At 39.5% G+C, this 72089-nt stretch overlaps 1 protein-coding gene across 6 annotated transcripts in view, besides 3 other annotated features; it reads right to left on the minus strand.

Moving 5' to 3' along the window:
• Nucleotides 25297-25884: an enhancer, noted in NCBI's record as "NANOG-H3K27ac-H3K4me1 hESC enhancer chr3:19896761-19897348 (GRCh37/hg19 assembly coordinates)". NCBI's record gives its function as "activates a minimal SCP1, AML or CMV promoter by ChIP-STARR-seq in naive H9 embryonic stem cells {active_cell/tissue: H9 hESC(naive)}" and the evidence as "EXISTENCE:reporter gene assay evidence [ECO:0000049][PMID:30033119]".
• Nucleotides 34549-35748: an enhancer, noted in NCBI's record as "P300/CBP strongly-dependent group 1 enhancer chr3:19906013-19907212 (GRCh37/hg19 assembly coordinates)". NCBI's record gives its function as "activates an origin of replication core promoter dependent on BRD2, BRD4, P300/CBP, MED14 and CDK7 cofactors, with strong dependence on P300/CBP, by STARR-seq in HCT116 cells {active_cell/tissue: HCT116}" and the evidence as "EXISTENCE:reporter gene assay evidence [ECO:0000049][PMID:35650434]".
• Nucleotides 49500-72089, minus strand: part of EFHB (EF-hand domain family member B) — a 67512-nt gene continuing 44922 nt past the window's right edge. For 4 of the 6 annotated variants that reach the window (NM_001330688.2, XM_011533385.3, XM_011533382.3 and 1 more), the window contains 7 exons: nucleotides 69460-69543; nucleotides 68806-68873; nucleotides 66715-66869; nucleotides 58472-58679; nucleotides 54431-54643; nucleotides 52578-52759; nucleotides 49500-49832 (listed from right to left, as the gene is read on the minus strand). In NM_001330688.2, coding sequence (NP_001317617.1) covers nucleotides 49659-49832; nucleotides 52578-52759; nucleotides 54431-54643; nucleotides 58472-58679; nucleotides 66715-66869; nucleotides 68806-68873; nucleotides 69460-69543 — 1084 coding nt within the window. In that variant the 3' untranslated portion in view covers nucleotides 49500-49658. Of the gene's footprint in view, nucleotides 49833-52577; nucleotides 52760-53773; nucleotides 53959-54430; nucleotides 54644-58471; nucleotides 58680-66714; nucleotides 66870-68805; nucleotides 68874-69459; nucleotides 69544-72089 lie in introns of those variants that run through there. The other 2 variants (XM_005264889.3, XR_940383.3) reach the window with 2 other exon arrangements.
• Nucleotides 57086-57255: an enhancer, noted in NCBI's record as "experimental_67669 CRE fragment used in MPRA reporter constructs". NCBI's record gives its function as "activates a minimal promoter by MPRAs in K562 erythroleukemia cells, with activity observed for both the introgressed and non-introgressed 3:19928635 variant alleles {active_cell/tissue: K562}" and the evidence as "EXISTENCE:reporter gene assay evidence [ECO:0000049][PMID:34662402]".

Here is a 72089-nt window from a genome sequence, read left to right on the forward strand (position 1 = left end):
AGAAAACTTTTATTTTAAATTCAGGTGTACATGTGTAGGTTTGTTATATAGGCAAACTTGTGTCACAAGGGTTTGTTGTATGAATTATTTTTTCACCCAGGTATTGGTGACACTAAGCCTAGTACCCAATAGCCAAACTACATACACATTCCTTTGAACTTTGATTACACAAACACTGTTCATTTAGCAGAAATGGAATTCTTCCACCAAAAGGTTTTTAACCTAGAGTTGGTCCACAAATTAAACGGAAAAAAACATGCTTTTATTTTTACAATTAACTGAAGTTTAACACTTCCTTCAATTATGAATACAGGCAACACACCTCAATATCATTTGCAGTACCTAAGACTGCTATGAATAGAAACATAGATATTTTCACATCACATTAGAGGTGTTTCAGTATCTCAAAATATCATCTATCTTCATCTTTACTTTAAAATATGACAGTTATTTAACCTAACACTGTTTTTAATGTGTTATTAAAAATCATATACTTTATATCACAATATCTTGAGATCTAATAAATGTATTTCAACATATTTTCTTTACTTTATAAACCTATATATTCTATTTTACACATTTAAAAACATTATTTTCAGAAGAAATCTACAGTATTCACCAGATTTCTAAAGTTTGCCAATGGCTTAAAATAGTGCCTAGCTTGTATAGCACTATATAAGTTTTAACTAAATACATAAAAATAAATTAAATGGGTTACTGGGCTGACAGAGCAGATATGGCATCATGGACTAGGAAGGATAGGTGATGGAGGGAAGCAAGCTTTAAAAATGGAAAAAAAATTCACTGAATAAAACCTTATTATGGATGATACGGTGCCATTAATCAATTTTATATTATTTTATGCTAATTTTAAAGCCAATTTAAAAACCAATAGAGGGGCAGTCATGGTGACTCATGCCTGTAATCCCAGAACTTTGGGAGCCCAAGGCGGGAGAGTCACTTGAGCCCAGGAGTTTGAGACCAGCCTGGGCAACATAGTGGGACCCTGTCTCTACAAAAAATATAAATAAAATTAGAATGAACATGGAGGCTCACACCTGTGGTACCAGCTACTCTGAAGGCTGAGGTGGGAGGATTGCTTAAGCCCAGGAGGTTCAGTATGCAGCGAGCCAAGATCACACTACTGCACTCCACCCTCAGCAACAGAGCAAGAGCCTGTCTCAAAAAATAACAAAATAAAATAAAATAAAAATAAAATTTAGAAAGCAAACTTTTTAAATCTCTGGTAGGTATTAGAAGTCAGTCTTTTTTGTATTTTATTAATATATCATAGTTGTACATATTTTGAATGCTATGTGATATTTCAATACGTGTATACAATGTGTAACAATCAAATCAGGGTAATTGGGCCAAGCACGGTGGCTCACGCCTGTAATCCCAGCACTTTGGGAGGCTGAGGCAGGTGGATCACCTGAGGTCAGAAGTTCGAGACTAGCCTGTCCAATATGATGAAACACCATCTCTACTAAAAATACAAAAATTTGCTGGGTGTGGTGGCATGCACCTGTAGTCCCAGCTATTCAGGAGGCTGAGACAGGAGAATTGCTTGAACCCAGGAGGTGGAGGTTGCAGTGAGCCGAGATCAAGCCACTGCACTCCAGCCTGAGAGACAGAATGAGACTCTGTCACAAAAAAAAAAAAAAAATCAGGGTAATTGTGATATCCATCACCTCAAATATTTATCTTTTCTTTGTGTTGGGAACATTACATTTTTATCTTCTAGCTATTTTGAAATATACAATAAATTGTTATAAATTTTTAAATAAATGTGTTATAAATTGATAAGTAAATTTAAAATTTATGTTATAAATCATGCTATTGTTTACTATAATTTCCCTAATTTCAAATACTAGAACTTATTTCTTCTATCGAACAGGATTTTTGCACCCATTAATCAACTTCTCTTCATCCCCTTACGTTGCCTTCCCAGTATCTGGTAACCACCATTCTACTCTCTATTGCCATGAGATCTACTTGTTTAGCTCCCACATATGAGTGAGAATATGCAATATTTGTCTTTCTGTTCCTGGCTTATTTTACTTAAACTAGTGACCTCCAGTTCCATCCAGGTTGTGGCAGGTGACAGGATTTCATTCTTCTTATGGCTGAGTAATATTCCATTATATTTTTGTTTTTGCTACTGAGTTATTTGACTTCCTTATATACTGTGGCTGTTAGTTTTTTATCAGATGGATAGTTTGTAAATATTTCCTCCCATTTGGTCTGTTTTATCTTCACTTTGTTAATTGTTTCCTTTGCTATGTGGAAGCTTTTCTAGCTTGCTATAATCCTATTTGTCTACTTTCGTTATTCTTGCCTATGCTTTTGAAGTCTTATCCAAAAAAACTCTTTGCTCAGACCAATGTCCTGCAGCATTTCCCCAAAGTTTTCTTTCAATGGTTTCATAGTTTCAGGTCTTTCATAGTTTCAGGTCTTAAATCAATTTTGAGTTGATTTTTGTATATGATGTATATGATGAAAAATGGAGAGCTAGTTTCATTATTCTGCATATGGATATCCCGTTTTCCCAGCATTCATAAAAGAGACTGTCCTAGATTCATTAAAGAGACTGTCTTTTCCCCAATGTACGTTCTTGGCATCTTTGTCAAAAATAAGTTGGCTGTAAGTACATGGATTTATTTTTGGGTTCTCTATCCTGTTCCATTGGTCTATGTCTCTTTATGCCAGTACCATGCTGTTTCAGTTACAATCGTTTTGTAGTGTAATTTGAAATCTGGTAGTGTGATGCCTCCAGCTTTGTTCTTTTTGCTTAAGATTGCTTTGGCTATTTGGGGTCTTTTGTGAGTCCACACGAATTTTAGGATTGCTCTTCCTATTTCTGTGAAGAATGACATTGGTAGTTTGATAGGAATCGTTTCGAGTCTGTAGATCACTTGTGGTACTATAGATATTTTAATGACAATTCTTCCGATAGGTTTTTTTTTTCATTTTTTGTATCCTTTTCAATTTCTTTCATCAGTATTTTACAGTTTTCCTTGAAGAGATCTTTTACTTCTTTTGTTAAATATATTCCCATGTTGTATTTTTTGTAGCTGCAGCAAATGGGATTGCTTTCTTGATATCTCTTTCACATTGATTGCTGTAAGCATATAGATTTGTGAGTTACCACGGCTGATTTTGTGTGTTGATTTTGTATCCTGCAACTTTACTAATTTATCTATCAGTTCTAAAAGTTTTTTGTGGAGTCCTTAGGTTTTTCTATATATAAGATCATGTCATCTGCAAACAAGGATAATTTGACTTCTTCCTTTCCAATTTGGATACTTTTATTTCTTTCTCTTATCTAACTGCTCTAGCTAAGACTTCCAGTACTATGTTGAATAAGAGTGATGACAGTGGGCATCCTTGACTTGTTTCAGTTCTTAGAAGAGCTTTTGACTTTTCCCCATTCAGTATGATGTTAGCTATGAGTTTGTCACATGTGACCTTTGTTGTATTGAGGTATGTTCTTTATATACCCAATTTGTTGAGGGTTTTTTTTATCATGAGGGGATGTTAAATTTTATTGAATGCTTTTTCTGCATCTATTGAAATGGTCATCTGATTTTTATCCTTGATTCTGCTCATGTGTTGTATCATATTTGTTAATTTGCATATGTTGAATTATTTTTGCATCCTGAGGATGAATCCCACTTGATCATGGTGAATGATCTTTTTAATTTGTTATTTAATTTGGTTTGCTAGTATTTTGTTGAGGATATTTGCATCAATGTTTCATCAGGTATATTGGCGTAGAGTTTGTTTTCTTTTTTTGTGGTGTCTTTGTCTGGTTTTGGTATCGGGGTAATATTGGCTTCATAGAATAAATTTGGAAGTATTAACTCTTCTTCAATTTTGTAAATTGTTTGAGAAGAACTAGTATTATTTCCTCTTCAAATATTTGGTAGAATTCAGCAGTGACTCCATCAGGTCGTGGGCTTTTCTTTAATGGGAAGCTTTTTATTACTGTCCTGATCTATTTTTCAATAATGATCTGCTCAGGTTTGCTATATCTTCATGGTTCGATCTTGGTAGGCTGTATGAGTCCAGGAATTTATTCATTTCTTCTAGGTTTTCAAATTTTTAGCATGTAGTTATTCATAATAGTCTCTAATGATCCTTTGTATTTCTGTGGTGTCAGTTGTAATGTTTCCTTTTTCATTTCTGATTTATTTATTTATTTGATCTTCTCCCTTATTTTCTTAGTGTAGCTAACAGTTTGTCAGTTTTGTTTATCTTTTCAAAAAACAATTTTTCATTTGCTTAAACTTTTGTACTTTTTATCTCAATCTCATTTACTTCTACTCTGATTTTTATTATTCCTACTAATTTGAGGTTTGGTTTGTTCTTGCTTTTTTATTTCCTTGTACATTGTTAGATTGTTTATTTCAAGTCTGCTTTTTTATGTAGGCATTTGTTGCTATAAACTTCCCTCTTAGTACCACTTTTGCTGTATCACATAGGTCATGGTATATTGTGTTCCATTTTCATTTGCTTCAAGACATGTCTAAATTTTCTACTTAACTTATTTATTGACCCATTGGTTGTTCAGCAGCATATTGTTTAATTTCCATGTATTTGTACATGGAAATTAAAGTTTCCAAAGTTTATTTTGTTATTGATTTCTAGTCTTATTCCATTGTGATCAGAAAAGATTCTGGATATAATTTTGACATTTTTTAACTTGTTGAGACCACTTTGTGGCCTAACATATAGTCTATCCTGGAGAGTGTTCCATGTTCCATGTGCTGATGAAAAGAATGTGTATTCTGCAGCTGTTGGATGAAATATTCTATAAATGTCTGTTAGGTCCATTTGTAAGTCACTCTTTTTTGACACTATATTTAGAGTTTAAAAATAAAATACTCCTGAGAAATTTTAAAAGCCAGATACAGGGCATCTGCAAAAAGATCAACCATAGAAAATTCAATCACTGAGACAGCATCCTACCTTTCTCTTACTATAAAACCAGACCTAGTCATTGAATTTCAGTAGGTTTTTATTTTAAAATAAGGCAGGTGGGAATTTAAAGAAAGCATTATCATCTGTGCTATAAAAATATCATTCAAAAGCGTGGCTTTTTAGCTGCTCACTTAAGGAGGAAAAAAAGTGGCAAGCAATGTCTTATGAAATATATTACAAAAATGCCAAATGCTACTTTTAGGATCCACCAGTGACCTCCTGGCACATTGACACTCTGTTCTTTCAATACCTGAGGACTATTCCCTTTCAGATAGTCAGGTCCAAAGTGGGCCTCAGTCTTTCTGGGATATCCTTATTGCAAAGAAGAGAGCCTTCACTAAGGGTTAAATGTAAGCATCACACACTAAACTTCCATTCACTTTCAATCTCTTTTCCTTACTGTACCCAAAATCATTATTTCTGAACTCAAATGTGATTCTCTCAAACTCTTTCCCCATCCTCAAACATATGAGGCTGCCCATTTCTGTTAGAATCTGGACAAAACTATTTCACATGACCTACAAGACCCGGTGAGGGCTCACCTTGGCCCACCTCTTCAGTTTCACCTATCACCATGCTCCCTTCTTCTATGTTCCAGCTATGCCAGTGCCCTCCAGCTCCCTTTGCTTTGTGTTTCCCCCTTCTGAGGCCCTTTGCATGTGTTTATGCCTTTGGCTGGAATGTTCTTCCCACCCTCTTCATTAAGGTAAGGCCAGCATCTTTCAGATCTCAACCTAAATCCAAGCATCACTGTGTCACCTTCCTGATTATCACATTTTATCCTGTCAATGATGCAAGTTTCTTCATACTTTAGGAGCTTTGGAATTACAACATGTCTTGTAAGTAAATGGAGTCTCACAGTCACTGTTAGCCTAGATCAAAGTCAAATTATTCTAGCAAGATTTTGGAAGCCAGCAATGGGGCCAGCAACAGGTCTGTACCTCCCTGGGACAAAGCTCCCAGAGAAAGAGACAGGCTGCCATTTGTGCTGTTTTGTAGCCTTCACTGGTGACATCACCAGGTTCTGGAAAATCCAAGGTGATTTGGGACTGGAGTGGGTCCCAGGCATACCACAGCAGCCCTATGAAAATTAGCTAGACTGTTACATGGGTGGCTGTTCCCATATCTTCTCACTGGGCAGGTCCTCCAGGCCTGGGCCTCCAGCCATCCACCACAAGAGCTATAGAGCCAGTACCAACTCAGCAACTTTCTGGACAGAGCCTCCAGGGGCAACTGGAAGCCTCTCTGCCACTGCCTCTGCAGTCGAACTGCCCTTGCCACCCTTGAACTAACAAAGGAACAAACATCATAAATGCTTTATCCACACCTCCAACAAGTTGCAGTCAGCCCAAGGAGAGGAGACCAATCCATCTCACATGAGTCCCACACACCCCCCATGGCTTATCACCAGACAGGGAACCCCTGGCTTGGGCCCACAGTACAAACTCTTCATCTTGAGCTGACAGCACTGAGTGATTGCTAACCTCCATCTCTCTGGGATGGAGCCCCCAGCAGTCAAGCAAACAACCCTCAGCCACAATCACTACTAAGATCTCTTTCTCTGCTGCTGCTAAGCTAGGGAAAGAACACAAACACTGAGATCACCCTAGAGCTGCAGTAGGCAGCCCAAGAGTGCCAAGTTGTGAACTACAGCCAGTACTCAAGGGGGAGAGGGGGCCACACTTTCAGAGCACTGAGAAGGAACATGGCTGCAACTTTGAGGAAACATATGGAAGCCACACAACCAAACAAGAGTCTACCAACTGGCCAATAGCTGAAGTGTTACCTGCTGGATCACACCCCAAAGCTTCAACACCAAAAATACCTCACTAACATACCCTCATCTAAAACCAGAGACAAAAAGTCAACTTCAAATAAAACCCTACAAAAGTTTTGGTCCAGTGAAAACATCCAGAAAGGAAGTCTATTGACTATACTCAATCTACACTGCAGTTAAAGGAACAATCACAGACATAGATGAGAAAGAACCAGCACAAGAACTCTGGTAACTCAAATGGCCAGAATGTCATATGTCTTCTAAATGACTGCACAGGTTCTCTAACAAGAGTTCTTAACCAGGTCAAACTGGCTGGAATGACAGAAAAAGAATTCAGAATATGGATAGAGATGAAGATCACTGAGATTCAGGAGGACTGCAAAACCCAATCCAAGAAAAATAAGAACCACAATAAAGTGATACAGGAACTGAAGCATGAAATAATTGGTACAAAAAAGAACCTAATGGGTCTGACAGAGCTGAATAACATAATACAAGAACTTCACAACGCCATCAAGTATTAACAGCAGAATAAACCAAGCTGAAGAAAGAACATCAGAACTTGAAAACTGGTTCTCTGAAATAAGACAGTCAGACAAAAAATAAATTAAAAAAAAAGAATGAACAAAACCTCTGAGAACTATGGGATTATATAAAGAGGTCAAATCTAGGAATCACTGGCATCCAGGAAGGGGAAAGGGAGAAAGCAAACAACTTGGAAAATGTATTTCAAGATATAGCTCATAAAATTTCCCCAACATTGCTGGAGGAGCCAAGAGTCAAATTCAGAAAATACAGAGAAGTCTTACAAGATTTATAGAAGAAGATCAACCCCAAGACACATAATCATCAGATTTTCCAAGGTCAAAATGAAAGAAAGAATGTTAAAGGCAGCTAGAGAGAAAGGGTAGGTCACCTACAAAGGAATTCCCATCAGGCTAAGAACAGACCACTCAGCTGAAACCCTACAAGCCAAAGGAGATTGGGGTTTATATTCAACATTCTTAAAGAAAAAAATTTCTATCAAAAGTTTAATATCCAGCCAAACTAAGATTCTTAAGTGAAGGAGAAATAAGATCGTTTTCAGATAAGCAAATGTTGAGGGACTTCATTACCAACAGACCTGACTTATAAGAGATCTTGAAAGGAGCAGTAAATAGAGAAAGGAAAGACCACTACCTGATATTATATTACAAACACACACTTGAACACGTAGAGCAATGTCACTGTAAAACAACCACACAAACAAGCCAAACTAATAACCAGCTAACAGCACAATGACAAGATTAAATCCACAAATATCAATACTAACCTTAAATGTAAATGAGCTAAATGCCCTCACTTAACAGGCATAGAGTAGCAAGCCGGATAAAAAACCAAGACCCAGTGATATGCTGTCATCAAGACATCCAGCTCACACATAATGACACACAAAGGCTCAAAATAAAAAGATGGAGAAAAATCTACTAAGCAAATAGAAAACAGACAAAAGCAGGGGTTGCAATCCTAATTTCAGTCAAAACAGGTTTCAAACCAACAAAGTTAAAAAAAAAAAAAAGACAAGGAAGGGCATCACATAATAGTAAAGAGTTCAATTCAAACAGAAGACCTAACTATTCTAAATATATGTGCATCCAACACAGAAGCAGCCAGGTTCATAAAGCAAGTTCTTACAGACCTACAAAGGGACATAGACTCCCACACAATAATAGTGGGAGACTTCACCATTCCACTGATAATATTAGATAGGTCATCAAGGCAGAGAATTAACAGATATTCAGGACCTAAACCCAGCATTGGACCAAATGGATCTGATGGACCTTTAGAGAAGTCTCCACCCAAAAACAACAGAATATATATTTCTTTCGTTGCTACATAGCACATGCTGTAAAATTGACACAATTAGGCATAAAACAACCCTCAACAAATGTGAAAGAACCAAAATCATATCAAACATACTCTCAGATCATAGCACAATAAAAAAGGAAGTCAACACAATGAAAATCACTCAAAACTATACAATTACATGGAAATTAAACAACATGCTCCTGAATGACATTTAGGTAGATAATGAAATTAAGGCAGAAATCAAGAAGTTGTTTGAAAATAATAAGAACAAACATACAACATACCAGAATTTCCAGGACACAGCTAAGCCAGTGTTAAGAGGGAAATTCACACACTAAAATGCCCATATCAAAAAGTTAGAAATATCTCAAATTAACAACCTAACTTCACAATTGAAAGAATTAGAGAACCAAAAACAAATCAAACCCAAAGCTAGCATAAGACAAAAAATAACAAATATTAGAGCAAAACTGAAGGAAACTGAGACCCAAAAAACCATTCAAAAGACCAATAAGGCTGAGGCAAGTGAATCACGAAGTCAAGAGATCGAGATCATCCTGGCCAACACAGGGAAAGCCGTCTCTATTAAAAATACCCACCCTAAATCACTCCTAGGGCTAGGAATACATTAAGACTCCAAAAGATAAAGAATTGCTCAGGCCAGGTGCGGTGGCTCATGCCTGTAATCCCAGCACTTTGGGAGGCCAAGGCGGGTAGATCACTTGAGGTCAGGAGTTCAAGACCAGCCTGACCAACATGGAGAAACCCTGTCTCCACTAAAAATATAAAATTAGCCAGGCATGGTGGCACATGCCTGTAATCCCAGCTACTCAGGAGGCTGAGACAGGAGAATCGCTTGAACCTGGGAGGCAGAGGTTGCGGTGAGCCAAGATCGCACCATTGCACTCCAGCCTGGGGACAAGAGTGAAACTCTGTCTCAAATTAAAAAAATATACAAAAATTAGCTGGGCATGGTGGCATGTGCCTGTAGTCGCAGCTACTCAGGAGGCTGAGGCAGGAGAATCACTTGAACCTGGGAGGCGGAGGTTGCAGTGAGCCAAGATTGCACCACTGCATTCCAGCCTGGAGACAAAATAAATAAATAAATAAATCCAGGAGTTGGTTTTTTGAAAAAATTAATAAAATAGGCCACTAGCTAGACTAATTAAGAAAAAAAGAGAAAAGAGACAAACACAATTAGAAATGATGATGGGAATGTTACTACTGACCCCACAGAAATAAAAACAACCATCAGAAATTCTACAAACACAAACTAGAAAACCTAGAAGAAATGGATGAATTCCTGGACACATATATCCTCCCAACACTGAGCCAGGGAGAAACTGACTCCCTGAACAGACCAATAATGAGCTCTGAAATTGAATCAGTAATAATAAATAGGCTAGCAACCAAATAAAAGCCCAGGACCTGATTCACAGTCAAATTCTACCAGATGTAGGAAGAACTAGTACCATTCCTACAGAAACTATTCCAAATAATTAAAGTGGAAGGATTTCTCCCCAACCTATTCTGAGGCCAGCATCATCTTGATATCAAAACCTGGCAGAGAAACAACAAAAAAATAAAATGTCAGGCCAGGGCACCCCACTGTCTGGGAAGTAAGGAGTGCCTCTGCCCAGCTGCCACCCCGTCTGGGAAATGAGGAGTGCCTCTGCCTGGCCGCCACACCATCTGGGAAGTGAGGAACTTTTCTCCCTGGCTTCCCCAAAGTCTGGGAAGTGCAGAGCGCCCCTGCCCTGCAACCCACCATCTGGGAAGTGAAGAGCGCCTTTGCCTGGCCACCGCACCATCTAGGAAGTGAGAAGCGCCTCTACCCAGCCACCCCACCATCTGGGAAGTGAGGAGCACATCTGCCTGGCTGCCCCACCATCTGGGAAGTGAGGAGCGCCTCTGCCCGGCTGCTGTGCAACCCTCCAAGTGTGAAGTGGCAGCCTTGTGTGTGATCTTTCTGCCCTCCCCAAGTTTGCATTTTTGACATTAAAGTTTACTTTTAAATTAAAAAAACAAAAAGATCCTTGATGAACACGAATGCAAAAATCCTCAACAAAATACTTGCAAACCAAATCCAGCAGCACATCAAAAGCTAATCCACCATGATTAGCTAGGCTTCATCTCTGGGATGTAAGTGTGGTTCAACATACAAAAAGCAATAAATGTGATTCATCAAATAAACCAAACTAAAGACAAAAACCAAATGATTGTCTTAATAAATACAGAAAAGGCCAAGATATGATATCAATTTAGGCTTTGAACAACAGATAAATGGATTTGTTTCTTTTTTTTTGTATATCCTATTATACTCCTGTTTTTCTAACTAGTTTTCTTCTTTTTTTATTATTGTATGTTAAGTTCTGGGATACATGTGAAGAACATCCAGGTTTCTTATATAAGTAAACATGTGCCATGGTGGTTTGATGCACCTATCAACTCATAATCTACATTAGGTATTTCTCCTAATGCTATCCCTCCCCTTGCCCTCCACCCCTCAACAGCCCCTGGTGTGTGATTTTCCCCTCAGTGTGCCCATATGTTCTCATTGTTCAACTCCCACTTCTGACTGAGAACATCTAGTGTTTGGTTTTCTATTCCTGTATTAGTTTGCTGAGAATGATGGTTTCCAGCTTCATCCATGTTTCTGCAAAGGGCATGAACTCATTCTCTTTCATGGCTGCATAGTATTCCATGGTGTATCTGTGCCACATTTTCTTTACCCAGTCTATCCTTGATGGGCATTTGGGTTGGTTCCAAGTCTTTGCTATTGTAAATAGTGCCACAATAAACATACATGAGCAAGTCTTTATAGTAGAATGATTTATAATCCTTTGGGTATATACCCAGTAACGGGATTGCTGGTATTTCTAGTTATAGATCCTTGAGGAATCACCACCCTGTCTTCCACAATGGTTGAACTAATTTACACTCCCAGCAACAGTGTAAAAGCATTCCTATTTCTCCACATCCTCTCCAGCATCTGTTGTTTCCTGACTTTTTAATGATTGCCATTCTAACTGGCATGAGATGGTATCTCATTGTGGTTTTGATTTGCGTTTCTCTAATGACCAGTGATGATGAGCTTTTTTTCATATGTTTGTTAGCTGCATAAATGTCTTCTTTTGAGCAGGTTCTGTCCATATCCTTTGCCCACTTTTTGATGGATTTTTTCTTGTAAATTTGTTTAAGTTCCTTGTATATTCTGGATATTAGCCCTTTGTCAGATGAATAGATTGCAAAAATTTTCTCCCATTCTGTAGGTTGCCTGTTCACTCTGATGATGTTTCTTTTGCTGTGCAGAAGCTCTTTAGTTTAATTAAATCCCATTTGTCAATTTTGGCTTTTGTTGCCATTGCTTTTATTGTTTTAGTCATGAAGTCTTTGCCCATGCCTATGTCCTAAATGGTATTGCCTAGGTTTTCTTCTAGGGTTTTTACGGTTTTAGGTGTTAGGTTTAAATCTTTGATCCATCTTGAGTTAATTTTTGTATAAGGTGTAAGGAAGGGGTCCAGTTTCAGTTTTCTGCATCTAGCTAAACTGTTTTCCCAACACCATTTATTAAATAAGGAATCCTTTCCCCATTACTTGTTTTGTCAGGTTTGTCAAAGATCAGATGGCTGTAGATGTATAGTGTTATTTCTGAGGTCTCTGTTCTGTCATTGGTCTATATATGTGTTTTGGTACCAGTACCATGCTGTTTTGGTTACTGCAGACTTGTAGTATAGTTTGAACTTAGGTAGTGTGATGCCTCCAGCTTTGTTCTTTTTGCTTAGGATTGTCTTGGCTATATGGGCTCTTTTTTTGTTCCATATGAAGTTTAAAGTAGTTTTTTCTAATTCTGTGAAGGAAGTCAATGGTAGCTTGATGGGAATAGCATTGAATCTATAAATTACTTGGGCAACTGGCCATTTTCATGATATTGATTCCTCCTATTCATGAGCATGGAATTTTTTTTCCATTTGTTTGTGTCCTCTTTTATTTCCTTGAGCAGATTTGCAGTTCTGATTGAAGAGGTCCTTCACATCCCTTGTAAATTGTATTCCTAGGTACTTAATTCTCTTTGTAGCAATTGTGAATGGAGTTCACTTTTGATTTGGCTCTCTGTTTTGTCTATTACTGGTGTATAGGAATGCTTGTGATTTTTGCACATTGATTTTGGATGCTGAGACTTTGCTGAAGTTGCTGATCAGCTTAAGGAGATTTGGGGCTGAAACTATGGGGTTTTCTAAATATACAATCATGTCATCTGTGAACAGAGGTAATTTGACTTCCTCTTTTCCTATTTGAATACCCTTTATTTCTTTCTCTTCCTGATTGCCCTGGCCAGAACTTCCAATACTATGTCAATAAGAGTGGTGAGAGAGGGTGTCCTTGTCTTGTGCCAGTTTCCAAAGGGAATGCTTCCAGTTTTTGCCCATTCAGTATGATATTGGCTATGGGTTTGTTATAAATAACTCCTATTATTTTGAAATATGTTCCACCAATACCTAGTTTATTGAGTGTTTTTAGCATGAAGGGATGTTGAATTTTCTTGAAGGCTTTTTTGGCATCTATTGAGAGAATCACATGGTTTTTGTCATTGGTTCTGTTTATGCGATGGATTACATTCATTGATTTGAGTATGTTGAACCACCCTTGCATCTTGGGGATGAAGCTGACTTGATTGTGGTGCATAAGCTTTTTGATGTGCTGCTGGATTCAGTTTGAAAGTATTTTATTGAGGATTTTCACATCCATGTTCATCAGGAATATTGGCCTGAAATTTTTCTTTTTTCTTTTTTTTGGATTATACCTTAAGTTCTGGAGCATATATGCAGAATGTGCAGATTTGTTACATAGGTGTACACGTGCCATGGTAGTTTGCTCTACACATCAACCTGTCATCTACTTTAGGTATTTCTCCTAATTTTATCCCTCCCCTAGCCCCCCAACCCCTGACAGGCCCCAGTGTGTAATGTTCCCCTCCCTGTGCCCATGTGTTCTCGTTATTCAACTCTCACTTATGAGTGAGAACATGTGGTGCTTGGTTTTCTGTTCTTGTGTTAGTTTGCTGAGAGTGATGGTTTCCAGCTTCATCCATGTCCTTGCAAAATACATGAACTCATCCTTTTTTAGGACTGCATAGTATTCCATGGTGTGTATGTGCCACATTTTCTTTATCCAATCTATCATTGCTGGGCATTTGGGTTGGTTCCAAGTCTTTGCTATTGTGAATAGTGCCACAATAAACATACATGTGCATGTGTCTTTATAATAGAATGATTTATAATCCTTTGGATATATACACAGTAATGGGATTGCTAGGTCAAATGGTATTTCTAGTTCTAGATCTTTGAGGAATTGCCACACTGTCTTCCACAATGATTGAACTAATTTACACTCCCAGTTTTTTTGTTGTGTCTCTGCCAAGTTTTGGTATCAGGATGATGCTGGCCTCACAACCTGAGTTAGGGAGGGGTCCCTCTTTTTCTATTGTTTGGAATAGTTTTAGAAGGAATGGTACCAGCTCCTCTTTGTACCTCTGGTAGAATTTGGCTGTGAATCCTTCTGGTCCTGGGCTTTTTTTTTTGGTTGGCAGGGTATTAATTACTGCCTCAATTTCAAAACTTGTTATTGGTCTATTCAGGGATTTGACTTCTTCCTGGTTTAGTCTTGGGAGGGTGTATTTGTCCAGGAATTTATCCATTTCTTCTAAATTTTCTAGTTTTTTTGTGTACAGGTGTTTATAGTATTCTCTGATGGTAGTTTCTATTTCTGTGGGATCAATGGTGATATTCCTTTTATTATTTTTATTGTGTCTATTTGATTCTTCTCTCTTTTCTTCTTTATTAGTCTAGCTAGCAGTCTATTTTATTAATATTTTCAAAAAAAAACAGCTCTAGGATTCATTGATTTTTTGAAGGGTTTTTTGTGTCTCTATCTCCTTCAGCCCTGCTCTGATCTTAGTTATGTCCCAGAGATTCTGGTACATTGTGTCTTTGTTCTCATGAGTTTCAAGGAACTTATTTATTGCTGCCTTAATTTTGTTATTTACCCAGTAGTCATTCAGAAGCAGGTTGTTCAATTTCCATGTAGTTGTGTGGCTTTGAGTGAGTTTCTTAATCCTCAGTTCTAATTTATTGCACTGTGGTCTGAGAAACTGTTTGTTATGATTTCCATTCTTTTGCATTTGCTGAGGAGTGTTTTACTTCAAATTATGTGGTCAATTTTAGAATAAGTGCTATGGGGTGCTGAGAAAAATGTATATTCTGTTGGTTTGGGGTGGAGACTTCTGTAGATGTCTATTAGGTCCACTTGGTCCAGAGCTGAGTTCAAGTCCTGAATACTAATTTTGTTAATTTTCTGTCCTGTCCTGTTGATCTGTCTAATATTGACAGTGGGGTGTCAAAGTCTCCCACTATTATTGTGTGGGAGTCTAAGTCTCTTTGTAGGTTTCTAAGATCTTTCTTTATGAATCTGGGTGCTCCTGTATTGGGTGCATATATATTTAGGATAGTTAGCTCTTCTTGTTGCATTGATCCCTTTACCATTATGTAATACCCTTCTTTGTCTTTTTTGATCTTTGATGGTTTAAAGTCTGTTTTATCAGCGACTAGGATTGCAACCCTTGCTTTTTTTTTGCTTTCCATTTGCTTGGTAAATATTCCTCCATCCCTTTATTTTGATCCTATGTGTGTCTGCACGCGAGATGGTTCTCCTGAATACAGCACACCAATGGGTCTTGACTCTTTATCCAATTTGCCAGTCTGTGTCTTTTCACTGGGGCATTTAGCCCATTTACATTTAAGGTTAATATCGTTATATGTGAATTTGATCCTGTCATTATGATGTAAGGTGGTTATTTTGCCCATTCATTGATGCTGTTTCTTCATAGTGTCAATGGTTTTTACAATTTGGTATGTTTTTGCAGTGGCTGGTACCAGTTTTTCCTTTCCATCTTTAGTGCTTCCTTCAGGAGCTCTCGTAAGGCAGTCCTGGTGGTGACAAAAATCTCTCAGCATTTGCTTGTCTCTAAAGGATTTTATTTCTCCTTCATGTACAAAGCTTAATTTGGCTGGATATGAAATTCTGGATTGAAAATTCTTTTCTTTAATAATGTTAAATATTGGCCTCCACGCTCTTCTGGCTCATAGGCCTTCTGCAGAGAGATCCACTGTTAGTCTGATGGGCTTCCCTTTGTGGGTAGCCCAACCTTTCTCTCTGGCTGCCCTTAATATTTTTTCCTTCATTTCAACCTTGGTGAATCTGACAATTATGTGTCTTGGGATTGCTCTTCTTGAGGAGTATCTTTGTGGTGTTCTCTGTATTTCCTGAATTTGAATGTTGACCAGTCTTGCTAGGTTGGGGAAGTTGTCCTGGATAATATCCTGAAGTGTGTTTTCTAGCTTGGTTCCATTCTCCCCATCACTTTCAGGTACATCAATCAAATGTAGGTTTGGTCTTTTCACATAGTCCCATATTTCTTGGAGGCTTTGTTTGTTCCTTTTCATTCTTCTTTCTCTAATATTGTCTTCTTCCTTTATTTCATTAAGTTGATCTTCAATCTCTGATATCCTTTCTTCTGCTTGATGGATTCAGCTATTGATATTTGTGTATGCTTCACGAAGTTCTCATGCTGTGTTCTGCAGCTCCATCAGGTCATTTATGTTCTTCTCTAAACTGGTTATTCTAGTTAGAAGCTCCTGTTACCTTTTATCAAGGTTCTTAGCTTCCTTTCATTCGGTTAGAACATGCTCCTTTAGCTCAGAGGAGTTTATTATTACCCACCTCTGAAGCCTAGTGCTGTCAATTTGTCAAAGTCACTCTCCATCCAGTTTTGTTCCCTTGCTGGTGAGGAGATGTTATCCTTTGGAAGAGAAGAGGCATTCTGGTTTTTGGAATTTTCAGCCTTTTTGCGCTGGTTTTTCCTCATCTTTGTGGATTTATCTACCTTTGGTTTTTGATGTTGGTCACCTTCAGATGGAGTATTTGCGTGGTTGCTTTTTTGTTGCTGTTGATGTTGATGCTATTGCTTTCTGTTTGTTAGTTTTCCTTCTAACAGTCAGGGCCCCCTTCTGCAGGTCTGCTGGAGTTTGCTGGAGGTCCACTCCAGACCCTGTTTGCCTGAGTATCACCAGCGGAGGCTGCAGAACAGCAAAGATTTCTGCCTGCTCCTTCCCCTGGAAGCTTTGCCCCAGAGGGGCACCCACCAGATGCCAGCTGGAGCTCTCCTGTATGAGCTGTCTGTCAAGCCCTACTGGGAGGCGTCTCCCCATCAGGAGGCACGGGGGTCAGGGACCCACTTGAGGAGGCGGTCTTGTCCCTTAGCAGAGCTCGAGCACTGTGTTGGGAGATCCACTGCTCTCTTCAGAGTTGGCAGGCAGGAACGTTTAAGTCAGCTAAAGCTGCACCACAGCCGCCCCTTCATCCAGGTGCTCTGTCCCAGGGAGATGGCAGTTTTATCTAAAAGCCCCTGACTCGGGCTGCTGCCTTTCTTTCAGAGATGCCCTGCCCAGAGAGGAGGAATCTAGACCAAATGGATTTTTTAAAGTGGTATATATATACACATACACAATTGAATACTATTCCACCATAAAAAAAAAAGAATAAAATCCTGTCATTCATGGCAATATGGATGGAACTGGAGGATATTATGTTAAGTCAAATAAGCCAGAAATACTGAGACAGATGGGCCTGTAAAGTAATAAGGCCAGACACAGCGGCTCATATCTGTAATCCCAGCACTTTCAGAGGTCAAGGTGGGAGGATCACTTGAGCCCAGGAATTTGAGACCAGCCTGGGCAACAGAGGAAGACCCTGTCTCTACAAACGACAGGGTGGCCAGGCCTGGTGGTGCATGCCTATAGTCCTATCTACTCAGGAGGCTAAAGTATGAGGACTGTTTAAACCCAGAAGGTTGAGGCTACAGTGAGCCATAATCACACCCCTGTACTCTGGCCTGAGGGACAGAGTGAGGTCCTGTCTTAAATAATAATAATAATAATCATCATCATCATCATTATCATTATCATCATCAACATCATCATTACCTAGAAACAGAAAATTGAACACTGCATATTTTTACCTATGTATGGAAGCTTAAAAAGGTTGATTTCATGTAAGTTAAAAGTAGAACAGAGGATACTAGAGTTTGGGAAGAGTAGGGAGAAGGGAGGGATAGGGAGAAGTTTTTCAGGGATACGATTACAGTGAGATAGGAGGAATAAGTTTCAGTGTTCTATTCCACTGAATTACTATAGGTAACAATACATTATTATGTAGTTTCAAATAGCTACAAGTAGAACATTGAACATTGCCAAAACAAAGAAATGATAAATGTTTGAGATGATAAATATGCTAATTACTCTGATCTGATTACTGTACATTATATGCATTGAAATATCACTATGTTTACCATGAATATGTACAATGGTTGTCAATGAAAAAAATTAAAATATTACATAAAGAAACAAAATATTCTTTAATATTATAAAATATAATATGAATGAATGTTCTGTAGTAAATATAATGTTATTTAACATTCTTTTAAAAATTGGAAGCAACAAAGATAGCCTTCAATAGGTGAAAATGTGGTACATCCAGACAATGGAATGTTATTCATCAATAAACAGAAATGAACAAAAAAGCTGGCTGGGCACAGTGGCTCATGCCTGTAATTCGAGCACACTGGGAGGCCGAGGTGGGTGAATCACCTGAAGTCAGGAGTTCAAGACCAGCATGGTCAACATAGTGAAACCCCGTCTCTACTAAAAATACAATAATCAGCTGGCTATGGTGGCAGGTGCTGTAATCTCAGCTACTCAGGAGGCTAAGGCAGGAGAATCACTTGAACCCAGGAGGTGGAGGCTGCAGTGAGCCAAGATTGCACTCCAACCTGGGTGACAGAGTGAGACTCTGTCTCAAAAAAAATTAAAAAATAATACAGGATATGGATGAAAAATCTCCAGAGAAATAGATATTATAAATAGAAAACAATCACAACTTCTGGAAATGAAAGACACACTTAGAGAAAGGCAAAATATACTGGAAAGTTTCAAGAATACAAGCCAACAAATAGAAGAAAGAATTTCAGAGCTCAAAGACATGGCTTTTAAATTAATCCAATCTGACAAAGCCAAAAAAAGAGGAATTTTTTTTAAAAATGAGCAAAGCCTCTAAGAAGTGTGGAATTATGTTAAACAACTAAATCTAAGAATAATTGGTGTTCCTGAGGAAGAAAAGAAATCTAAAAGTTTGGGAAATGTCTTTGAGGGAATAATTAAGGAAACCTTCCCTGGCCTTGTTACAGGTCTAGACATCCAAATACAAGAAGTTCAAAGAACACCTGGGTAATTCATCACAAAAAGATTATCACCTAGGCATAGTCATCAGGCTATCTAAGGTAAACATAAAAGAAAGAGCCTTAACAGCTGTGAGGCAAAAGCATCAGGTAACCTATAAAGGGGAACCTATCAGATTAACAGCAGATTTCTCGGCAGAAACCCTACAAGCTAGAACGGATTGGCGTTCTATCTTTAGCCACCTTAAACAAAATAATTATCAGCCAAGAATGTCATATCCAGCAAAACTAAGCTTCATAAATAAAGGAGGAATAAAGTCTTTTTCAGAAAAACGAATGCTGAGAGAATTCACCACTACCAAGTCACCACTACAAGAAATGATAAAAGAATTCCAAATCTTGAAAGAAAAGCTCAAAACACACCAAAATAAAACTTCCTTAAAGCATAAATCTCACAGGGCCTATAAAACATAACACAATGGAAAAAGAAAAACAAAATGTTCAAACAACAACTAGCATGATGAATAGAATAGTATCTCAAATCTCAATACTAACATTGAATGGAAATGGCTTAAATGAGCCACTTAAAAGATATAGAATGGCAAAATGGATAAGAATTCACCAACCAAGTATCTGCTTTCTTCCAGAGACTCACCTAACACATGACTCACATAAACGTAAGAGAAAGGGGAGGAAAAGATATTCCATGCAAATGGACACCAAGAGTGAGAAGGAGTAGCTAGTCAATGTCAGACAAAACAGACTTCAAAGCAATAACAGTTAAATGTTAATGTCAATGTCAGACAAAACAGACTTCAAAGCAATAACAGTTAAAAAACAAAAAAAAATTAAAAAATTAAAAAGCAGCAACAGTTAAAAAAGACAAATATAATGATAAAAGGACTAGTTCAACAGGAAAATATCATAATCTTTCACCTAACACTAGAGCGTCCAAATTAATAAAACATATATGCATCTAACACTGAAGCTCCCAAATTTGTAAAGCAATTACTACTAGACCTAAGAAATAAGATAGACAGCAACACAATAATAGTGGAGGGACTTCAATGCTCCACTGACAGCACTAGACAGTTCATAAAGACAGAAAGTGAACAAAGAACAAATGGACTTAAACTATACCCTAGAAAAAATGGACTTAACAGATATTTACAGAACATTTTACCCAACAACTGCAGAATGTATCTTCTATTCATCAGCACATGGAATATTCTCCAAGATACATGATATCATAGGCCACAGAACAAACCTTAATAAATTTAAGAAAATCAAAATTATATCAAGTACTCCCTCAGACCACAGTGGAATAAAATTGGAAATCAACTTCAAAAGGAACCCTCAAAATCAGGAAAATACATGGAAATTAAATGATCTGTTCATGAATGATGTTTGGGTCAGCAATGAAATCAAGATGAAAATTTAAAAATTCTTTGAACTGAACGATGATAGTGACACAATCTATCAAAACCTCTGCAATACAGCAAAAGCAGCGCTAAGAGGAAAGTTCATAGCATTAAATGCCTACATCAAAAAGTCTGAAAGAGCACAAATAGACAAGCTAAGGTCACACCTCAGGGAACTAGAGAAACAAGGACAAACCAAACCCAAACACAGCAGAAGAAAATAAACATCAAAGCAGAAATAAATAAAATTGAAACAAAACAAACAATACAAGAGATAAAAGAAATGAAAAGCTACTTCCTTGAAAAGATAAATAAAACTGATAGATCATTAGCAACATTAACCAAGAAAAGAAGAGAGAAGAGCCAAATAAACTTTATTAGAAATGAAACTGGAGGTACTACAACTGATACCACAGAAACACAAAAGATCATTCAAAGCTACTATGAATACCTTTATGCACACAAACTAGAAAACCTAGAGGTGATGGATAAATTCCTGGAAATGTACAAACCTCCTAAATTAAGCCAGGAAGAAATAGAAACTCTCAACAGACCAATAACAAGCAATGAGATTGAAAAAAAAAAAAAAAAACTGCCAACAAAAGAAAGTCCAGGGCCAGATGGATTCACAGCTGAATTCAATCAGACAATCAAGGAAGAGGTGGTACTACTGAAACTATTCCAAAAAATAGAGGGAGAATCCTCCCTAAATCATTATATAAACCCATATTATCCTAATACCAAGACCAGGAAGGGATGTAACAACAACAACAAAAAAACAAAACAAACAAAAAAAAACTACAGACCAATATCCTTGATGAACTTAAATGCAAAAAATCCTTAACAAAATACTAGCTAAACAAATCCAACAGCATTTCAAAAAGATAATTCACCATGATCAAGTGTGTTTTATACCAGGGATGCAAGGATGGTTTAACATACTCAAGTCAATAAATGTGACACATCACATAAACAGAATTAAAAATAAAAATTATATGATCATCCCAACAGATGCAGAAAAAGCAGTTGACAAAATCCAGCATCGCTTTATGATTAAAACCCTCAGCAAAATCAGCAGAGAAGGGGCATACCCTAATGTAATAAAAGCCATCTATGGCAAATCCACAGCCAACATTATGCTCAATGGGAAAAGTTGAAAGCATTCTCCCTGAGAAATGGAATAAAAGAAGAATGCCAACTTTCACCACTTCTATTCAACATAGTAATGGAAGTCCTAGCCAGAACAATCAGACAAGAGAAAAAAATAAAGGGCATCCACACCAGTAAAGAGGAAGTCAAACTGCTGCTGTTTGCCAATGATATGATTGTATACCTAGAAAACTCTAAAGACTCATCCAAAAAGCTCCTAGATCTGATTAATAAATTCAGTAAAGTTTCAGAATACAAAATTGATGTAATCAGTAGCACTGCTATACATCAACAGCAACCAAGCTGAGAATCAAATCAGGAACTTATCCCCTTTAACAGTAGCTGCAAAAAAAATAAAATACTTAGGAATATACCTAACCTAGGAGGTGAAAGACCTCTGCAAGGAAAACTACAAACACTGCTGAAAGAAATCGTAGATGGGTTTTTTAAACAAATGGAAACACATCCCATATTCATGGATGGTTAGAATTAATATTGTGAAAATGACCATACTACCAAAAGTAATCTACAAAATATCATTATCATTCTCCACAGATCTAGAAAAAGTAATCCTAAAATTCATATGGAAACAAAAACGAGCCTGCATAGCCAAAGCAAGACTAAGCAAAAAGAACAAATCTGGAGGCATCACATTACCTGACATCAAACTATACTGCAAGGCTATAGTCACCAAAAGAGCATGGTGCTGGTATAAAAATAGATAGGCACACAGACAAATGGAACAGAATAGAGAACCCAGAAATAAAGCCAAATATTATAGCCAACTAATCATCAACAAAGCAAGCAGAAATATGAAGTGGGGAAAGGACACCCTATTCAACAAATGTGCTGGGATATTTGGCAAGCCACATGTAGAAGAAGGAAACTGATACTCATCTCTCATCTTACACAAAAATTAACACGAGATGGATCAAAGACTTAAATCTATGACCTGAAACCATAAAAATTCTACAAGATAACATTGGAAAAACTCTTCTAGACATTGGCTTAGGCAAAGGCTTCAGGACCAAGAACCCAAAAGCAAATGCAACAAAAAAAGATAAATAGATGAGACTTAATTAAACTAAAAAGCTTCTGCACAGCAAAAGAAATAAGCAGCAGAGTAAACAGACTACCCACAGAGTGGGAGAAAATATTCACAAACAATGTGTCTGACAAAAGACTAACATCCAGAATCTACAAAAAATTCAAACAAATTAGAAAGGAAAAAACAACCCTACAAAAAGTGGGCAAAAGACATGAATAGACAATTCTCAAAAGAAGACATACAAATGGCCAACAAACATGAAAAAATGTTCAACATCACTATCAGGGAAATGCAAATTAAAACCACCATGAGATATGACCTTACTCCTTCAAGAATGGCCATAATTAAAAAATCAAAAAATAATAGATGTTGACATGAATGTGGTGGAAAGGGAACACTTTTACACTGTGGGTGGGAATATAAACTAGTACAACCACTACGGAAAACGGTGTAGAGATTCCTTAAAGAACTAAAAGGAGAACTACCATTTGATTCAGCAATCCCACTACTGGGTATCCAACCAAAGATAGAAAGAATCAATATCATGAAAATGGCCATACTGCCCAAGGTAACTTATAGATTCAATGCCATCCCCATCAAGCTACCAATGACTTTCTTCACAGAATTGGAAAAAACTACTTTAAATTCCATATGGAATGAGAAATGGGCCCGCCTTGCGAAGACAATCCTAAGGTAAAAGAACAAAGCTGGAGGCATCACGCTACCTGACTTCAAACTATACTACAAGGCTATAGTAACCAAAATAGCATGGTAGTGGTACCAACACAGAGATATAGATCAATGGAACAGAACAGAGCCCTCAGAAATAATACCACACATCTACAACCATCTGATCTTTGACAAACCTGAGAAAAACAAGCAATGGGGAAAGGATTCCCTATTTAATAAATGGTGCTGGGAAAACTGGCTAGCCATATGGAGAAAGCTGAAATTGGATCCCTTCCTTACATCTTATACAAAAATTAATTCAAGATGGATTAAAGACTTAAATGTTAGACCTAAAACCACAAAAACCCTAGAAGAAAACCTAGGCAATACCATTCAGGACATAGGCATGTGCAAGGACTTCATGTCTAAAACACCAAAAGCAATGGCAGCAAAAGCCAAAATTGACAAATGGGATCTGTTTAAACTAAAGAGCTTCTGCACAGCAAAAGAAACTACCATCAGAGTGAAAAGGCAACCTACAGAATGGGAGGAAATTTTTGCAATCTACTCATCTGGCAAAGGGCTAAAACCCAGAATCTACAATGAACTCAAACAAATTTACAAGAAAAAAACAAACAACCCCATCAAAAAGTGGGTGAAGAATATGAACAGAAACTTCTCAAAAGAAGATACTTATGCAGCCAACAGACATATGAAAAAATGCTCATCATCACTGGCCATCTGAGAAATGCAAATCAAAACCACAATGACATACCATCTCACACCAGTTAGAATGGCGATCATTAAAAAGTCAGGAAACAACAGGTGCTGGAGGGGATGTGGAGAAAAAGGAACACTTTTACACTGTTGGTGGGACTGTAAACTAGTTCAACCATTGTGGAAGACAGTGTGGTGATTCCTCAAGGATCTAGAACTAGAAATACCATTTGACCCAGCCATCCCATTACTGGGTATATACCCAAAGGATTATAAATCATGCTGCTATAAAGACACACGCACATGTATGTTTACTGCAGCACTATTCACAATAGTAAACACTTGGAACCAACTCAAATGTCCACCAATGATAGACTGGATTAAGAAAATGTGGCACATATACACCATGGAATACTATGCAGCCATAAAAAAGGATGAGTTCATGTCCTTTGGAGGGACATGGATGAAGCTGGAAACCATCATTCTCAGCAAACTATTGCAAGGACAAAAAACCAAACACCACATGTTCTCACTCATAGGTGGGAATTGAACAATGAGAACACTTGGACACAGGAAGGGGAACATTACACACCGGGGCCTGTCATGGGGTTTGGGAAGGGGGGGAGGGATAGCATTAGGAGATATACCTAATGTAAATGACGAGTTAATGGGTGCAGCACACCAACATGACGCATGTATACATATGTAACAAACCTGCACATTGTGCACATGTACCCTAGAACTTAAAGTATAATAATAAAAAAGGTTATATTTATAAATAGTGAAAATAAGAAAAAAAAGAAAAAGAATCATTATATGAAAAAAGACACTTGCACATGCATATGTATAGCAGCACAATTCACAATAGCAAAAATATGAAACCAACCTAAATGCCCAGCAACCAACAAGTGAATGAAGAAAATGTGATATACATACAACATGGAATACTACTCAGCCATAAAAAGAAACAAACTAATGGCATTTGCAGCAACCTGGATTAAGTTGGAGACCCTTATTATAAGTGAAGTAACTCAGAAATGGAAAAGCAAACATCGTATGTTCTCACATATAAGTGGGAGCTAAGCTGTGAGGATGCAAAGGCTTAAGAATTATATAATGGAGTTGGGGGACTTGGATGGAAGAGTGGGAGTGGTGGATAAAAGACTACACATCGGGGGAGGAGCCAAGATGGTTGAATAGGAACAGCTCCGGTCTACAGCTCCAGGCATGAGCGACGCAGAAGACGGGTGATTTCTGCATTTCCATCTGAGGTACCAGGTTCATCTCACTAGGGAGTGCCACACAGTGGGCGCAGGCCAGTGGGTGCGCGCACCGTGCGCGAGCCGAAGCAGGGCGAGGCATTGCCTCACCTGGGAAGCGCAAGGGGTCAGGGAGTTCCCTTTCCAAGTCAAAGAAAGGGGTGACGGACGCACCTGGAAAATCGGGTCACTCCCACCCGAATATTGCACTTTTCAGACGGGCTTAAAAAACGGCGCACCACGAGACTATATCCCACACCTGGCTCGGAGGGTCCTACGCCCACGGAATCTCCCTGATTGCTAGCACAGCAGTCTGAGATCAAACTGCAAGTCGGCAGCTAGGCTGGGGGAGGGGCGCCCGCCATTGCCCAGGCTTGATTAGGTAAACAAAGCAGCCTGGAAGCTCCAACTGGGTGGAGCCCACCACAGTTCAAGGAGGCCTGCCTGCCATTGTAGGCTCCACCTCTGGGGGCAGGGCACAGACAAACAAAAAGACAGCAGTAACCTCTGCAGACTTAAATGTCGCTGTCTGACAGCTTTGAAGAGAGCAGTGGTTCTCCCAGCACACAGCTGGAGATCTGAGAACGGGCAGACTGCCTCCTCAAGTGGGTCCCTCACCCCTGACCCCCCAGCAGCCTAACTGGGAGGCACCCCCCAGCAGGGGCACACTGACACCTCACACAGCCTGGTACTCCAACAGACCTGCAGCTGAGGGTCCTGTCTGTTAGAAGGAAAACTAACAAACAGAAAGGACATCCACACCAAAAACCCATCTGTACATCACCATCATCAAAGACCAAAAGTAGATAAAACCACAAAGATGGGGAAAAAACAGAACAGAAAAACTGGAAACTCTAAAACGCAGAGTGCCTCTCCTCCTCCAAAGGAACGCAGTTCCTCACCAGCAACGGAACAAAGCTGGATGGAGAATGACTTTGACGAGCTGAGAGAAGAAGGCTTCAGATGATCAAATTACTCTGAGCTACGGGAGGACATTCAAACCAAAGGCAAAGAAGTTGAAAACTTTGAAAAAAATTTAGAAGAATGTATAACTAGAATAACCAATACAGAGAAGTGCTTAAAGGAGCTGATGGAGCTGAAAACCAAGGCTCGAGAACTACGTGAAGAATGCAGAAGCCTCAGGAGCCAATGCAATCAACTGGAAGAAAGGGTATCAGCAATGGAAGATGAAATGAATGAAATGAAGCGAGAAGGGAAGTTTAGAGAAAAAAGAATAAAAACAAATGAGCAAAGCCTCCAAGAAATATGGGACTATGTGAAAAGACCAAATCTACGTCTGATTGGTGTACCTGAAAGTGATGGGGAGAATGGAACCAAGTTGGAAAACACTCTGCAGGATATTATCCAGGAGAACTTCCCCAATCTAGCAAGGCAGGCCAACGTTCAGATACAGGAAATACAGAGAACGCCACAAAGATACTCCTCGAGAAGAGCAACTCCAACACACATAATTGTCAGACTCACCAAAGTTGAAATGAAGGAAAAAATGTTAAGGGCAGCCAGAGAGAAAGGTCGGGTTACCCTCAAAGGGAAGCCCATCAGACTAACAGCGGATCTCTCGGCAGAAACCCTACAAGCCAGAAGAGAGTGGGGGCCAATATTCATCATTCTTAAAGAAAAGAATTTTCAACCCAGAATTTCATATCCAGCCAAACTAAGCTTCATAAGTGAAGGAGAAATAAAATACTTTACAGACAAGCTAATGCTGAGAGATTTTGTCACCACCAGGCCTGCCCTAAAAGAGCTCCTGAAGGAAGCGCTAAACATGGAAAGGAACAACCGGTACCAGCTGCTGCAAAATCATGCCAAAATGTAAAGACCATCGAGACTAGGAAGAAACTGCGTCAACTGACGAGCAAAATCACCAGCTAACATCATAATGACAGGATCAAATTCACACATAACAATATTAACTTTAAATGTAAATGGACTAAATTCTCCTATTAAAAGACACAGACTGGCAAATTGGATAAAGAGTCAAGACCCATCAGTGTGCTGTATTCAGGGAACCCATCTCACGTGCAGAGACACACATAGGCTCAAAATAAAAGGATGGAGGAAGATCTACCAAGCAAATGGAAAACAAAAAAAGGCAGGGGTTGCAATCCTAGTCTCTGATAAAACAGACTTTAAACCAACAAAGATCAAAAGAGACAAAGAAGGCCATTACATAATGGTAAAGGGATCAATTCAACAAGAAGAGCTAACTATCCTAAATATATATGCACCCAATACAGGAGCACCCAGATTCATAAAGCAAGTCCTGAGTGACCTACAAAGAGACTTAGACTCCCACATATTAATAATGGGAGACTTTAACACCCCACTGTCAACATTAGACAGATCAACAAGACAGAAAGTCAACAAGGATACCCAGGAATTGAACTCAGCTCTGGACCAAGTGGACCTAATAGACATCTACAGAACTCTCCACCCCAAATCAACAGAATATACATTTTTTTGAGCACCACACCACACCTATTCCAAAATTGACCACATACTTGGAAGTAAAGCTCTCCTCAGCAAATGTAAAAGAACAGAAATTATAACAAACTATCTCTCAGACCACAGTGCAATCAAACTAGAAGTCAGGATTAAGAATCTCACTCAAAGCCGCTCAACTACATGGAAACTGAACAACCTGCTCCTGAATGACTACTGGGTACATAACGAAATGAAGGCAGAAATAAAGATGTTCTTTGAAACCAACGAGAACAAAGACATGACATACCAGAATCTCTGGGACACATTCAAAGCAGTGTGTAGAGGGAAATTTATAGCACTAAATGCCCACAAGAGAAAGCAGGAAAGATCCAAAATTGACACCCTAACATCACAATTAAAAGAACTAGAAAAGCAAGAGCAAACACATTCAAAAGCTAGCAGAAGGCAAGAAATAACTAAAATCAGAGCAGAACTGAAGGAAATAGAGACACAAAAAACCCTTCAAAAAATCAAGGAATCCAGGAGCTGGTTTTTTGAAAGGATCAACAAAATTGATAGACCGCTAGCAAGACTAATAAAGAAAAAAAGAGAGAAGAATCAAATAGACACAATAAAAAATGATAAAGGGGATATCACCACCGATCCCACAGAAATACAAACTACCATCAGAGAATACTACAAACACCTCTACGCAAATAAACTGGAAAATCTAGAAGAAATGGATAAATTCCTTGACACATACACTCTCCCAAGACTAAACCAGGAAGAAGTTGCATCTCTGAATAGACCAATAACAGGAGCTGAAATTGTGGCAATAATCAATAGTTTACCAACCAAAAAGAGTCCAGGACCAGATGGATTCACAGCCGAATTCTACCAGAGGTACAAGGAGGAACTGGTACCATTCCTTCTGAAACTATTCCAATCAATAGAAAAAGAAGGAATCCTCCCTAACTCATTTGATGAGGCCAGCATCATCCTGATACCAAAGCCAGGCAGAGACACAACCAAAAAAGAGAATTTTAGACCAATATCCTTGATGAACATTGATGCAAAAATCCTCAATAAAATACTGGCAAACCGAATCCAGCAGCACATCAAAAAGCTTATCCACCACGATCAAGTGGGCTTCATCCCTGGGATGCAAGGCTGGTTCAATATACGCAAATCAATAAATGTAATCCAGCATATAAACAGAACCAAAGACAAAAACTACATGATTATCTCAATAGATGCAGAAAAGGCCTTTGACAAAATTCAACAACTCTTAATGCTAAAAACTCTCAATAACTTAGGTATTGATGGGACATATCTCAAAATACTAAGAGCTATCTCTGACAAACCCACAGCCAATATCATACTGAATGGGCAAAAACTGGAAGCATTCCCTTTGAAAACTGGAACAAGACAGGGATGTCCTCTCTCACCACTCCTATTCAACATAGTGTTGGAAGTTCTGGCCAGGGCAATTAGGCAGGAGAAGGAAATAAAGGGTATTCAATTAGGAAAAGAGGAAGTCAAATTGTCCCTGTTTGCAGATGACATGATTGTATATCTAGAAAACCCCATTGTCTCAGCCCAAAATCTCCTTAAGCTGATAAGCAACTTCAGCAAAGTCTCAGGATACAAAATCAATGTACAAAAATCACAAGCATTCTTATACACCAATAACACACAAACAGAGAGCCAAATCATGAGTGAACTCCCATTCACAATTGCTTCAAAGAGAAGAAAATACCTAGGAATCCACCTTACAAGAGACGTGAAGGACCTCTTCAAGGAGAACTACAAACCACTGCTCAATAAAATAAAAGAGGGTACAAACAAATGGAAGAACATTCCATGCTCATGGGTAGGAAGAATCAATATCGTGAAAATGGCCATACTGCCCAAGGTAATTTATAGATTCAATGCCATCCCCATCAAGCTACCAATGACTTTCTTCACAGAATTGGAAAAAACTACTTTAAAGTTCATCTGGAACCAAAAAAGAGCCCGCATCACCAAGTCAATCTTAAGCCAAAAGAACAAAGCTGGAGGCATCACGCTACCTGACTTCAAACTATACTACAAGGCTACAGTAACCAAAACAGCATGGTACTGGCACCAAAACAGATAGTGATCAATGGAACAGAACAGAGCCCTCAGAAATAACGCCACATACTACAACTATCTGATCTTTGACAAACCTGAGAAAAACAAGAAATGGGGAAAGGATTCCCTGTTTAATAAATGGTGCTGGGAAAACTGGCTAGCCATATGGAGAAAGCTGAAACTGGATCCCTTCCTTACATCTTATACAAAAATTAATTCAAGATGGATTAAAGACTTAAACATTAGACCTAAAACCATAAAAACCCTAGAAGAAAACCTAGGCATTACCATTCAGGACATAGGCATGGGCAAGGACTTCACAACTAAAACACCAAAAGCAATGGCAACAAAAGCCAAAATTGACAAATGGGATCTAATTAAACTAAAGAGCTTCTGCACAGCAAAAGAAACTACCATCAGAGTGAACAGGCAACCCACAAAATGGGAGAAAATTTTCACAACCTACTCATCTGACAAAGGGCTAATATCCAGAATCTACAATGAACTCAAACAAATTTACAAGAAAAAAACAAACAACCCCATCAAAAAGTGGGCGAAGGACATGAACAGACACTTCTCAAAAGAAGACATTTATGCAGCCAAAAAACACATGAAAAAATGCTCATCATCACTGGCCGTCAGAGAAATGCAAATCAAAACCACTATGAGATACCATCTCACACCAGTTAGAATGGCAATCATTAAAAAGTCAGGAAACAACAGGTGCTGGAGAGGATGCGGAGAAACAGGAACACTTTTACACTGTTGGTGGGACTGTAAACTAGTTCAACCATTGTGGAAGTCAGTGTGGCGATTCCTCAGGGATCTAGAACTAGAAATACCATTTGACCCAGCCATCCCATTACTGGGTATATACCCAAAGGACTATAAATCATGCTGCTATAAAGACACATGCACACGTATGTTTATTGCGGCATTATTCACAATAGCAAAGACTTGGAACCAACCCAAATGTCCAACAATGATAGACTGGATGAAGAAAATGTGGTACATATATACCATGGAATACTATGCAGCCATAAAAAATGATGAGTTCATGTCCTTTGTAGGGACATGGATGAAATTGGAAACCATCATTCTCAGTAAACTATCGCAAGAACAAAAAACCAAACACCGCATATTCTCACTCATAGGTGGGAATTGAACAATGAGAACACATGGACACAGGAAGGGGAACATCACACTCTGGGGACTGTTGTGGGTTGCGGGGAGTGGGAAGGGTTAGCATTGGGAGATATACCTAATGCTAGATGACGAGTTAGTGGGTGCAGCGCACCAGCATGGCACATGTATACATATGTAACTAACCTGCACGATGTGCACATGTACCCTGAAACTTAAAGTATAATAAAAAAAAAAAAAAAGACTACACATCGGGTGACAGATACACTGCTTTGGTGATGGGTACACCAAAATCTCAAAAATCACCACTAGAGAATTTATCCATGTAACCAAAAACCACCTGTTTCCCAAAAACTATTGAAATAAAAAAAATTTTTAACCTAAATTTAAAATATACAATTCAGAGATAACCCATTTGCTTTTGAGTTCTTGGTCATGAAGTCTTTTCCTAAAGTGACAAGATTTCTGAAGAGGCGAGAGTGGATTGATTTAGAACACAGCTTCCCTATCTCCTTCCCCACATAGGAAAGGAGAAACTTCCTCTGTGACATAAAGGAGGGAGCAAGGGTTGCCCTAGAGCAGATAAATTTGTAGGGCGGATCCCAGGATTTGAAGATGTTTCCATTTGATGATTTCCATTTTCATCATCATGTAGGATACAAGATCCTCCAGAGAGTGGATTAGGGGGATTGGTTGGGAAAGGAATTTTAAGTACATGGTAAAGGTGTTGTTGCTTCTGAGGTAATGGGAGACAAATGAACTAGGACAAATAGGGTAGATAGTAGTATTATGTTGTGTCATCTCCAGCCTTAACTTTATGTACTTTTCCCCCGCTGAATTTTTTTCCTCTGACTCCTCCCAACCACTCGTTCTCAGGATTGACTGCCTTCTCCATTAGATTTTTCTCCCCTAACCCCAATTACTGTCCTGAATCTGATAAAGTGGTGCACCCATTGAGTTAACAAATCAATCGATCACTCTATAAAGGTCATCCATTTTTTATTTAAATAAAATTTTAAAAACAAAAAAAGAAGGAAATGTAAATAAAGTATAGAGTTTAGTTAATAATAATATTTCAATATTGGTTTATTAATTGTAACCAATGTACTTTACTAAAGTAAGAAGTTAGTAATTGGGGAAACTGGGTGTAGGGCACTATTTTCTGTAAACCTAAAGCTGTTCTAAAGTTAAAAGTTTATTTTTTAAAACAAAGTGAATATTACCGAGAGAGAGAGTAGGAGAGAACACATGTGCACACACCTGGAGTGTAAATAGAAAAACATCTATATGAACTATGAGTATTGTATTAGTCCATTTTCATGCTGCTGATAGACGTACCCGAGACTGGGAAGAAAAAGAGGTTTAATTGGACTTATAGTTCCACATCGCTGGGGAGTCCTCAGAATCATGGCAGGAGACAAAAGGCACTTCTAACACTGCAGTAGCAAGAGAAAAATGAGAAAGAAGCAAAAGCAGAAACCCCTGATAAACCCATCAGATCTCGTGGGACGTATTCACTGTCATGAGAATAACACGGAAAAGACTGGCCCGCATGATTAAATGACCTCCCCCTAGGTCCCTCGCACAACACGTGGGAATTTTGGGAGATACAATTCAAGCTGAAATTTGGGTGGGGACACAGCCAAGCCATATCATTCTGCCCCAGGCCCCCCCAAATCTCATGTCCTCACAATTCAAAACCAATCATGCCTTCCCAACAGTCCCCCAAAGTCTTAACTCATTTCAGCATTAACTCAAAAGTCCACAGTCCAAAGTCTCATCTGAGACAAGGCAAGTTCCTTCCACCTGTGAGTCTGTAAAATCAAAAGCAAGCTAGTTACTTCCTCCTAGATACAATGGGGGTACTGGTATTGGATAAATACAACTGTTCCAAATGGGAGAAATTGGGCAAAACAAAGGAGTTACAGGGCCCATGCAAGTCTGAAATCCAGCAGGGTAGTCAAATTTTAGAGCTCCAAAATGATCTCCTTTGACTCCATGTCTCACATCCAGGTCATGCTAATTCAAGAGGTGGGTTCTCATGGTTTTGGGCAGCTCTGCCCCTGTGGCTTTGCAGGGTACAGCCCCTCCCTCCCGGCTGCTTTCACAGGCTGGCATTGAGTGTCTGCGGCTTTTCCAGGTGCACAGTGCAAGCCGTCAGTAGATCTACCATTCTGGGGTCTGGAGAATGGTGACCCTCTTCTCACAGCTCCACTAGGCAGTGCCCAGTAGGGACTCTGTGTGGGGACTCCAACCCCACAATTCCCTTCTGCACTGCCCTAGCAGAGGTTCTCCATGAGGGCCCCGCCCCTGCAGCAAACTTTTGCCTGGGCATCCATGCGTTTCCATGAATATTCTGAAATCTAGGTGGAGGTTCCCAAACCTCAATTCTTGACTTCTGTGCACCCGCAGGCTCAACACCACATGGAAGCTGCCACAGCTTGGGGCTTCCACCCTCTGAAGCCACAGCCTAGGCTGTATGTTGGCCCCTCCCGGTCATGGCTGGAGCAGCTGGGACACAGGGCACCAAGTCCCTAGGCTGCACACAGCACAGGGACCTTGGGCCCAGCTCACAAAACCACTTTTCTTCCAGGCAGCCAGGCCCGTGATGGGAGGGGCTGTCGTGAAGGTCTCTGACATGCCTGGAAACATTTTCTCTATGGTCTTGGGGATTAACATTAGGCTCCTTGAAATAGAAACGCTTTTACACTGTTGGTGGGACTGTAAACTAGTTCAACCATTGTGGAAGACAGTGTGGCAATTCCTCAGGGATCTAGAACTAGAAATACCATTTGACTCAGGCATCCATTACTGGGCATATACCCAAAGGATTATAAATCATGCTGCTATAAAGACACATGCACACGTATGTTTATTGCAGCACTATTCACAATAGCAAACACTTGGAACCAACCCAAATGTCCATCAATGATAGACTGGATTAAGAAAATGTGGCACATACACACCATGGACTACTATTCAGCCATAAAAACGGATGAATTCATGTCCTTTGTAGGGACATGGATGAAGCTGGAAACCATCATTCTCAGCAAACTAGCGCAAGGACAAAAAACCAAACACCACATGTTCTCACTCATAGGTGGGAATTGAACAATGAGAACACATGGACACCGGAAGGGGAACATCACACACCGGGGCCTGTTGTGCGGTGGGGGAAGGGGGGAAGGATAGCATTAGGAGATATACCTAATGTTAAATGACGAGTTAATGGGTGCAGCACACCAACATGGCACATGTATACGTATGTAACTAACCTGCACGTTGTGCACATGTACCCTAGAACGTAAAGTATAATAATAATAATAATAATAATAAATTAGGATCCCTGCTACTTATGCAAATTTCTGCAGCCAGCTTGAATTTCTCCCCAGAAAATGGGATTTTCTTTTCTATCACATAGGCAGGCTGCAAATTTTCTGGGTTTTTATGCACTTATTTCCTTATTAAAACTAATGCCTTTAACACACCCAAGTCACCTCTTGAATGCTTTGCTGCTTAGAAATTTCTTCCACCAGATATCCTAAATCATCTTTCTCAAGTTCAAAGTTCCACAAATCTCTAGGGCAGGGGCAAAATGCCGCCAATCTCTTTGCTAAAACAACAAGAATCACCTTTGCTCCAGTTCCCAACAATTTCCTTATTTCCATCTGAGACCACCTCAGCCTGAACCTTATTGTCCATATTGCTATCAGCATTTTGGGCAAAGCCATTCAACAAGTCTCTAGGAAGTTCCACAGTTTCCCACATTTTCCTATCTTCTTCTGAGCCTGAGCCCTCCAAACTGTTCCAACAACTGCCTGTTACCCACTTCCAAAGTCACTTCCACATTTTTGGGTATCTTTTCAGCAATGCCCCACTCTACTGGTACCAATATCTGTATTAGTCAGGGTTCTCTTAGAGGGACAGAACTAATAGAATAGATAGATAGATAGATAGATAGATAGATAGATAGATAGATAGATAGACAGACAGGAGTTTATTAAGTATTAGCTTACATGATCACAAGGTCCCACAACAAGCTGTCTGCAAGCTGAGGAGCAAGGAGAGCCAGTCCAAGTCCCAAAACTGAAGAACTTGGAGTCAGATGTTCAAGCTCAGGAAACATCCAGCATGGGAGAAAGATGTAGGCTGGGAGGCTAGGCCCGTCTCTCCTTTTCACATTTTTCCTCCTGCTTTACATTTGCTGGCAGCTGATTTGATTGTGCCGACCAGATTAAGGGTGGATCTGCCTTTCCCAGCCCACTGACTCAAATGTTAATCTCTTTTGGCAACACTTTTACAGACACACCCAGGATCAATACTTTGTATCCTTCAATCCAATCAAGTTGACACTCACTATTAACCATCACAAGTGTGAATAATTGTGAGCTTAGTCACATAAATGTCACAAAGCTCAAAGCCTTCTCGCTCAAAGTGAGATCCCAGAGCAGCTGCATCATATCACCTGGAAGCTTTGGAAATGCGTAATCTCAGGCTCCACCCTGGACATACTGAATCGGAATCTGCATTTTAACAAGATCTACAGGTGATTTATATGCACATTAAAATTTAAAACACACTAACTTAGAGGATATCAAATATAAATTTATTCATTCCCTATTGTCCCCAATTCACACTTCCTCCTAGCAAAATTTTTATATCTGTAAATCTTTTTTTAGTTTTTGTTACTCTTTTTCATTAATGGATGTGCTAGTCTATCTGTAAATCTCAGTAATTCAGATAGGTATATTTACTGCAGAAGATGATTAATTTACCGCTGACCAAAAATTCTAATCATGAAAATATTTCTAACAGGGCAAACTACAGGCTGGATCTCTGGACAAAAGAGCATTCTTAGTCTGTCTAAATTACTAGTTAACCACCACCTAACAACTGAGAGACTAGGCATGGGGAGTGCCTTTTTAAAAAGATAAGCGTATGTTAATCACTTCAAGGTATTAATATATATAATTTACTCCAAGAGAATGAAAAAGACTTTCCCTCTGCTCAGGTGAAGGTGTGTTCACCTCTATTTACAGAGTAGAAAATCTGGCAGAGTAATTACAGATGGAATAAGAGCTATAAGCTCCAGATTACTCTCAGGAAACATTTCTTAGTCTAAATGCACTTTTTAATTAGCTCTTCCAATAGCATCATGCTAATTGGCTAATTCGGGAATGATATGAGACCCCATGTGCTTTAAAGAAAATCTGTTTGTTGATATATTTATTTGCAACTGAGACTGTCTTATTGCTGGCAGGACAGATATTATTAAAACAGAATCACCTGCTTATTTTAACCAGGTTTTTTTAATGAACACACATGAATTGGATTATCCCTAGGGTTTCAGGAGGAAGTATTAGCATTCTGAGTGATGGGAAATTGCCACTTAGCTGGGAAATAAATGAGCTTTAAATAGATCCCATTATTTTTTGCGAGGTTATTACTGTAAATGTTTTATAATAGAAGAAATGCCTTTCAAGTCTATCCTCATTGTTGGTTTATGATTGGGGTGTTAACCTCTAACTAGCCCAGCTCTTCACGTCAAGCCATGGTGAGCTTTCATAAGTGGTTACTACATAAAATAAAATTACCCTTTATTGGCCCATATAATATTTCCAACAAGTTCCTTGGTTAACCATGCTGTGAACAAAATGTATTAAGTTTATTTGCCTGAGCTAGGAAACAGTAGTCTTTAAAACTTTTTATAGGTTCAATATATTCTACTATTAACGAGACTATCCTGAACACTATGGAAACATAGTTTAGGTGAGAACATGGTGATATATTTGAATATTTATTTATATCTCATCTGAGTATTTCACATTGTTTTACTTCTTTCTCTAACAGATGACACTTTATGATCCAAGCAAATCTCCTCTCTAGGTTGCTAGTACTATTTAAAATGTGCCTTTTCAGCCTAATTTCTGCCACCAAATAATAATTTTAAAAAAGAAAGTGCATAGATCATCCTGGATTTTGCAAAGCGTTGTGGTAGACTTCTTCCTCCAGCTTAACATTCTCTTTTCAGCTGCTGCTATTCCACACAGTTGGCTAAGGTTCATCGCTAAGTTTGGAAATGCTAGGGTGCCCCCTACCGTTAAAATGGGAAATCACGTTTCTTAGCCACGCCATTCAAAGAACAATATTCTCCCAAAAAGGGTATTTAACCAAAGCACAGATAAGCAATTAGTCACACCGATGGATGGCTGGATGGATGGATGGATGGGAGACAGAGGCAGGTAGTAAATCTACCTGAGGATAAATTTGAAATTTTGAAGTTAGAAGCTACTTGAGTATTCATCTGGTCTAGAGATCTGTGGGAGATAGGGTGACTGAATATCACATGGTCAAAAGTATACACGTATATGCATTTTTCTAAAATAATAGTGTGTATAGCTATCATCATTATTTCAAAGGTATACATAACCTGGGTCACTCTCTCTCCACTACCTTCCCTGTCATCTTTCTTGGTGGTATCAGTGTCCCTGTAGGTGATTCATCTACTTAACATCAGACTTCTCACTTCTTGAACTCCCTTTTTTAATGAACCTGTTCTCCACCTACTTTAGTCACTCAGGCCCATTATCACACCCTAAATTTTATTACCAACATCTCTACCACCTGCAGAATCTCATTTGCAGGCATTCCACTCTGATCACCAACACTTATTTTTCTAGCTTATTTTTTATAGTATTCCTCTACAACTTTTGACCCATAGGAATGGCCCAGTTCATTATCCCTGCCATTTTTTCAGTACCATCTCATTTCTGAACTTCTTCCTGACAGATCTTAGTCTCCATGTCACGTCACTAGAACTATTTCCTTGCATAAATTCAACTTTGTGCCTCCCTCCCACCATTTTATTCCGCAGGTAAAATTCCAGCCCTAGTCAAATATAAATCTCCATTTATTCCAGATCCAAAGTCTAGTAGTTGCATAAGAAAAAAACTGACTGAAGAAAAACACAAAACCAAGTGACCAATCTCATTTTAAATTTATAATTAAAAAATTCAAGAGGGCTTGCAGTCCTACTATGTTTTCTAGTCAAGTCACTGCCTCACTCTCTAAATCAGTTCTCCTTCCTCACCTTTCGTCCAGCCCTCAACACACCCTCCTCCTTTCTTACTCTCAGCTGATAACCCTTTTTTATATATACAACTTGCCATCCTGTTGTCCTCTTATACAACTGACAGCTGTTCCAAAGAAACCTCTCCACTTCTACACTGTATCCCAACCCCTTTCCCAACTCAAGAATTTGCTCCTGTAATTATTTCCTCTTACTCCTTTATTCTCCTCAACTATACAATTCCTATCAACACGAATTGTGCTATAAAATCTCATATGTTTAAAAAGCATCTTTTCTCTGCCCTCTTTAAAAAAAAAAAAACAGTGTCTTACTCTGTTGCCCAGGCTGGAGTGCAGTGGCACACTCTAGGCTCACTGCAAACCTCCGCCTTCCAGGTTCAAGCGATTCTCATGCCTCAGCCCCCCCAGTAAGTGGGACTACAGGTGAGCATCACCACACCTGGCTAATTTTTGTATTTTTAGTACAGATGGGGTTTTGCCATGTTGGCCAGGCTTGTCTCAAACTCCTGGGCTCCAGCAATCCTCCCGCCTCAGCCTCCCAAAGTGCTGGGATTACAGACATGAGCCACCACACCCGGCCCTCTCTGCCCTCTTCATAGCAGAGTTTGTTAAAGAGTTCTCCATCATACACACTACTTACCTCCTAAACTTTTGTGAACCCATTTTCATGAAACTGCGACTCCACTACTGGCATCAAAAGAGCTCCTGTCAAGGTTGCCAGTAACATCCAATTGTCAAACTTCATGGTCAATTCTCAGGCTTCACCTTTACCTCCAAATAGCATTGTCAGTTGATTTCTCCCTCCTTCTTAAAATACCTCTTCACTTGAGTAAGTGCTCCATAAACGTCTGTTGAATTAATGACCCCAAAAATATTAAGAGTGCAGAACCAATCCCAGATTCCAGTGCAAATGAAAGAGCAGGGCTTAACCTTCTCATCTAAGTTTTACATAGGTGATAGATGGCTTAAATTGGGACTTGGCATTGATGGGCCAATCTTTATTCTTCCAATATTCTGTGAGTGATTGCATACTGTTGTCCCTGTTTAGTCTGTATATCTTTTTCATTAGTTCCCCAAAGATTTATGGAGCACTACTCCATGCCAGGTAATGTGTATCTAGAAATTTGTCAATTTGGATTATGTCCTCAGAAAACGTATACTATAAATTAAATAGAAGAGGCAAGTATATAGCTAATTATCAGACAAAATACAAAGTAATTGTTGTCTCACAAAGGCACAGAGAACTAAGCAAGTTCAAAGGAAAGACAGATTCTTTGTAGCCAGAGAATGATTCCGGGAAATTTTGTAACAATAGTAAACTTTGAACTATTCCTTAAAAAAGATGTAGAATGTAGGCATGTAGAAAGTGGGGAAAGGAGGATGGAAGTATTTCCAGGGGAAGATATGAGTATAGTGGATAGCAGTCACAGAAACGTCATATAGTTCAGTTCTTGCTGAAGCAAAGAATAGATGAAAGGGAGTGATATGAAATGAGGTCAAAAAGAAGCATTAGAGGAAAACACTGTAGGGCCTTATGATGCTAGGCTAAGAATGTACATTTTTCTAAAAAATGGGAAAACTGTTGAAAGTTTTAAGGTATAGTAGTGGCAAGATTGTAAAGGCTGGAATAGAATGGACTATAAGTAGAAAAAATCATCAAAGCATAGGTGAAGCACTGTCAAACAAGGAGAATGCCTGTGAATGGAGAGGTAGTGACAGATTACAGATGTTCCAGAAATTGAATAGGTACGGTGGAAGGCAGTTCTCCCAAAAGTGATCTATAAATGTGGCACAATCCCAATAAAAATCCAGGAAAGATTTTTATGCAAATAAATAAGCTGATTCTTTTTTTTTTTTTTTTTTTTTTTTTTTGAGACGGAGTCTTGCTCTGTCGCCCAGGCTGGGGTGCAGTGGCGCGATCACAGCTCACTGCAAGCTCCGCGTCCCGGGTTCACACCATTCTCCTGCCTCACCCTCCCGAGTAGCTGGGACTACGGGTGCCCACCATCACGCCCGGCTAATTTTTTGTATTTTTTAGTAGAGACGGGGTTTCACCGTGTTAGCCAGGATGGTCTCTATCTCCTGACCTCGTGATCTGCCTGCCTCAGCCTCCCAAAGTGCTGGGATTACAGGCGTGAGCTACCACACCTGGCCATAAATAAACTGATTCTAAAACTAATAAAAGAAAAGCAAAGTAACTAGAACAACCAAAATAATTCCAAATAAAGAACAAAGAGCATTCACACTGATTCTAAGACATATTCTAAAGCTATAGTAATGAAGACAGTGTGGTATTGGTGAAAGTGTAAACACATAAATCAATAGAACAAAATAGTGAGTCTATAAATAGACTCATACAAATATAGCCAATTGATTTATGGCCTAGGTACAAAGGCAATTAATTCAATGTAAGAATAACTGTTTCAAAAAATAGTGCTAAAATAACTCAACATTCACAAAAAAAATCTATGAGATTTTGAAGTAAGCTAATCTTTCATAGAGAAGACACCAAAAGCATGATCCATTAATGAAAATAATGAAAAATTGGGCTTCATCAAAATTTAAAACTTCTATTCTTTGAAAGACACTGTTAAGAAAATAAAAATCCAAGCTAAAGACAGGAGAAAATATCTGCAAAACACATATCTGACAAATGACTTGTATCCAGAATACAGAAATATCTCTCAAAACTCAGTAATAGGAAGATAAGCCAGTTTTAAAAATGGCAAAATACTAAGACAGAAACTTTACCAAAGAAGACACATGCATGGCCAACAAGCTTATGAAAAGACATTCAACATCATTAGTCATTACCGAAATGCACATTAAAACTACTATGTGCTATTATTGCATACCTATAGAATGCTTAAAACATTTTTTTAACTAACAATATGTGACAATACCACATTCTGGCAAGGATGTACTGGAATACTCATGAATTGCTGGTGAAAATGCAAAGTGATGCAGCTGTTTCGGAAAACCATCTTTTGATTTCTTATAAAGTTAACATATAGCCCAGCAATCCCACCTGATAGGTATTTTTTCAAGAGAAATGAAAAGTTATGGTAATACAAAACATATATATGAGAGTTTATAGCTGCTTTATTTAGAATTCCCCAAAACTGGAAACAACCCAAACATCTTTACATGGTAAGTAGATGAACAAATTGTAGCATATCTATGCAGTGGAATACTACTCAGCAATAAAAAGAATGTATTACTAATCCATGCAATAACATGATGGATCTTGAAAACGTGTACTGAGTGAAAGAAGCCAGTCTCAAAAGGTTACACACTCCATGGTTCCATTTATATGAGCTTCTTTTTAAGGCAAAACAATAGGAACAGAAAACAGATCAGTGGTTATGATGGGCTGGGATGGGGAAGAAGAGATTTACTACAAAAAGGCACAAGAGAATTTTAGAGAGTGATGGAACAGTTCTTCATTTTGTTTGTGATGGTAGTTACACAACCTATATGCATTTGTCAACACTCTTAGGATTGCACACTAAAAAGGGTGCTTTTTACTGTGTATAGATGATACCTCAATAACCCTATTTAAAAATCGATACACAATTTTTAAATGTATCACATCAAAAACATACCTAGGAATAAATCTAATGCAAGAGGTACAATATCTCAACATTGAAAACTAAAAAGCAATAAAGAAAAGCTAAATAAATGTATACATGTACCATATTTAGTGTTTGGAAGTCAAAACATTGTTTTAAAAAAAAAAAGTAAAATTCCCCAAACTGATCTTTAGATTCAATGCAATCACAATAAAAATCCCAGCAGATTGTGTGCATGCTTAAAAAAAATAGAATGAGAGGCTGTGCTTAAAGCCTGAAACAAGTGATAGAAATGCAGATGGGGGCTATCCTTGAACCCTTGGGGTAAAACTGTCCAGGTGAGTTGAGACGTTGGGTTCGAAGGATCTTTAAAGGCAAACAAGAATTGAGAGTCAGGATGTACAGGGATGCAGAAAAAGGCATCCTTAAGGTCCAGGACTGTAAACCACTCTGCTTCCTCTGGTATTTGCGAAAGCAGAGTATAAGGGCTAGGTACAGCTGGGTATAGAAGAAAAACAGCCTCATTGATAATCCTGAGATCTTGCACTAATCTCTACTATCCGTTGTGTTTCTGTACTCCTAAAATTGGAGTATTGCAGTGGCTATTGCATGGTTTTACTAGGCCTTGGGCTTTTAGGTCCTTAACCATGTTTTGGAGTCCTTGTTGGGCCTTGGGTCAAGGGGGTACTGCCTTTGGTAGGGAAAGGAGGCAGAATGCTTTAGTTTAACTAGAACAGGACAGGTATTCTTTGCTCATCCATATTGTCCTTCTATTGCCCAGACTTCAGGATTAATTCCTTCCTCAAGCAGGGAACAACAAATGGGTGTTCCTTCTCCTATGTTCAGATGTATAATGGCCCCTGCTTTTGCTGGAATGTCTCTCCCTAACAAGGGAGTGGGGCTTTCAGGCATAATTAGAAAAGCATGTGAGAAGAGTAAAGTTCCCCAGTCACAACTTAGTGGCTGGGAGAAGTATCTAGTGACTGGCTGTCCTAGGACCACTCAGATAGTGACAGATCTGGAGGACAGTTGTCCGGGACAGGAGAGTAAGACTGAGAAGGCCAGACCAGTGTCCAGGAGATAGTTAACCTCCTGGCCCTCAATGGTCAAGCATACCCGGGGCTCTGTGAGGGTGATGGCATGGGCTGGCGCTTGCCCCGGCACCCTCAGTCCTGCTGCTGGATCATCTGGTAAGTGGCTTCTGACTCAGAGGACCTTCATCCTCTTGGGCAATGGGCCTTCCAGTGATTCCCTTGACATAAGGGGTATGGACGAGGGGGTGGCTTATTTCTACTTGGACAATCTTTTTTAAAGTGTCCTTGAAGACTACACTGGAATCAAGCCCTATTAGGCATTCGATTTCCCCAGCTTTTCCCTTTTCCAGAGTCTCCAAAGCTGCTTGCCTGAGGGTCATGACTAAAGCGGTGGCCTTTTTTTTTTTTAATCCCGTTTGTCCCATTCTGCCTGCTCCTCCTGATCTCTATTATAAAAAACCGAGGTTGCCAAGTTCAATAGGGTTTCTAAGTTTTGCTCCAGGCCTAAGGCAGACTTTTGAAGTTTTTTTCTAATGTCTGCAGCTAACTGAGTGATAAACTTATCCTTTAAGATTAGTTGACCTTCAATAGAGTCAGGTGACAGGGAGGTATGCTTCCTTAATGCCTCCCCTAGTCTCTCCAGAAAGGCAGTAGGATTTTCTTCCTTTCCTTGTGTTATAGTGGACATCACTGAATAATTCATAGGCTTCTTCCTAGTTTTCTTTAGTCCTTTTAGCACTCAAGTTAGCAAATGTCAGTGGCACCAATCTCCATGTTCTGATTCTGTGTCCTAATGAGGGTCTACACTGGGAACTGCCTGCTGGCCTGTGGGGAATCGTTCTCTTTCCTCTGTTGTCATCCTATCATTGACCTGACTGAGATACCAGAGATCGCCAAACTCTCGGGCTGCAGTTATGACGGCACTTCTTTCATTTGGGGTTAGCGTCTGATCTAGCAGTAACATTATATCTCTCCATGTCAGATTAAAGGATTGCCCTAGCCCTTGTAAAACATCAATATAGCCATCAGGGTTATCTGAGAATTTACCTAGGTCTATTTTAATTTGCTTTAAGTCTGAGAGAGAAAAAGGTACATGCACTCTGGCTGGGCCAATTTCTCCTCCTCCCACTGCTTGGAAGGGGCATAATCGGGGAATACTGGCACTCTTTAGTTCATTGTTTACCCATTTGTCTATCTCCTTTTGGACCGTTTGGGTTGAAGGGGGGTCCTTATTAGTTGGGGAAGGAGTCGGGGGGATGCTGGGATAGGGAGGTAGACTCTGAGGGCTTCCTGTAGGGCATACACCGTAATTGCGAGTTGTCTCTTAATGAAAAGAAAGTTTGCACATATGGCATTTCACTCCATTTGCCTTCTTTTCTACAAAAGAGGTCTAACTGTAAGATGGTGTTATAATTTATACTTCTCTCAGGAGGCCAGGTTTCTCCCCCTTGAAGAGGATATTGTGGCCAGGCAGTACTGCAGAAGAATATAAGTCGTTTCTTTCTTGGAGTCTGAGGATCAAATTGGTCCTAATTCTCCAGAATACATCTTAGGGGCATTTTTGCCTTGGGGGGAATGTTTCCCATCTGGAAAAAGAACATAGGGATGCCAGCACCCCTAGTCATTTTCTGATGAGCATTAGTCCTAGAGCTTCCTCTATGGTCCTAATGCTTATTCCTTTCCAGGGTGCATAACCACCCATGGACCTCTGCTTATCGGATTAGTTACGCTCACCAATGTAGCAGTCCTGCACTCCTTTTCCCGCCTTTCTTGACCACAAAGAAAGGGGCCTGGGCTGCTGGATTCTAGTGGTCCTTTACCAGCGTGCCCAACATTGCCTTTGTGCTCAGAGGTGAGTTCCTTTCCAGGGTGCGTAACCACCCATGGACCTCTGCTTATCGGATTAGTTACGCTCACCGATGTAGCACTCCTGCATCTGTTTTCCTGCCTTTCTTGACCACAAGGAAAGCGGTCTGGGCTGCTGGATTCTAGTGGTCCTTTACCAGCATGCCCAACATTGCCTTTGCACTCAGGGGTGAGTCCTAGAGCTGGGCTGGGTTCCTGAGTATTTCATAACAACCCAGCTGCCCCATCAAGATGCACTCCCATAAACAACAGTTCTTATGCAAATTCATTTCAGAGAGGGTGTAGCTAACCTTTTGAGTCAGGATTGAGATAGTCTTTTGATTCTGTAAGTACTTTAAGGCTTGGCTGAGTGCAAACAGCTCACACATTTGAGGAGACCAATTATTAGGCAATTTTTTAACTCTGCTTCCACAAGAGTCTCCTATCAATTACTGAATACCCATTGTGGTTTTTTCCTCAATCATCTGGGAGGAACCATCTACTGTCCTGTCCTGAAGGGAGTTCCTCCTAGGTCTGGTCGGACCTTTGTGTGGTAATTAAGATTTAAATCCTTTGTTAGGAAATCTGCTGGGTTAAGGGAATTATCAGTGGTTGGAGTTACATTACCCTTTTCTAACATAATAGCCCCATACTTTAAGATTTTTGAGTTAGTAAGCTACCTTTTTGGTTTTTTTGGCTATGAGGTGTGCTCACAACGAGGTTTCCTCTAACAGTTACTTTTCTAGTTTTAGCAAAGCAGTTGCGCTACCGACTGAATGCATTTGGCCCATCCGCAGGTTACTGGGCTAAGGACTTGCTACGCCCTTATTTACACTGACAACAACAGATCGCGCTTCTGCACTCAATTATCTGCAATTATCAATTACAGGTTTTAAATTTACCCTGGCTTTTAAAGGAATAGGGCACACTTTTTTTTTTTTTTTTTTTTACTATTTCTGTTTTTCTTTCTTTTTCTCTTTGACTCCCTCTTTGTCTCTCTGTCTCTCTCTCTCTCCATCTCTCTCTCTCTCTCTCCGTCTCTCTCTCTCAGCCTTACAAACTTGGGGCCCTGGCAAGGGTGGTGGGGAACGGGTCCCACGTAACTGCCCATGTAGAGAGCTGTGTACCTAAATTGGAAGGGATACCAGGGATAAGACTCCCTGGGTTATAGCCTAGGTGCCTAAGGACGCAGCGTAGCGCCTCCTTAGATCCCTTTGGAGATACAACTTGCTAGAGGAAATGAAAGTCTGAACCATTAGTACCTAGGAGGCAGGGATCAGAGGAAGTAGATTCAGAGGTAAGGAGAATTTTGGGGCTACACTTTCAAGAAAGTCCCAGTCAGGACCCAGGAGGCATGGTTCAGAAGGAAAGGTAGGGGCGCACTGCTGAGTAGAGACTTCTGGCTGTGCCATGATCTCAACCGGCTACTGCCGGGAGTTCGGGACAACAGCTTTCTGCCTCTAGTTGGCCCTCGGCTTCCCCAAGAAAATTGAAAGTGGAAGCTGGCTCCGGGCAGACCAACGTCCCCAGTAGAAGGGTTGGGGGTTGTTAGAAAGCCCTTCCACAGATAGCCTCACACCTGAGTCTTAAGTCCGGTGGCCACTCTAATTGTTTTTAACTGGCCGACAAGTGCCCGGTATTTTCCTCCAGTTCTAAGGAAGGATAGAACAGAATAGCAAGCGAAAGTGGTCCAATATTACTCACCACTTTGGATGTCCCTTCGTGGTCACCAAAATGTTACCGGGGTCCTTGCTCACAGAGCTCCCAAGATGGTGGCGAGCTGCTTCCAAGATGGTGGCAAGCCTCGTATTCTCTGACCTGGGGTTCTTGGCCTCACAGATTCCAACGAATGGAATCTTGGGCCATGCGGTGAGTGTTATAGCTCTATTAGAAGCCGTGGGTCACGGAAGAGAACCGTGGAACCCAGTGACTAGTGTTCAGCTCGATTAGGACGAAACCAGGCACTTAGCCATGCAGGAACAATGGCAACCCTTTAGCATGATCGGGAGTGGCAATGGGAGTCTGGCTGGTTCAGGAGCACAGCGGACACCCTGCCAGATTCAGAGGGATGGGAATCAGCAGCAGGATGGGAGTCAGCGGCGGGTCTGCGACAGTGGCAAACAGCAGTGGTAGACGGCGAGCGAAAGCTTAGCTGGAGCCGTAACAAACATGGACCAGAAGAGTGCAGTTGCAAGATTTAATAAAGTAAAATAGAGTGAAAACAGAGCTCCCATACAAAGGGAGGGGACCCAAAGGGGGTTGCCCCCATGTATCCATATCTTCTAGACAACAAGAGGTGAAGCTTTTAAATGATGTCAGTTCAGCTACCCTAATTTTTATTAAAAGGCTCAAACTTTTAAACAGGGTTTGCCCAGATAAGCAGCACTAGGTCCCTTGCCCCAAAGCCATCCTGCATTCAGGGCAGGGAGCAAACCCCTCAATCAGCTAAACTTAAATTCATGTGGCTCAAGGATCACTTCCATCACCTGTGCCACTTTGATTCTAGCTGGTTTAACTCATAGAAGAAACTTCAACAGGAGGTATGTTTCTGAATCCTAGGCAATTCCGAAACAAGAAGCAATGGAAGCAATTCCTAGGCACAGAATTGAAGGGGTGCACTTGAAAAGAATATTGACAATAGACTGCTAAATAGCACCTGCACTCTATTCAGTCCCTAGCACCTCAAAGAATAATGAAAAGTATAGAATAGGCTGAGTAGGGAAGACAGATACTTCATAATAAAAAGTAATGACCAGCCAGGCACAGTGGTTCACACCTGTAATCCCACCACTTTGGGAGGCCAAAGCGATGGATCACCTGAGGTCAGGAGTTCAAGACCAACCTGGCCAATATGGTGAAACCCCATATCTACGAAAAATACAAAAAATTAGCCTGCCATGGTGGCACACACCTGTAATCCCAGCTACTTGGGAGGCTGAAGCACAAGAATCGCTTGAACCTGGGAGGCAGAGGTTCCAGTGAGCTGAGATCGTGCCTCTGCACTCCAGCCAGGGTGACAGAGACTCCATCTCAAAAAAAAAAGGAAAGACTGGGCTTCCGTCCAAAATTTCTAAATTGCATGAAGGAAATAATGTTTCAAATGTCGTGCTCCAATAAGAGAAGACAGTATACATAAAGTAGATTTTTAGGCCAGATATAGTAAATGCATAGTATCAAAATTAACTTCATTTCTTCCAAATTAGTTTAAGTCCATAGGTCATAAATTCTAGCTAATGTACACATATGAGCACCCTGGTAAGTTTCAAATCAAGGTTTTCTCCATTTCTCTCCTTCACTCAGATATCACATAATTTCTTCTATGGCTTCGGTGACATACAGATACTGGGTTGTAGAAACACAATTTTCACTGAGAAAATTGCTCTGAGATAACTGCTCTCAGAGCTAAGAATTGGCTTATTTCCTAAATTTGGTGGGAGCTATGAAATCTTGTATGCCTTGTTACATCTTTGACTTCCTAAAATTGAAGCTCAGCCCGCTGAGTCACTTCAGTTAAGTGACTATGAGTTTAAGAGCCAGGATGGACCTATGGTCTTCCCAGTGAGAAGCAGCTCAAGACGCAGCTGCTTAAAGGAAACACACCTCTCCCCAGGTCTTCCAAACACCTTGGCTGAAACTAGGCAGAAGCAGAAAAAAGGGAGAGAGAATTTCCTTGGATTTTTAACTCACTGGACACTAGATAATTTGATTTCAGTCTTGAATTACTTTGAATTTTATCTTCAGATTTTAACTGGCAAGGAAATTTAACATTTGGGTATTATTTATTCCTGTGAATTTGACACTAGAAAGTTTATTCAAATTTTATCATCTTCATGTTTATCATCTTTATGTTGGCATTTTATTACCAGAGTATCTCAATGCTATTATTTATTCTCATTGTAGAATTCTCATTGTAGAATCCCTTATACGCTATGTTGGACCACATGACTGGGCATAAGTTGGAATGAGAAATAGAATAAAATGATAACTTTTTTATTTGTCAATGGAGTTTCCTTGACATTGAAAACGTACAGTTCTGACCCATTTTATAGGCTACCAGGGACAAAATATAAAGAACCCACCAGTGGTAGGAGGAGGATACACAAAGGAACCTCAATTGGTACTTTTAGAGTAGATTTAGGAAAGTGAATCAGGACCATCCTGAAAGATGGCTTATCTCCTCCCTTAAGGGCAACGGCCCCATGCCTGCTTGACCATAGTTTGATGACTTAAGCCAAACGTGTTAAGAAAGCATGAGTTTAGAGATCATTTGGAAAAGATTGCTTATTCCCCAAACCTTATAATGTTTTCTTTTGTCTTGTTTTTGCTGTCTTAAAAGCTTTCAATTTGTGGTTTTTAATATATGGAAAGAGCTCCTCTAGCTGTATTCTTCATTTGTTCTTTTAAAGAATTAATTTTTAAAAGACAAGTAATTTTTTAATAGAAAAGGAAATGTAAGGAAGTCAAGATCGCTTTTTTTTTTTCTTAAAATTTTTCACCTGTAGCGGGCGCGGTGGCTCACACCTGTAATCCCAGCACTTTGGGAGGCTGAGGCAGGCAGATCACAAGGTCAGTAGATCGAGACCAGCCTGGCTAATATGGTGAAACTCCGTCTCTACGAAAAATTAGCCTGACATGGTGGCACGCGCCTGTAGTCCCAGCTACTCAGGAGGCTGAGGCAGGAGAATCGCTTCAACCCAGGAGGCAGAGGTTGCAGTGAGCCAACACTGCGCCACTGCACTCCAGTCTGGGTGACAGAGTGAGACTCCATCTCAAAAAAAAAAAAAATTCACCTGTAGTTCCATGCACAAGATCTAGCTTTTAGTCCACTACATAAACATGAATCTCCTTACTCTTGGTGTGTTACTACATTTTGATCACCTGTGACAGAAATTGCAGTTCAAATTGGCTTAACCAACAAAGAAAATTAAACTTGGCATCACAAATCACACTATGAATTCAGACGGCCAACTAAAATATATGGAATTCTTAGGCCTACAAAACTTCTAATATCATTCTGAACTGTCTTTGCTGAGGCTGAATGTTAACTCTTCAATCACTTGTCAAGCTCTTAGGTGCTTTATGGAAAACAATAAATTTTAAAATCCAAAATCTAATTTATTAGCAACACATACAGGCATATGAGTCTTACCACTGTGAACTCTAACATAATATCTAAAACCAGAATGGATTCAACATTTTAGATAAACACAGAGTTAATAATTCTTTTGCTTGAATGAATGAAGTCCAAAAATATCACATGAGTGTTTTACACTTGATCCGGTCTGCATGCCGTAGCTCATCTAGAACATTTCTGATGTTCTCAACACAAACTTCTCCTCTGTGATGCTTTTTTGATGCAAGATTCCATACATTTTCAAATTCTTCATCAGACAGTTTGACACCAATGTTACACAATATCTCTGCAATCTAGAAAAAGGCATTTAAAATAGACCATGATTTATATGTTTTAAAACTTGTAATGAAAAATATCTTTATAACATCTAAGACTATGGATATTTTTCCAAAAAAGTATGTGTGAAAAGTATGTGTGTGTATGTATTTGTGTGTGTGCATGTGCTTGTATATATACATAATGAGAAAATATCAAAATTCTAATACTGTCAGCTCAGGAATAATTTTGTTATTATAATATGAGGGTGTTCAAATACACTAGCCAATATATAAAGTTATTTTCAACTTTAAATGTCTCATTATTTTAAGGAGAGGTAGCAAAATTTAAGTAAAAAGAGTGAAAAAAATAAAGAAGACTTGCTAGGTTTGAGTTCCATTTCAGTCATTTATTGTCATTTTGGTCTTGTGTATGTCACCTAAGCCACTTGAACATTAGTTTCATTTATTTATTTATTTATTTATTTATTTATTTATTTTTGAGACAGAGTCTCACTCTGTTGCCCAGGCTGGAGTGCAGTGGTGTGATCTTGGCTCACTGCAGCCTCTGCCTCCTGGGTACAAGCGATTCTTCTGCCTCAGCCTCCTGAGTAGCTGGGATTACAGGTGTGTGCCACCACACCTGGCCAATTTTTTTGTATTTGTAGTAGAGATGAAGTTTCACCATGCTGGCCAGGCTGGTCTTGAACTCCTGACCTCAAATGATCCACCCATCTCGGCCTCCCAAAGTGCTGGGATTACAGGCATGAGCCTCTAGGCATGGCCAAGTTTTGTATTCTTTAAAATACAAACATTTATAAAATGTATCTAACTGGCCTGTTGGAACTTTAACTATGTGTGCAAATGGCAGATAGTGTACCCATGATTAAGAGAGGACACTAAAAGCCAAGCACACTGAAAACCAGCAACCTTTGGTTACAAATAATCTCTCTACAGTGATAATTATTAAAACAGATGAAGGCGGGGAAAAACATGCTTCTTATGTCTTAAGAAAAATATAGGAAAGGAAAGTAAGAACTAGTAGCGGGAAGAAACAATAGAATGAGTAGTGGGAATAAAGTATGTGAAAACAAAATTTTAAAATGAAACTAAATTTAAAAGAAGCATTTACTATGAAGCATTCAGAAAAAAAAAACAAAAAGGGAAATGAAAAGGTTAGAAGCGAATAGCCAAAGAAATAAAATAGTTGCAGAATACATCTATTAAACAGAATCTCAACAATTAAAAAATCCCCTAGAAATGATGTACCCTTGTGGGAAATTAGTGTAATTAAATACAAATTAAGTACTATTCAAATACAAATCAAATTCTGAAATTCAGAAGAGCAGAGCTGCTAGCAACTGCAGCTATAAAGCAAAAACACAATACCCCTATGCATAGCTGCTATTTTCCCCACCCACTGGTAGTTTAAAAAGGCCCCTGCAGAGTGAGCTCAGGAATGGTTTGAGTCAGTCTTGAGCATCCCAGACCTTCTCCCCTGCTTCCTTCCCCACTCCTTGGAGGCTTTGCTCCAGTGGTTTGGCATTCTATCAGTAGTATGCTGACTACCTAACATGTCTACTGAAATCTATCCATCCTCAAGTCAACATTATTATTCCAAGCAGGTCTTTGACTTCTTACTTTTTGTCTAGAATTGTGGGATAAAAGATGACTTCCTAGTTAAAAGGATGACTTCCTTTAGGGGTTATGAAACAAGCAGGAGATTTCTGTTTCTTTTGGAAACCCTAAAGTTCTATTTCATAGGCCTTTCAGAGTGATTGAGGAAAGTGAAAACACAATCTGGAGGTTTTCTTCTTTGACCCACAGGAAGGATACCAAGTTCCTCCTTTGGGGCCAGTAAGAAAGCATCAGCCTCTGTCTCTTCTTCCTCTCTGTCCTGCGTCCGTGTGAAAGAATTGCTGGGATGCATCTGCCATTAATTCGGTTAGTATTTAATACATTTCCAAGCCATCAACCCTTCATCTGAAGTCCGAAAAGACATCGTATGTCTTTTCCTTTATCATTTCTAGCTCCAGCTATGAAGGTTCTGAAGAAGCAAGTACTCCCTGAATTATACCTGCTTTCCATAAGCACAGATGTAGACAGGCTAGTCTAACTGAGCACTGCTATCAATCTCTGGCCCTCAGCACCCCAGTGGCTATTCAGACCTAGCTGGTTTTATAACCCTAGCTTTATAACTCATCTAGGAAGAGGAACATCTCAGATGTGGGCATCATGTTTTCTGAGTCAAAAATAAATAAATAAATAAATAAATAAATAAATAAATAAATAAATAATTAAATAAGACAGATGTATTACCTTACCTGTGTTGTGGCAACAAGACAGAATATTTTAAATCAATGCTTGTCACAGATAATCTGAGACATATGATACCAGTGGACAAGAAGGGTAGCAAAGTGACCATCCTCATGCCCACTCTTAGTTCTAGAGGCCCAAGGCCATCAGGATGCTTACATAAGGAAGGGGTTGATCCTGTTCCTTTTCTCAACTAGAATAGTATTAAATGTTTTAGAAAAATATTTTTCTTCTTTACGTGGACCATATTGAATGTAAAATATGAATTTGCTCTTTCTGTCACAGCATAAATTCTACCTCAAGAATTGTACCAGATGTCACAACCAAGTTGAGGATTATTCATCAAGAATCCTATACTTGGGGATCCTGTAGACTTTTGTAAATATAAAAATTCAAGTTTTTAAAATTCTAAAATAGTAGTTGTTGATAGAGAAAACATTTCCATTTTTGTATGCTTATATGCTATACCTCTTCTTTTGATCTGGTCTTGAAGAAGTCTCTTTCAAACACTCCTTTCCGGGCAAAAATGGTAGGATATAGTAGTGAATATGCACTACCTTCTTCACCATAATTAGTTCTGTCACTGATGCGACGAATTCGGGGAGCAGGAATGTCAGATCGAATGGTTGGAACACCACAAATGGGGTAACCTAGGTCATTGATGAGGGAAGAAAACAGACATTCTAAAACAAAGCTGTGTAACACAGTAGCCACCAGTCACATGTGCATACTGAGCACTTAAAATGTAGCTAGGAAGAATTTTGGTGTATTCCAAATGTAAAATTCAAACATTTTAGTAAAAAAAGGAAAATATTTAATAATTGTTATATTGATTAGTTATTGAAATGATAATATTTTGAATATATATCGTATTAAAATTAATTTCACCTGTTTCTTTTTTTAACATGACTTTTTTTTCTTTTTCTTTTTCTTTTTTGAGACAGGGTCTCACTCTGTCACCCAGGCTAGAATGCAGTGGCATGATCACAGCTCACTGCAGCCTTGAACTCCTGGACTCAAGTGATCCTCCCACCTCAGCCTCCCAGGTTGCTGAGACTACAGGCGTTTGCCATCATGCCCAGCTAATTTTTGTATTTTTTGCAGAGACAGGGTCTCACTATGTTGCCCAGGCTGGTCTTGAACTCCTCACCTCAATTGATCCTCCCACCTTGGCCTCCCAAGATTCTGGGATTATGGGCATGAGCCACCATGCCCAGCCTGGTTTTCTTTAATGCTAAAAAGTTTGTAAATACATAGATGACTTCAATTTTATTTCTATTGGACAACACAGTCTAACGAGAGTAACAAGATTTCATTACTCTAGAATGTATAGCATGTCTATAAAAATCCAGTTGAGAAAAATATGTAAATCCTCAATCATGTCCTTATTCCAAGGATGTGATCTTGATCAACATAAAATAGTTTTTCTATATCACCAATATTCATCATGCTTCATATTGATATATGGATGTTATAGGTTGAATTGTCTCCTCCCAAAATTTAGATGGTGAAGTCCTAACCTCCACTAACTCAGAGTGTGACCCTATTTGGAAATAAGGTCTTTTCAGGTATAATTAATTAAGATAAGGTCATACTGGAGTATGGTGGGCCCCTAACCTAATATGGCTAGAGTTCTTGTAAAATGGAGAAATTTGGACACAGACATGAAAATGGGGAGAACACCACGTGAAGATGAAGGCAGAGATCAGGGTGATGCTGAAGAAGCCAAGTGGTGCCAAAGACTGCCAGCAAATCATCAGAAACTAGGGAAGAGGCATGGACAGATTCTCCTTTACAATCCACCAGAGGAACCAATCCTGCTGACACCTTGCACGTCAAGCCTCCAGAACTGTGAGACAATAAAATTCTATTAAGACACCAGTTTGTGGTACTTTGATACAGCAGCCCCAGCAAACTAACACATGGGGAATGAATATGCAGAGAAATGTTATGTAAAAGCTCTTTAAATATTTGAAGGCAGATATGTATGGAGCTAAGAATCATATGGTTTTAAAATCGTCTAATATTAATACTTGGTGGAGTCTGAATTACTACAATGTATAACATTCAATGTTCTGATCTATAATGGTTTCCATTTCATTAATATATAAAGAATCATTTTACTTTGGTCATCATTGGCAATTCCGTTCAATCAACATTTATATGTGGGCCTCTCCTCCCCAGGTGGTTAGAATATGAATTAAATGCAAGGTACAAAGCTTTGGGAAACTTAATCTAACGGAGAAAGGCAGGGGACAATGCAAGGACAGACAGAGGACAGTTTGTTGATGCTTTTAAAACTTGACAAATAAGTGACATACAAGTAGAAGGAATGGCTCCTACAATTGCATTGATCTCAGAAGAAGTTGTCTTATAGTAGTTGGAAACTTTATCACTTGGTCTCAGAAGTGTCCGGAGAGTCTTTTCTGTGCTTCCTGCTTCTTTTAAGACAATATCTTCTGGCTTTATGAGGAGAGTTTGTTCAGGTTCTTCAACATTAGCCTCAGTAGGGTTTACACAATCTGGTTTTCTACCTTTAAGGAAAATAAATGAAAGAAAAAATGCAGGAATACATTACTACTTAGTGCTTGCTGCTCTGTAACAGGATAAGTTTTCCCATCTAGTCTCTTCTTGCTAATGGAAACAGCTGGCATGACCCCTCCACTGACCCAACACCCAACTGTGGAAGAGTAAGTTCAGGCCAATGTCATATGCCAGGAAATCTGAACATGGCCTAATGTTTTCTTCTGCTACTCCACTCACTTTATTCTAGAATAAAGCTTTGAAATATGAGAGACCAAATGTAAACACAGAATCCATTCATTTCTTTTCTTAAAAAAAAAAAAAAAAAATAGAGCGGCCAGGCACGGTGGCTCACGCCTGTAATCCCAGCACTTTGGGAGGCTGAGGTGGACAGATCACCTGAGGTCAGGAGTTCGAGACCAGCCTGGCCAACATGATGAAACCCCGTCTCTATTAAAAATATAAAAGTTAGTCAGGCATGGTGGCAGGCGCCTGTAACCCCAGCTACTCAGGAGGCTGAGACAGGAGAATCACTTGAATCAGGGAGGCAATGGTTGCAGTGAGCCGAGATCGCGCCATTGCACTCCAGCCTGGAGGAAAACAGTGAGACTTCGTCTCAAAAAAAAAAAAAAAGCGTATTTTAATATTTAACTTGAACTACAGAGTTTTTCCTAGCACTATGCACTAGGGAGAAATAAGACAAGACATGCTTGTAGTGGAAAATTCCACATCTACTTGACTGGGGGGAGCATGCACTACAACATCAAGAGAGATGATAAGAACTCACTGTGAGCTCAAGAACTGTTTCTACAACTAACTCCTGACAAGTCAGTGTACAAAAGAAAACCCTGAGATAGAACTGAAGTTGTAAGACTGTCCTCTTTTGCAGATTGCTTTGCTGAGCCAATTCTGAAATTTAGGAATAAATTCCTGCAATCTTTTTCAGATCTGGTTACTACATATATACCACTAGAGAGCGCTGTGGTGTTCCCATCTTTAGAAAAATTCTAAAGGTTCTGGGGGAGCCCAAGTAAGGGTTGCAAAGGCAAGTGACCTGCTGGTATTAGAGAAGGGTGGATACCGTGGCAAACTAGAAAAGACTTACGTCTCTGAAGAACGCATTCCTCCCCGCAACCCCACCTCTCCCCACACTCAGTTCCTGCCAATTGCTGCTCTGAAAATTCTCAGGCCCACTGTTCCAGATCCTCTAACCCTCCACCTCACCAAAAGTAGAAATCTGGACAAAGTTTGAAAAAGAATTTCTCAAAAAATTGGAAGATTACTTACCCACTTTTCTCCAAAAGTCAACAGTAAGATAGAATTTGGTATCAGAAAAATTTTGGCAGAACATTCCTGGGCCCCCTCTAGACCTACTGACTACAAACTTGACAGTTTCTACCCTAAAATCATAGAAGATGAAAATCCTTAAAAACTCCATTTAAAATGGCTGAAGAAATCAGCATCCAAAAACCAGAAACAATTTGAAGAATTATCTGGTCTGAAATAAGCTTTTGCTTTCTACCACTACTTCATGAGTTGTGCCAAGAAGGAAGCTCTGTCACCCCTGTTTATGAAAGGGTTGGAGTAGAGCTGTTTTCTATAAAAAGCTTCATTAGGTAGGGAAGATTCTGATGCTTTCCTAGTGGATAGAATAGAAAGGCTAACCCATAAGGGCTCGCATCATCAAGAGAGACCAAAATTTGGTTTTGACTTCACAGAAAGGCATGACCCAAGAATAAAAGTGAAAATAGTAGTATCTCCACTTTTTAGAAGAGAGACATCCCGAGAGAAAATAAAAATGTAAATATCTTTTTAAAAAGCTGAACCTCTAATAATTAAGATACAAAAATTAAGGTAGGCTGGATGCAGTGGCTCATGCCTGTAATCCCAGCATATTGGGAGTCTGAGGAGGGAGGATCCCTCAAGCCAGGAGTTCACAACCAGCCTGGGCAACACAGCCACTCAAGAGGCTGAGGCAGGTGAATCACTTGAGCCCAGGAGTTCAAGGCTGCAATGAGCTATGATTGCACCACTGCACTCCAGCCTGGGCAAACAGAGTGAGACACTGTCTCAAAAAAAAAAAAAAAAAAAAAAAAAAAGCAAGGCAAATGAGGTATTATTATAAACCAACTAAAGTACAACAATGTAAGAATTTTTGTTTGAAATAACACTCAATGGTAGTGAGATTGGAGTAAAACCTCACAGACTTAGCTGATAAAATTGCAAATCAGTAAAATCATTTAGAAAAGCAAAATGAAAATAGAGTTACTTCTGAGACAATAATAACATTCATAAGAAATGAGAAATAAAAAGCTTTTTGAGATATGATCATTATAGCATTGTGCATATTACTTTTAAAATATCTAGAAACAGCCTAAATTTCATAGAGTGAAGAAATGGTTTAGTAAATCATAATATATCAGCATGAGGGAACTGAAATGTAGTTCATAGAAACCAAAAAAGCATTTCTTCATTCCTTAGAAATATGAAAGCTGGCTGGGCATGTTGGCTCTTGTCGGTCATCCTAGCACTTTGGGAGGCCAAGACAGGAGGATCACTTGAGGCCAGGAGTTCGAGACCAGCCTGGGCAACATGGTGAAACCCTGTCTCTGCTAAAAATACAAAAAATTAGCCAGGCATGGTGGCACACACCTGCCATAATCCCAGCTACTCTGGAGGCTGAGGCACGAGAATCACTTGAACCCGGCAGGTAGAGATTGCAGTGAGCCAAGATCACACCACTGCACTCCAGCCTGGGCAACAGAGCAAGACCCTATCAAAAAAAAAAAAAAAAAAAGGAAGAAGAGAAATGCGAAAGTTAAATTTTAAAAAGCCTTATATAGTATGTTCAGTGTTATTTTAGACATGCTTAAAATATATACATATACACATATGTATATATGTATATCTATATATGTAATGATACAGAAAGATAAAATGTAGGCCAGAGGTATCCAACCATTTGGCTTCCCTGGACCTCACTGGAAGAAGACTTATCTTGGGCCACACATAAAGTACACTAACACTAAGGACAGCTGATGAGCTTAAAAACAAAATGTCGCAAAAAAATCTCATAGCGTTTTAAGAAAGTTTACAAATTTGTGTTGGGCAGCATTCAAAGCTGTCTTGAACCAAGGGTTGGACAAGCTTGATGTAAACATTATAACATTTGAATCAAAAGTAAAGATTATGCTGTTTTTCCTTTTTATACAAAATTTTTAAAATCTAATTTTATGTCAAATTGTGTGTTTCCTGGGAAAGGGAATTAACTACTCAGATAATCGTTTTTAAACAGGTTTCTGAGAAACTGTCTTTTATATTTTGAGCTTCAGTGTAAGTTTTGTGCTTTTAATTTTTTTGAATAAATAATACATGGTTCCAAACTCAAAAGATACAAAAATATAGATTAAAAAGTGAATCTCATTGCCACCCTGTCCCTCAGCCATCCAACTGCCTCTTCCTGGAAATAATAAATATTATTGATTCTTTCCTACACTACTACAGATATTCCATGCATAAACAAGCAAATAAAAACCATGTATAAATGTATATTTTTATTTTTCATATAATATTAAAGTTGAATATAGCTGAGCTCTTAGAAAAATTAAAATACAGAAGTCCATTTAAGAATTCAGCAAATGGCTAAGCATGCTGGCTCACACCAATAATCCCAGCACTTTGGGAGGCCAAAGCAAGAGAATCCCTTGAACCCAGGAGTTCAAGGGCAAGTAGGACCAGCCTGGGCAACATAGTGAGACCTCGTCTGTATTAAAAATAATAATAATAAATTTTAAAATTTAAAAAAATAATAATTCATCAAACCTTCAAAAATTAAATACCTTTAATAATGACCCTCTCTTCATACTCTTTAAGAAGCATTTTGTCTTTCCAGTTAAGAAAATTTGCGAATTCCAGATAGTTAATGAAGCCATCATTATCCACATCACAGTAGTCAAATAGCTGGTCCAGGAGCTTGTCATCTAAACTCAAGTTGGCCTGGTCACAAGCTTCCTGCAGCTCGTCTTTATCTATCATCCCATCTCCCTTCTGTTATACAGGAAGCAAAAGAACATAAAATGGGAGTTGTCTTCAAGAGCAGAGTAGGCAACATTATTTAGTTTAAGAAAAAAGAAATAGCTTCATCACATAAATTCAAATTTGTCTCAATTTTCACAGAAGAGGAGTCAAATACGCTGGTTAGACCGTGGTAGAGCATTATTACCATGATATGGGCTTGACATTTCATATGACCAATAGGTGTGTACTTTTGACAGCTCTCTACAATTTTTATCCTTACAAAGTTTTTAATACCTTCTGTGTTTTAACCTGGCAATAAATGGCCCTTCATTTCATTGCCTGTTATTAAGGAGAAATTGGGGAGATAGTTGCAGGACAAGTTCACGGAGGTGGGTTCAAAGACAGTGGTCTGGTTTTCATAACACTCCTATGGGCAAGAGGGAAATGCTACCAATCTGATGGTCAGCCCCATTGAAACAAGTAACACTAAGATTCATCCTGGTAAGTAGGGGGAGGAGGGTGGAGGGAAAAAGTCTCACCTCCTTTCAGACAGCAGTTAAAGACAGAAGTACCTACACTGAGTATGAACAGAGGGAAATGTATAAGGGCTCTCAGCAGAAACTGGCTGATTCACTTGGGAGATGAAGGGGCAGAGCACACAATGTTCGTTAAGGAAGAATGTCAACAGCTGGGACATCTTAGCACTCAGTCCCTCCTGCAGTCTATCAAGCCAACCTTAAATCCATTCAGAGATGATGGCAAAGGTCCCAGTTTTCTTGTTTGTTTCTGCAGTGAATTCTTCCTGCTATAAGGGAGCTTTGGCCCCCTCAGAGAGACTTCCCTGAGAGGAAATAACTCCCAAGAGGAATCATAAATGAGTCACTGCGTAGTATTTAAGCTCTTACTGCCCAGGACTGGATTTACAATGCTGATGGAGGCAATCCCCTGGAGAACGAGAAACTGACTCGATGAATTATAAATTCTTGCAGTCAGACCCACAGCCCTGGAAAACTTCCCTACTTAACCCTTGTATTCAAACAGAATGAGAACTTAAAATATATGATCTTGACAATACAGCTGCAAATGCCCTGGATTAAAGCAGACTCCTTTATAAAAGTCTCTACTACAGGCCAGGCACGGTGGCTCATGCCTGTAATCCCAGCACTTTGGGAGCCTGACCAACACGGAGAAATCCCGTCTCTACTGAAAATACAAAATTAGCCAGCGTGGTGGCACATGCCTGTAATCCCAGCTACTCGGGAGGCTGAGGCAGGAGAATCGCTTGAATCCAGGAGGCCGAGGTTGCAGTGAGCCGAGACTGCGCCATTGCACTCCAGACTGGGCAACAAGAGTGAAATTCCATCTCAAAAACAAACAAAAGTCTCTACTACAACCAAAAATGCAAACCCACACTCATCCTAGCTGAAAAGCAATGCGGGATGTGGCTGTTGAATCAAGAGAGCCCCAAAACTGAAACAGATGCTGTCAACGATAAATTACCGCCTAATATGCAGGGCTTTGTGTGCACTGAAAACACTGGTGGTTTGTTTCATGGAGCTACCATGCCACCACCATGCCACTCAAAATCAAAGTAAATATTTCTTACTTACTAGTGCAAAGCCATTCTCTCCCTCTGCACCCTTAATCCCTCCCTCCCCCAAGCCCTGATCTCATCCGCTTTAGGGAGAAAGATGATTAGAAGTAGGACCAAGGGCTCCAGGTCTTCAAGAGGGATGCATCTGTTCAGTGGGGTGAGATTCTCACATTTTTATGGTTTGGATACAGTTCCCAAAGTCATCATCATAGTCAGTCCTGGGAGAGGATGGTAGGGAAGGATGTCCGAATTCAGTTAATGGGGTTTGGGCACAGTTTGCAGAGAAGAATTAAAGATAACCATGTATTATTGCTACGGCTTCCAAGCCTGAATATTTAATTGGTATTGATGCTTTCCATGTCTGTAGAGTGAATGTTCATATGTGACAGAGGGGATTATCCTGATCAAGAAGAGCCATGTATAGACAATTGTTATTACCTTTGGGACCCCATAACCCTAATGACTCCTTTGAGTTACAAGTCTATAACTGGTGGTTTTGCCAATTAGAGCCTCTGGAAAAGAAAGGCAACCTTCACTTGGAGGTGCACCGTGAAGTTTAGGACTTATTGCCTCCCTAACATAATTACCAGGTAGACCTCTTTTGAAAAGCAGCTATTAGCCTGTCACTGAGCTCTTCTGGAAACTGAACACTGGACCCATGGAGGCCTTCTGACTCTCCAGCCAATAATCATTTTGAGGCCGGCCAACTTGGACTAAATGACTAACAAAATGAAAAAGGAGCAAACAAGCCTCATATGTCAAATGGAAATGGCATATTCAAGAATGCAGCCAGCCCAACCCCAGTAACATCTCAGCTTTACGTGTAAAAGAGTAGCAATATTTTTGTTGTTGTTATTGCTGCTGCTGCTGAGACAGGCTATCAATCAGTTGTGCAGGCTGGAATGCAGTGGCACAATCATAGTTCACTGCAGCCTCAAACTCCTGGGCTCAGGTGATCCTCCTGCCTCAGCCTACTGAGTAGCTGGCACTACCACTCCTGGCTAACTATTTGTGTTTACTTGTAGAGATGGAGTCTCACTATGTTACCCAGGCTGGTTTCAAACTCCCAGCCTCAAACTATCCTCCTGCCTCAGCCTCCCAAAATGCTAGAATTGTAGGTGTGAGCCACCACACTCAGCTGAGAAGTGATCCTTTAGAAAAAAAAAATTATTCACCACTCTGTCACCTGAAGCAAAGCCACTGGCTCAAGAGGACCCTCAATTCACAGAACCTCCTCTAAATGCCTGGGCCTGTTTCACTTATAGTCTGGCTGAGCTGAAACCTGGTGGTCTTCACTGAGCTAAACTAAAGGCCATTCTCATGGCTCTGGCAAATACTCCCCTTGATAAACCTGTTATATTTTTACTGACTCTTGGGCTGTTGACTGTGGCCTACCTATTTGGTTGGCCACTTGGAAAACAATAAAATAGCAGATTAAAGACACCCCTTTAAGGGACTGCAAACTATAGGACAAAAATTATGGCTACTGATTGAACTATCTGGGTAGTTCATGTAGATACTCACCATAAGCATGGGAATGATTGGAATCAAGCTGCTGATCAAGCCTGAACCATCCAGATTGCCAACATTGCTGCCTGTACATACATGGCAACACACCCCCATTACACACAGAGCACAAGGTAAAGAACTCCATGTTTCTAATGCAGAAGCCACCACTACATGCCAAACTTGTGACTGCCAGAAGTTGACTCATTTGTCTTACGGTGAGAGAGGACACATCACACATAGGGATCTCCCTCATGCTCCTGACAGACTGACTACAGTGAACCTCTGACCCCTCCCTCCTCAGAGCTATTGGTGGTGCCACACCAATATTGACACTTATTCAAGTTATGGAATTGCCATTCCAGTCCAATCATATGGGTCTAGTCCCAACAGTAGGGCCCATAAAGTTAAGTTAATCTGGGTTGTGCGTTTTGCTTTCTGGAACATTTTCAGTCTGTCAATGGGGTGCACCCTATAGCACAAAAGCTATTCAGCAATGAGCTATTAGTCAAGGTATTCAATGAAGCTTTCTTACTCCCTACCGTCCATTGTCATATGGTATTATTGTGCATTGGAATGGCCTTCTCAAAAACTGTCTACTTCTCTCACCAGCTCCTGGTGCCCACATCTTAGTAAAGCTGTTTGGTCACTCAATGCAGCTGTCCCCAGAAAGGACTCATTCTATCTCAGCTGCTTCCTGAATAATAATCAGAATAAAAGGGGCAGGGGTTATAAAGACTTATTTTGAAAATTGGTGTTACTTCCATGACCATTCCTGGACATGGTGCAACAGCACCATGCAACAGCAATCCCGGGCCAGTAGGGTTGGTCCGCCCTTTTGGTAGCAACCAGGCATAAAAAGGATTCTAGGAGGTTCAAATTTAATTCTATTTCAGCCTCCTGATTTTCTTGTTGGGTTTACATAATCCTTGATCATAAGGATAATAACCACTTGGTTGAGTATACTTCTCAAAAATCAGTGTGAGAGCTGGGAGCAGTAGCTCACATCTGTAATCCCAGCAACATGGGAGGCTGAGGCAGGAGGATCACTTGAGGCTCAGAGTTCAAGCCTGCAGTGAGCTATGATGGTGCCACTGCACTCCAACCTGGGCAACAGAGTGAGAATCTCATCTCTAAAATAAAATAAAATAAAATAAAATAAAATAATATAAAATCAGTATGTTCCATCCCAGTAGCTATAACTTCACCTTTTTCCCAATCATATTCTCTATTTTCTTTTTTTTTTTTTAGATGGAGTCTCGCTTTGTTGCCCAGGCTAGAGCGCAGTGGTGTGATCTCAGCTCACTGCAACCTCTGCCTCCCAAGTTCAAGCAATCTCCTGCCTCAGCTTCCCGAGTAGCTAGGATTACAGGCATGTGCCACCATACCTGGCTAATTTTTGTATTTTTAGTAGAGATGGAGTTTCGCCATGTTGGTCAGGCTGGTCTCGAACTCATGACCTCAGGTGATTGGCCTCCCAAAGTGTTCGGATTACAGGCATGAGCCACCATGCCCAGCCCATATTCTCTATTTTCGCCTAGACCTTTTGTTAGGAAAGGTCAGATATAAGAGGGACCAGGGATTTCTTAGAAAAGTTCCAGAGATCTGTTTTATTCTCTTTTATGCCTGACCTTTCCAGACAAAAGTTCTAGGTGAAAATAGGAGGTAAATGGGAAAAAGGTGAAGTTATAGCTACTGGAATGGGATACCCTGATTTTGTGGCAATAGGGGGAGCGCAGCAACCGAGCTCTTGGAGAGAGAACACTTTAGACCCAGGATGTTCAGGGGAGTGACAGACATCATGATATTTTGTTTTTCAGCCCACTCCTGAAGACTGCATCATAAAGAAAAATGCCTTAGTGCAGTTCTCTCAAACTGTTGGTGACACCTTAGTTTTAACTGACTGCCAGGCAGTTCTGACCACAATTTGAATGACATCCACCTCAACTTTACCAAGAAATCTATTGGAAACAGCAGAGAATGACCCTAGTTACTGCACCTCCACATTGAACACCTTTGGGTATCTTCCCCAGCCCCATTTGCAGTCATTCCACAAGGTGAGCAAATACCATCAGCTGGTGGCATGGACAGACAGGAGGTTGGACTTACTGACCTTATGCAGCCCCTCCAAAAACAAGGACTATACACAATTATTGAACCTAACTGAGAATCCTATAGCCTAGCAGCAAAATTTATTTTAGGAAACTATTCTAGTTTTAAGTTAACAATGTTTACATATTGACAACAAATGTGCTGTTTAAGTGAGCACAAATCTATACATCCTTAATTAGACAATTAATTAAAAGAGAAAATCATCAGCTGACTTGCATTGCTAAGAACATCTGTCATGAATTACATAGTCTATGATAGCTAGGAGCAAAAATCCCTGATTGCAACTCTGAGTTTATCATAGTACTTGGGCCTCACTCTACTTCAGTGTTGTGTTACATATGTTCAACAACTGACTTTTTGGCAGTGTGGTGGAAAAAAGCCCTGATTTGTAGCAGGTGCTGCTTTCCATGGTGTTCATACTCTCATCATGGTAATTTCTAGCTACCATTGTGATGTCAACTGGCTTGTAAGCTTGCTGCAAATTTAACAGTATGCTCTCTCAAGCCAACTCTAGCACACTACTGCTACCCAATGTGTAACTCTCCCTCTAGATTTTCCATTCCCTAAATGGAATGTCTACACATTATCTGGAATAATGCTTGATGTATTATGATTACTCAATAAATAGCAGAATTAATTTCATAAGCCAAGAAGATTCATTTAGAAAATCATAGTTTATTTGCTCTGTTGTGTTTGTGTTTTGTTTTTCCATTAAATTAAATGTGGCATCCAATAATATAAGATTTAAATAATCAAAAATTAACCTACAGCTGTACTAGACCCACATCTTATTACCCTCTCAGAAAAAAAGCTCCTTACGGTGACTGAATGCTACATTGTGCATATTGAGTTAACTATTAAAAGGTATATCAAGGCCAGGCGCGGTGGTTCATACCTGTAATCCCAACACTGGGAGGCCGAGGCAGGTGGATGACCTGAGGTCAGGAGTTCAAGACCAGCCTGGCCAACATGGTGAAACCCCGTCTCTACTAAAAATACGAAAATTAGGGTGTGGTGGCAGGTGCCTGTAATCCCAGCTACTTGGGAGGCTGAGGCAGGAGAATCGCTTGAACCTAGGAGGCGGAGGTTGCAGTGAGCCAAGATCACGCCATTGCACTCCAGCCTGGGGGACAAGAGCAAGACTTTGTCTCAAAAAATATATATATGTATATATAAAAATATATAGTTTTTATATATAAATGTTTATATCTATATATTATAAATAATATATAAATATATACATAATTTATATTTATATATCAACATATATTTATATATAAGCATATATGTATATGTAAGGCATATCAGCATTAAATAATTCTCAGTAATTTCCTCCCTGCTTAATTTATCATAAGGAATATGCTTGGGCCAGGCGCGGTGGCTCAAGCCCGTAATCCCAGCACTTTGGGAGGCCGAGGCGGGTGGGTCACGAGGTCAGGAGATCGAGACCATCCTGGCTAACACGGTGAAACCCCGTCTGTACTAAAAGTACAAAAAAATTAGTCGGGCCTGGTGGCGGGCACCTGTAGTCCCACTACTCGGGAGGCTGAGGCAGGAGAATGGCGTGAACCCGGGAGGCGGAGCTTGCAGTGAGCCGAGATGGCGCCACTGCACTCCAGCCTGGGCGACAGAGCGAGACTCGGTCTCAAAAAAAAAAAAAAGGAATATGCCTGGTGGTTTACTTAGATAATCAACAGCTATTAAGATGATCATCTTTCCTTTAATTACATTTAAAATGAAGAATTCTTAAAAGCAGGGCACTACGTATTATGGCAGGTTCTCTTATTCATGTCACTACCATTATTTATTGAGTTGGCTCCAAGCTTCCTGGTAACCAAAGTAAAAAGGTGTGCATAATCAATACAAAATACATGCTATCCATGAGATAAAAACCAGTCATCAGATACTTAGATGAAGTGCAATTATTTCCTTTGTCAAGACTGAGTTTCTTATAAGGAAGATGCATCTGACAAAAATAAAAGCCTCATGGGCATACTAACAAAAAATATGCCACGTTTCAATGGCAGTTTCTTATAGTGCTCCTCAGCATAAGCTAAAGGCAGTGCAGCTCGGTAAAAGCAATTCTGTGATGGCCTAAAATGAAGCAAGGCAATTATGTAGCCCTAGATTGATCTGATTTTATTCAAAGAATAAAATTTAGAGTAGCTTGAACATTGAATGATCTTACACTCTCAAAACTAAAACCACACCCTGCTCCCCAGGGAAAAGACATTCTAAGCTTGACTTGGACCTAGAATGCAGGTACTCTGTGTACATATTCAGATTTAGGTGTAGATTGTCAAGTCTTCCCCAGGGATCCCCAGTGCTACCCATTGCCCCTTGCTCCCAGCACACTGCAGTTTAATAATCCATAACAGTGGTTCTCAAACTTGAATGTGCATCAGAATCACTAGAGCACTTGCAAAAATTGCTGGGTCCCACCCCAGAGTTCCTGACTCAGTATTTTCTGAAATGGGCCTTGTAATGTGCATTTCTAACAAGTTCCCAAGTGATAGTGATGGTGGTAGTGGAACCACACTTTGACAACCAATAATCTACAAAAGGGGTCAGCAAATGTCTTCTGTTAAGGGGCAAATAGTAAATATTTTAGGTTTTGAAGGCCATACAGTTTTTGTTGCTACTACCTAACTCTGTATTCATACTGCAAAAGCAGCCACAGACAATACTGAAAACAACACAGGCGTGATTGTGTTCCAGTAAAACTTTACTGACACAAACAAACAGTGGGCTGGATTTGGCCCACAGGCTATAGTTTGCTGACCCCTGATCTACACCAAACTGCTGGGATCTGTAAGCCCATGCATTACCAAAAAGCTCTCCCCCATTACTGGCCTTGTCATAGTGCCTGAAGGCTGCCAGCAAAGTGTCAAACTTTTGGTAATTAACTTTCTTCAGGTGATGCCGAACTGCTGCAATCAGGGCTCGCTGTCTATCCTTGCCTCGAAGATATTCATCCGGAAGTCTATTATGGATGAGATCACCAACTCCTATTGAAGAGAGAAAAAACTTTTTACATAAATTTAAAGTCTTTCTATATTATTTCTATCTTTTAAAAAAAGTGAGAGATCTAGCAACCTCTGTGAATGAAAGAAACATCTAACTCTGACATGATTATGCAGCATGTCAGAAAATCCTTATGTACTCTAAAGTACATAAATTAATTGATAAAAATTAATATTCCTGGTTTATGTTACCTCTCTGCTCAAGAAGAAAATCTAAAAGAATGAATTTTGTGTGGACATCACCAACCGCACTCAACTGTCAAGTCTTTTCCCTGGACAGTGAAGTTCTTGCTTGACTACCTCTTGGCCATTTGTCTACAGTGCTGAGGATCTGAAAGCTAGGGCTGATTCCAGGTGGGGACCACTCAGTGTGCCTTGGAACTGACTAAACTGGGAGAGCCTTGTAAAAATTAAATTATCTACCCTCTCCTATGTGAGTTTCCAGTTGGCCGTCAGTCTGCATACCAACTTCCCATTTCTCAGCCTTGCTTCCACTCATGCCACCACCAGCACTAGAGGCCTGCCTCCCTTCACGGCTCCATTAACTAAGAGTCCTGACCCACACCCCAACTAGAGTTGACCATGCTGCTCCAGATGTGGCGGCTCGGTGGATATCGCCAGAGGAGACCTCCTGCCTCTCTTCATTTTCCCTGGCGTACACACATCTCCCATCTTTCTGCCAGGACTCTCAGCTTTCTCTTCCTTTTTTAATTCATCAATTCATGCTATAAATATTGATGAAAGATGTCCTATGTGCTGGACCCTGAGGATCCAACAGACAGCAAGACAGAGCACCCACCAGCATGAAGCTTGCCCTCAAACAGGCAGAATTTACCATGATTACCTACTTCTTTTTCAAGCTAATTGATGGTTTCCTAATCATCCCTTACCCTCTTCAAAAGATATTAAAGCCTCTAAGATGGATAGGCATCCATCAAACATTAGTAGTTTGTGTAAAAACAGAACCCAAATACAATTTCCTAATGTAGTAATTAATGATGCTCCAAACCACTGTCTTGCATAAGCTCAATAAATATTTATTCTACCTGTCAATGAGTTGACTTTAGCCAAAACATTTTTCATAGTGGTTCTTAAACGTTAGTGTATATAAGAACCTACTGAATCAGAATATCTAGGGCATGGGTCCCAGGAAGGTGCAGATTTAATAAACTCCCTGGATGATTTTAATGCAGGTAGTCTGCAGCCCATGTTTTGAAAACCACTGATATACAGCCCAATCCTGATAAGCTGTAGCATATTTTTCCCTTTGGATATCTGCTGTTTAGATTGGCTAGAAATAAAGACAAAATCCAAGTAAGTTTCTTCTGCTACTTTATGTATTGATTGATTGATCAACTTACTGGCTAGCTGGCTGGCTGGTAGGAAAAGAGTGGTTCTTAATTATGTGGTTGTAGAGTACAGTGCTTTCTCATATTTGAATGTGCTTAAAATTCACCTGGAAATATAGTTAAAATGCAGTTTCTGATTCAATAGTTCTGGGATGGGGCCTGAGATTCTGCATTTCTAAGGAGCTCCCAGGGGATGCCAATACTGGCAGTCTGCAGACCACACTTTGAGACGTTAGGACTAGGACAATATCCAAATTAATTAAAAAGCTGCCCCACTTCACTTTGGCTTGTTTAATATAGGCCATATTTATTTTTCCTAAATAAAATTCAAAGCCTTAACTACACTTACAGTACTTATTACAAGGGCTTCCAACTGTACCTATTTCAAACATAATATGAAAAAAAATTTACTTCTGTGTTATACACTTTTCTCATTAATGTTAATGCAACATTTTAAGTCTTTAAAATTAGAAGCTTTGAAATAAGGAGATGGTGAGCTTAACTGCATAACTTTGTGGGGATTTTGTTGCTGTTTGTTTGGGGTTTTTTACGGAGAAAGTGTGTATATTTACCATATTCCTCAGGACGGAGACAAGCTCCAAATGTGCAGTCTGGGGGAACATTCATTGTTTCTGCAATGCTATCAAAGAAAACAAATCCTTAGTTAAAATACCCACCACATGGCATCTCTGGAATTTAAAATATGTTTGCCATATGTTCTTAGTAGCCCATATTTTATCTCATAACCAAACTATGAAGATCAAACAAAAGTTCTCCAATAGATCTTTTGTCTGATCTTCCACTTGCATTAACAATGACTGAATGTTTTCACCCTCTTTCAGGAGCCCAGAATTACAAAGAAAAGCAGAACACACAGAACACATTCAAAGCAAAATTACCAAAGTATAAATAGAGAGCAAGACAGACAGACAGGAAAGACAAAGAAAAATATAAACACAGTAAGTTAAATCTCTGATATCCCAGAAATAATGCTTTATGCAAAATTATCCCTCTCTCTTCTCCAGTGCCTTCTGCATTTTGGAGAACTCACTGCTTTCCTGGAATCCCAAATTCTATAGATATTAACAGATTAACTGATTAACAATAAAATAATGATTTTCTTATTTAATAGATAGAATCTAATAGGCACACCAACAGTTACCACAAGAGTATTTTTTAAATTCTATGCAAAGAAACTATCAATTTGAAGTTAATCATTAACTTACGGATCTAAAACTCTTCCAAGTTTATGTTGAAACTTTTCTTTGAAATCATCTGCTCTTTTGGATACAAACTTAGCTCCTCTTTTCCTGCAAAATTAGAACATTATCAGGTATCTCTATTACCTAAAGTATTCTTGGCTGCCAAATATACATAAGGCGAAGAATACCATAGTATCATTAGGCCTTCCAGGAACAAATGTAGTTTCAAAAGAAACTCTCTGCTAAAAAGAAAGTTTTATGTGTTCATTTTTCTTTCATTTACACTAAAATAAAATAAACCTTGATTAATGAATAAGGTAAGCAAACAATATTTTTAATAAATAAAACAAGGTGTTAATATCACTATTGTAAGTGTAGCTCCTGGCCGGGCACAGTGGCTCACTGCTGTAATCCCAACACTTTGGGAGGCTGAGGTGGGCAGATGGCTTGAGCTCAGGAGTTTGAGACTAGCCTGGGCAACATGGCAAAACCCTGTCTCTTAAAAAAATACAAAAACTAGCTGGGCGTGGTGGCATGTACCTGTAGTCCCAGCTACTCGAGAGGCTGAGCTAGGAAGATCGCTTGAGACTGGGAGGCTGAGGTTGCAGTGAGCTGAGATGACGTCACTGTACTCCAGCCTGGGTGACAGAGTGAGACCCTGTCTCAAAAAAATAAAATAAAGTAAGTGTAACTCGTAAAATTGCTAGAAGAAAATTAAGCATCAGGCCAGGCACAGTGGTTCATGCCTGTAATCTCAATACTTTAGGAAGCTAAAGCTGGAGGATCAATCGAGGCTAGGAATTTGAGACGAGCCTGGGTAACATAGTGAGATCCCATCTCTACAAAAAATGAAAATAAAAATAAAAAAATTTAGCATCAAATAAATAAATAGCCAAAGGATATAAACAAATAACTCACATCTAGTAAGCAAATACATGGAGAATTTATAATACTCTCTAGTAATAAAATAAATGTAAAATAAAAGAATAACAAAGTGCCACTTCTAACCTAGTAAACAAGCAAATATATATAAGCATATGGAGAGAGAAAGAATATCTAACTTTGGCAAAAAAATATGGTAAAACACTTACAGATTGCTAGTGCAAATTCCTACAGTTCTTTTGAAAATAATTGGGCAATATGAATCAAAAAGCATAAAAACACTCATGCCCTTTTATCCACATCTGGGAACCAATAATAATGATATAATCCAGATAGCAATTAAAAATGTAGAAAAGAGCCTGGGCACGGTGGCTCATACCTGTAATCCCACCACTTTGGGAGGCTAAAGTGGGCAGATCACTTGAGGTCAGGAGTTCAAGACCAGCCTGACCAACATGGTGAAACCCCATCTCTACTAAAACTACAAAAATTAGCCAGGTGTGGTGGAACACGCCTGTAATCCCAGGTACTTGGGAGGCTGAGGCAGGACAGTCACTTGAACCTGGGAGTCAGAGGCTGCAGTAAGCCAAGATCATGCCACGGCACCCCAGCCTGGGCAACAAAGTGAGCCTGTCTCAAAAAAAAAAAAAATGTAGAAAAGTTATATGTATAAAAAATGTTTGTAGCCTCATTGATGACAGTGGAATAAAGAAAAGAATCAAAATGTTCAGTTGTGGAGGGTAATTAAATTCTGTCACATCAATAAGAATACACTGCATGCATTTTCAATGCTGGCATATACAGCAATATATAATTATTTTATGTTAGGTGGAAAACAGGATATAAAATGGGATTGCACTCTGGTAAAAACTATGCAAAAATCTACATAGGGAGCCACACTAGGAAAAAATACATTAAAATGATAATAATGGCTGAATTAAAGTGAACAGGATTATGAGCGATTTTATTTTGCCAGTTTTCTGTAAAATAATTTTGTTACTTCTACTGTTGTGATTAAATGAATAAAATTTCTTTTGAAACGTGTAAAATTACAACACTACTATTTAATAACATTAAAATTAATAAATTCTCTATTGTTTTGCTAAGACTAAAGACAATGAACATTACATTCTTAAAACTCCATTTGCTTTTCAAAGTATCTCCTGTACTATTGAACTACTGAGCTGAATAAATTTCTGGAGAAGAGTGACACTCTGTGGAGGAACAAAAGAAGAAACATAAGTAATTCATCTCGTTTCTTCATTTCCTTCCCATTTGTTGGCGGGGGGGAAGAATGTAGGTGGAGTCAGAATAAATCAATGCAGTTTAGGGCTATAACTTGAACAAACAGAGTTAACAATCTAAAAATCAGCTCCAGGCCAGGCGCAGCGGCTCACACCTGTAATCCCAGCACTTTGGGAGGTCGAAGCAGGTGGATCACCCTGAGGTCAGGAGTTCGAGATCAGCCTGGCCCACATGGCAAAACCCCATCTCTACTAAAAATACAAAAATTAGCCAGGCCTGGTGATGGGCACCTGTAATCCCAGCTACTTGGGAGGCTGAGGCAGGAGAATCGCTTGAACCCAGGAGGCAGAGGTTGCAGTGAGCCAAGATCACACCACTGCACTCCAGCCTGGGCAACAGAGTGAAACTCTGTCTCAAAAAAAAAAAAAAATCAGCTCCAAGGTACATAATTAGGAACATGCAGAGATGATAAGAAAAAGAACTGTCAGGCACAGAGCCAACTCTTTTTAGTCAAGAACTGCCTGGAG

Source organism: Homo sapiens, chromosome 3 (assembly GCF_000001405.40).
Source record: "Homo sapiens chromosome 3, GRCh38.p14 Primary Assembly".
NCBI classification, from domain to species: Eukaryota; Metazoa; Chordata; class Mammalia; order Primates; family Hominidae; genus Homo; species Homo sapiens.